At 50.0% G+C, this 70,588-nt stretch overlaps 2 protein-coding genes and 1 pseudogene across 2 annotated transcripts in view; 1 reads left to right on the top strand and 2 right to left on the bottom strand.

Moving 5' to 3' along the window:
- Window positions 1–26,030: 26,030 nt before the first annotated feature.
- Window positions 26,031–30,651, bottom strand: LOC110584496 (polyunsaturated fatty acid (12S)/(13S)-lipoxygenase, epidermal-type-like). Its single transcript, XM_021694548.1, is given in 12 exon segments — window positions 26,031–26,157; window positions 26,277–26,446; window positions 26,690–26,776; window positions 28,558–28,767; window positions 28,862–29,001; window positions 29,326–29,487; window positions 29,632–29,735; window positions 29,826–29,948; window positions 30,037–30,118; window positions 30,277–30,315; window positions 30,318–30,369; window positions 30,589–30,651. Coding segments are annotated over 12 exon segments (1,359 nt in total).
- A 2,967-nt stretch (window positions 30,652–33,618) lies between these two features.
- On the top strand, window positions 33,619–34,263 carry LOC110584497 (annotated as a pseudogene).
- A 25,468-nt stretch (window positions 34,264–59,731) lies between these two features.
- The window catches only part of PELP1 (proline, glutamate and leucine rich protein 1), a 21,418-nt gene continuing 10,561 nt past the window's right edge, over window positions 59,732–70,588 (bottom strand). The window contains exons 4-17 of the mRNA XM_021694644.2: window positions 67,571–67,720; window positions 67,325–67,396; window positions 64,537–64,596; window positions 64,092–64,242; window positions 63,747–63,876; window positions 63,507–63,594; window positions 62,988–63,076; window positions 62,791–62,907; window positions 62,526–62,673; window positions 62,255–62,414; window positions 61,779–61,834; window positions 61,452–61,658; window positions 59,977–61,356; window positions 59,732–59,877 (exon numbers count right to left, since the gene is read on the bottom strand). Coding sequence (XP_021550319.2) covers window positions 59,785–59,877; window positions 59,977–61,356; window positions 61,452–61,658; window positions 61,779–61,834; window positions 62,255–62,414; window positions 62,526–62,673; window positions 62,791–62,907; window positions 62,988–63,076; window positions 63,507–63,594; window positions 63,747–63,876; window positions 64,092–64,242; window positions 64,537–64,596; window positions 67,325–67,396; window positions 67,571–67,720 — 2,901 coding nt within the window. The 3' untranslated portion in view covers window positions 59,732–59,784. The remainder of the gene's footprint in view (window positions 59,878–59,976; window positions 61,357–61,451; window positions 61,659–61,778; window positions 61,835–62,254; window positions 62,415–62,525; window positions 62,674–62,790; window positions 62,908–62,987; window positions 63,077–63,506; window positions 63,595–63,746; window positions 63,877–64,091; window positions 64,243–64,536; window positions 64,597–67,324; window positions 67,397–67,570; window positions 67,721–70,588) is intronic.

The following is a 70,588-nucleotide window of genomic DNA, read 5'->3' as shown; positions in this document are numbered from 1 at the left end:
CCTTGAAGAATCCTGGAAAACAGTCCCGTAAGCCGATCCGTTCCTGCAGGCATCTCTGGGGAAATCTGGGGCAACCAAGTGGCTTGCTCTCCGATTTAATCTGAATGAGTTTTCACTTCTGCAGAACTGTTAATATAAACACAGCAAATGGTGTCAGCAAAGACATACTCCACCCTGTTGTGCAAGAATACAGTCCAAAGCAATGCGATTTTCAAGCACTACTTTGGCTAACAAATCTATTTCCTTTTGTGGCAAACCAATGTCAAGACCAGTTTCTTTGGGCCACGGTTTCCTGAGTGGTTTCTGCCACTCCTTGAACGCAAGAAAATTATTTTTGTTTTCTGCTATTTTTTTTTCTTTTCTGTTTGTTACCTTATGCATTTTTGCTAGATGGCACTGGGCATATATTCATGAAATGCAGCTGAAATTTGTCTGTGAGCTGAGGCAAGTGGATTTTTTTCTCTTCAAGAAAAAGAAAGTTTCCTGCTCTCAACAATGGAGACTGCCATATCCTTAGGGGCTAAGTGCAGGTGAAGCTCAGAGCTGAATTGTATTTTCTTTTTTTTTTTTTAAGATTTTTTATTTATTTGACAGAGAGAGAGAGACAGCCAGAGAGGGAACACAGGCAGGGGGAGTGGGAGAGGGAGAAGCAGGCTCCCCGCCGAGCAGGGAGCCCGATGTGGGGCTCGATCCCAGGACCCTGGGATCATGACCTGAGCCGAAGGCAGACGCTTAACGACTGAGCCACCCAGGTGCCCCTGAATTGTATTTTCTGAATGCATACATTTTTCCTTCTTATCTTTGGAAGAAAAAAGATCGTATAAATTCCTAAAGTTGCGCATCTCAATTCAATAATTTCTTCCATTGTTCATATAAGAGATGTTTTTTCCCTGTTTGAAAACCTACATTAATTGAGAGATGAATGATGGAGTATTGATTATAATTCTTGGATTCCAATGGACACGCTAGTCTTTTTTTAAAGATTTTATTTATTTATTTGAGAGAAAGAGTGAGAGAGAGAGAACGAGCAGGGGGAGTGGGAGTAGGAGAGGGAGAAGCAGGCTCCCTGTTGAGCAGGGAGCCCGACGCGGGGCTCGATCCCAGGACCCTGGGATCATGACCTGAGTCGAAGGCAGACGCTTAACCAACTGAGCCACCCAGGCGCCCCGACACTCTAGTCTTTCTGATAATGAAAAAATACGTTTGATGAAGCTGTATGCTTTTTATTTATTTTATTTTATTTTTATTTTTTTTATTTTTTATTTATCCATTTGAGAGAGAGAGAGCACAAGTAGGGGAAGAGGCAGAGGGAGCGGGAGAAGCAGACTCCCTGCTGAGCCAGGAGCCCAACGTAGGGTTCGATCCCAGGACCTGGAGATCATGACCTGAGCCCAAACATCTGAGCCACCCAGGCACCCTTGTTTTTATTTTTTTTTTAAAGATGTATTTATTTATTTGAGAGAGAGAATGCACATGAGCAGGGGGGAGAAGCAGAGGGAGTGGGAGAAATTCTCAAGTAGACTCCCTGCTGAGTGTGGAGCCTGACTCGGAGCTTCATCCCAGGACCCTGAGATCATGACCTGAGCCAAAATCAAGAGCCAGCCGCTCAACAGACTGAGCCACCCGGGTGGACCCTAAGCTCTATGTTCTTTAAAAAGTACTGGCCCCTATGGGCACCTGTGTGGCTCAGTCGGTTAAGTGTCTGCCTTCGACTCAGGTCATGATCCCAGGGTCCTGGGATGGAATCCTGCATTGGGCTCCCTGCTCAATGGGGACCCTGTTTCTCTCTCTCCCGTTCCCCCTGCTTGTGCTCTCTCTATCCGTAAAAAAAAAAAAAATCATTCACTACAGTCAAGTGGGATTCATTCCTGGGATGCAAGGGTGGTTCAATATTCACAAATCAATCAATGTGATACATCACATCAACAAGAGAAAAAAATAAAAACCATATGAACATTGCAATAGATGTAGAAAAAGCATTCAACAAAGCACATCATCCATTCATGATAAAAATGCTCAACAACTGGGTGCTGTATGTGAGTGATGAATCACTAGATTCTACTCCTGAATTACACTACTCCAATATTACACTCGATGTTAACTAACTAGAATTTAAATAAAAATTTGGAGGAAAAAACATCCAAATTAAGCAGACTGCAGAGCAGGAAGAATGTATCAGCAGAAACACCTGGAGAAAGTCTACAACTCCATCATTAATAAGCTGTACTGGAGTGCAGGTGTGCCAGGAGGAACGGCTGAGGGCTCCCTTCATGGTGAAGCTCCTCCATCTGGTGGTGCTTCCTCTGACCCCACCATTGAAGGGGTTCATTAGGCCAACCTGAGCATAGATTTAGCATTGTTCCACAAAACATCAAAGGACTCAAAGTTGTAGTAGATTCCGTGACATTTTTTAAAGCGGAGCTGCTATATTAAATAACTGGGCATTCTTGATACTTGAATATGGAATATGTGTACTGAGAAAGGAAATAACATTACAGTTTATAAGTACTGTATTGTAAGTGGAAAATGCAATATTTATAATATTTAAAATTGGCACCCAAACAAACAGATGAAAAACCCACAAAAAATGCTAAACAAAATAGGTTTAGAAGGAACATACCTCAATATAATGAAGGCCATATATGAAAATCCCACAGCTAATGTCATATTCAGTGGTGAAAAACTGAGAGCTTTTCCCCTAAAGTCAGGAACAAGACAAGGACGTCCACCCTCACCACTTTTCTCAACATAATACTGGAAGTCCTAGCCACAGCAATCAGACAAGAAAAAGAAATAAGGGGCATCCAAACTGGCAAGGAAGAAGTAAAACTTTCACTATTTGCAGATTACAGGATACTATATCTAGAAAACCCTAAAGACTCCATCAAAAAGCTGCTAGGACTAAGAAATAAATTCGGTAAGGTCCCAGGATACAAAAGGAATATATAGAAATTCATTGTATTACTATACACTAATAATGAAGTAGTAGAAACAGAAATTAAGAAACAATCCTACTTAAAATTGCACCAAAAAGGGGGCACCTGGGTGGCTCAGTTGGTTGAGCGACTGCCTTCGGCTCAGGTCATGATCCTGGAGTCCCAGGATCGAGCCCCGCATCGGGTTCCCTGCTCCGCGGGAGGCCTGCTTCTCCCTCTCCCACTCCCCCTGCTTGTGTTCCCTCTCTCGCTGTCTCTCTCTGTCAAATAAATAAATAAAATCTTTAAAAAAAAAAAATAATGTTCCTCTTCCATTGATTGGTCATCCTCAAAAATCCATTTCCATAAGCAGTCTCTAGATTATTCCTGATATCAATACGCAAATTCTGAAACCCTGTCACCATGTAAAGTTTCTCTTCCAGAACCTGAGATTACATCCTACACCCTGGATCGCTGGGATCCCATTCTGATTTCCAGCTTGTGATGGGATGGGGAGTGGGTCTGAGGGAAATTGCTTTTATTTTTTTCTTGCATAGAGCCTTCCTCTGGCAAGGCAGTAACAGTACCTTTAAGCGAGGCAGGAGCAGCTTCTTCAGCATCTCTAACGGGATGGATGCCAGGAGCATGACAATGTTTCTCGGATAGCCACTTGGGATTTCACCTAATGAGGATAATTGGAAGATAAAATTCCTAGGAACTTTCTTTTCCAGGCAACAGCCCAGCTTCTAACTAAGACATATGCAATGACATATAACAGTTTGGGTACAAATAAACATCCTGTTATGTAAGAGCCTTTGATAACAGATGACTGACCAAGAGAGGCAAAGCATTCGGAGCCTGGGTAGTGGTTTCTTAAATGCGCCCTCAGGCTCCAGGCTAATCCAAAACAGTAGGACAGAGACACTCCTGGTTCCCCACACTTGGGAAGACCTGCTTTGTAGGGTCTACTGAGTAAGTTTACTACCCAATGTCTTTGCTAACACTCCACTGGTGACTTCACTGCTAAGACAGTAGATCTCTGTATTTCCACCATTTGGTAAATGTTTGGCTGAATGTCTTTGTCTCAGCGTTTTTGTATCCAAGCAGAAAACACAGCCATGATTGGGTCTGCTCTAGGGAGGCAAAGTCCGGAGCATGTTAGAAGGGCTTGCGCATACTTGCAAATGCTCGCTGGTACTCCCATTCGAACGAGCCAAGTCCCAGTGGCTCCCAACCCGCGGCTTTCTTCAATTCACAAAATCGCACGGAGCTTTCCTTTTGCGTGCAGGCGGCCACAAGAGGACTTACAGAGATTCTGCATTTGCCTGCCTCGCTTAGACGTACTGTTACTGCCTTGACATGGCTGTAGAAAGCCTCTGAGCTGTAGTCAGTCTCCCTGAAGCAATAAATGAAGGATCTGAACTTGACGTTCTTCTTCAGTCTTCCATGGGCATCAGAAACAGTCCCTGTGCCCTACTATTCTGGAATTCCTAGTACTTTTCACGCTGCTCTGTAGAAGACGCAACTTTGTTCCGCACAGTCCTGGCCTTCTAAAGTGCTTGCTTCCAGCTGACTACAGTAAGAACTTCGTCATTTTCTCACCAGACCCCAAGAGTTTCTAGGATCTCAGTCGCTGGCATATTAATGAGAACTTCACTGTCATCTGCTTCATCACCACCAGGTACCTAAATCCAAATGTCCCATATTTCCCCGAGGGTCTGTGATTTGCAATGTGCTCTTCACTCTTAATTTCTACCCCAGCTAGCATTTTTTGTTTTCAAGCAAAGATACCAATTCCTGCCAACTCAAGCACATCTATGGTGTATTCTCAATGCAACAACCAGAATGGTGCTATTTAGACATTAGTCTGATCACATCGCTTCTCTGCCAAAGACGTCACTGGGACTCCTGACCACAAAGGTGTCCTTTCTAGATGAAAACATCTGGGGCGCCTGGGTGGCTCAGTCGTTAAGCGTCTACCTTCAGCTCAGGTCATGATCTCAGGGTCCTGGGATCGAGTCCCGCATCAGGCTCCCTGCTCCGCGGGAAGTCTGCTTCTCCCTCTCCCACTCCCCCTGCTTGTGTTCCCTCTCTCGCTGTGTCTCTCTCTGCCAAATAAATAAATAAAATCTTTAAAAAAAATAGAAAACCTCTGATTCTTTTGGCATCTCTATTCAGTCTGCCTCAGGAGAACAACCGATGCTGGATTTGGAAGTGAAAATGTCCAATTCCGTTCCGGTCACCGTACCCAGTTACCTACCACTGGTAGTAGATCATGTCACATGATCAGCATTTCTGTGTTTGTCGTGAGATCATTTAAGATCTACTCTCATAGAAACTTTCCAGTAAACAGGACGGTATTGTTATCTGTAATCACGATGTGCTTGTGCATTGAGACCCAGAACTTACTCATCTTCTACCTGGAAGTTTGTCCTTTTGGGTCAACCTCTCACCATCTCCCCAACCTCTAAACCCCTGGTAACCACCACTCTACTCTCTGTTTCTGAGTTCAGTTTTTTCTTTAAAGATTTTATTTATTTCTTTGAGATAGAGTGAGCAAGCAAGAGAGAGCACAGGGGGGTGGGCAGAGGGAGAGGGAGAAGCAGGATCTCCACTAAGCAGGGAGCCCAACGTGGGGCTCATCCCAGGATGCTGGGATTGTGACCTGAGCCAAAGTCAGAGGCTTAACCAACTGAGCCACCCAGGCGCCCCATTTTTGTTTTTGTTTTTTAATTTAAGACTGTTTAACTTAATGTAATGTCTTCTAGGATCATCCACATTGTCACAAATGGCAAGATTCCGTCCTTTCTCGTGGCTGAGTAATATTCCATTGTATGTGTGTGCATGCAAGCATGTGTGTGACATACACACTCTCTTCCCGTATTTCTGTGTTTCTATTTGGAACCTTTCCTTTCTGCCTGAAAATCTCCCTCTCGTGTTTATGAGCAGATACGATAGTGAGGAATTCTCTGTTTTTATTTGTCTGAAAATTACTTTGTATTTGTTTTGGAAGGATATTGTTCCTTGGTACAGACTTAGAGGTGGGAGTTATTATTTCCTTTTAGCAATTTAGAGATGCCCCTCTGTCGCTTCCTGGTTTCCGTCATTTCTGCTGAGAAACGGAAAACACGGCCCCACTATCGCCACTTTGGCTGTGTGTCTCTTTTTCTCCTCTGGCTGCTTTTATTTGTCTTTGTTTTCCAGCGGTTTCACTGTCATGTGCTTGGGTGAGTTCCCTTTGCACTTACCCTGCTGGGGCTTACAGAGGTTCTTGGATCTGTGGGTTGATGTCTTTAATCAGTTTTGGGAAAATCTTGTCCTTCTGTGTAATTCTCTTTTCTGCTAGAATTCCACATGCCGGACTGTCTGTGCTCAGCATACTTATGCCCTTGGTTTTCTGTTTTTAATTCTTTCTCTACTTCTATGTGGCTATTGTCTCTAGACCTGTCTCTGGTTTTTTAACCCAGTTTTCTGCTGGCTTTTTTTTTTTTTTTCCTGCTGTGAATCCACTGACTGAAATCTTATCTGAGATACTGCGATGCTCAGTGGTACAGTTTCAATTAGATTTACTTTTATCGATTACGGTCCTATGGTGAAATTTTTAAATCATTTTGCTTATTCCTAATTGTTTCCTCCATTCCTGCATTAATCTGTTATCTTACAGACCTTGTTTTGTTAACTTTAATCTGTATCATTTGTGATTCTTTTCCTTTGACTTTTTTTCTTTTCCACTTTTGTCTATAGTCCCGTCTCTTGGCTTGACTAGTACTTTTTGATTGAATGCTGGAAAAGGTGTATAAAAGTTGCAGAGACCCCAGCTGTTTTCCTCTAGAGAAGGCCTGCCTTTCCTTCTGCTAGCTAGATCGCTCCAAACTGTATTTTAAAATATTTGATAATCGTGCAGTTTGAACTTGGTCAAGCAGCTCTTATCACTGTTCCTTTAAGAGTAGCTGTAAGAATTCATAATGTTGCAGATGCAATTTCTGTTAAAAGTCTCTTCATTGGTGTTCATTGCCATTTTAGCTTCTGGGAGGCTCGGCTCCTGCCTCACATGACGCCTATCCAGAGATACCCTTTACATCGTGAGAGTTTCGACCTGTCTGAAAAACACTAGGCCCACCTACTTCACCTTGAGTGGAGTGCCTCTCACGGTCCTCAAGGAGGAGAGAGAATTTGAAAACCATTACAGCCTGGGGGGCAGGGAGCTCTGCCAGCATCTTCAAGCATTCTGTCAACACTGGATGTTGGATAGCCACCTGCTGGCTATGACTTAGATATTTAAATTCCTTAGTGGTTTATAGTTTATGTGTGTTTGTATTAGAAAGGCGATTCTTTGTTTAAAAAAGAACCCCAACTCTGAGCTCCCTACTGCACGCAGGGAGTGCTCTGAACTTCCAATAACCCTGTCTCCTCATGTGAATTGCCAGCGGAAAGCAGATTGAAGCTCCTAGCCCGCGTAGCCAGGGCCCCCAGGTGTGCTAATCCAGGTGTGCTACTTGGCTGTGTGTGCGATCTGGCTGCAAAATCTGTCCCCACATTGATCATCAGGCTTGATTGGGCTGATGTGGCTGTCTAGACAGTGTCCTCTTCCTCCCTCGCTGCTCCACGCTCAGGGAGGAGGACACCTGCCACCACAGAGGAGGACTGTTTCTCCGTCAAGGGTATCTAGTAGCTGTGCTCCCCTCCTAGAACCTCCAGACAAGCTCTCAAGGACCACTTGTAGGAGAAGGTAGGCTAGTCAAGCTTCCATGACTCCAGACACATCCAGATGAGGCTCTGCCTTTCTTAAAAACACAGGCAACCCCCACCCTACCCTCCCACCTTTTACCTTAAGGAAGAATATGATCTACAATTATGAGTGTCTCTCTTTTTTTAATTTATTTATTTTTTTAAAGATTTCATTTATTTATTTGACAGAGAGAGACACAGCGAGAGAGGGAACACAAGCAGGGGGAGTGGGAGAGGGAGAAGCAGGCTTCCCGCCGAGCAGGGAGCCCGATGCGGGGCTCGATCCCAGGACCCCGGGATCACGACCTGAGCCGAAGGCAAAGGCTTAACGACTGAGCCACCCAGGCACCCCATCTCTTTTTTTTTTTTTAAAGATTTTATTTATTTGACAGAGAGACACAGCGAGAGAGGGAATACAAGCAGGGGGAGTGGGAGAGGGAGAAGCAGGCCTCCCACGGAGCAGGGAGCCCGATGTGGGACTCGATCCCAGGACCCCGGGATCATGACCTGGGCCGAAGGCAGACGCTTAACGACTGAGCCACCCAGGCGCCCCTTATGAGTGTCTCTTTTAAGAATGTCGAAAAACTTCTCTCTCTCTCCCTGGCAAGGTTCCATATTAAAGGGAAAAAAATTAATTTCAAAGCAAATATATTTCTGAGTTCCTTTCTACAAGAAGCAGTTGGGTTTTTTTTTTTTCTTTTAGAAAGAGAAGACCTTTTTTTCCCTAATATCGAAATAATACCAAAAAGAAGTAATATTTTACTCTCCTCTTCATGGACATTAAGGAGCCTCTGTTAGTTGTTTCAGATTTGTGATGCTTAAAGATGTGTATCAGTTAATATAAAAACACCCAACAGTAAGCTTATTCAGCTGTTCTTAAAGGAGCTTTGTTTGCATTCAAATCTTAGAACAGCCCAGTTTGTCTTGAAGGTTTAAGATGAACAACTTAAGATTCATCCTCCTCCTTTGGTAGAAATAAAAGTGACTCTGAAGGTGTTGAAAGCATAAATACAGCACATAAGCTTGTTTGCTTAATTGATGACTCTGCCGGAGACGTCCGTCCACCTCTCCCAACCTGTCCCTCTCCCAGTCCTGGTCATCCTTGGGGCTCGCAGGCTGGGAGTAGAGCTCCCTGGACAGTGCTCAGCAGACCCTCAGAGCTTTCCTGGAGTGAGCAGGCTTCACCTCTCTTTAGCACTGGGGATTGCTCAGAGGCAACACCTGGCGGAGGGGGTAGCACACCTGGATTAGCACACCTGGAGGCCCTGGCTACGCGGGCTAGGAGCTTCAATCTGCTTTCTGCTGGCAATTCACATGAGGAGACAGGGTTATTGGAAGTTCACAGCACTCCCTGCGTGCAGTAGGGTGCTCAGAGATAAAGCTGGACCCTTCTGGAGCACTGGTGTTTCCCCGAGGGTGAGCACCAGCCAAGGCTTGTGGAGACAGCATTCCGATATTCCTTCTTCCACCCAGGATCTGACCTCTTGACCCACACTGGTTGGAGCCTATGTTGAAGGCCCAGGCAAAAATCCATTGGTCGTGGTGGTCCAGTTCCACTGGTGACCCGGGGAAGGATGCTGGCGCTCTGGACACCCAACTTGGGCTCCTCAGGCAGGACCTCCTGGTAATGGTGGCAGAGAGACAGCTGTCCAGGGACGAAGCTCGGAAGGAAGGCCAGAAGCAGAGGCTACGAGCCCGAGAAACTTGGTGCTGGGTCAGGATAGGAGAGAGAGAGAGGGGTAAGCCATTGGCGTCATTGTCCAGAGACACCCCCTCAAAGTGCACGATGCTGGTCTCTGTCCAGGCAGGTCCATTCTTTACTAGCGAGCTGAGCAGAGGCATCCGCGACCTGCGGGGAACAGTAAAGGCAAGAAAAGGGGCCAAGTCCCCTCAACCCAACATATCCCGCTCACCCTGGTCGTGGGCCACAGACACACAGCGCTGATGCTCGAATTTCTGCCATTGCCTGGACTTGAGTATCTTCTCAGTTAAGAAGCAATCCCCATCGGGGCCCCTGGGTGGCGCAGTCGGTTAAGCGACTGCCTTCGGCTCAGGTCATGATCCTGGAGTCCCCGGATCGAGTCCCGCATCGGGCTCCCTGCTCGGCGGGGAGTCTGCTCCTCCCTCTGACCCTCCCCCCTCTCATGCTCTCTCTCTATTTCATTCTGTCTCAAATAAACAAATAAAATCTTAAAAAGAAGAAGAAGAAGCAGCAATCCCCGTGAGACAGGTCATCGGGCCTCATCTCTGAGCTGTGAGCCACTTGAGTGGGGCACCTGACCACCCCTGAATTATTCATCCTGGATCAGCCCCTCCCCACCGTCCACTCTCCAGCAAACTTTCCGCTTCTTAGCCTTTGTACTTGCTGTCCCTCTGCCTCTGGGAACAACACCAGGCTGCGGTTCTTCTCCTTGTGCGACATTCCCTGGACTTAACAGGCGGGAGTGACCCCAAACCTCCTCCTCCTCATTCGGTGCCTTGGGCCGGCCTCTGTGTGCTTGAGGTCGTTCTCCTACTGACTCCTATCTTACTCACTTTTTTCTTTGGGCCCCCCTCCCCCATTCCTCACCCCAAACAGGCTTAGCAAAGGGCCAGGCCTATAGGAGGTACTCAGTAAGTATTTAGTGAGTGGGAGCAGGAAGGCAAGGACGTCTTTCTGAGTTGGGATGATCTCCAAGGGCCCCCTTACCCCTGCTCCCCAGGCCTCCAGGCATCTGCAGGTGGCAGGGTGCACACAGGGAAAGGGCCCCCTTGGTCCAGGCTCCCCAGGGAGCAAGGGGCCCCGGCAGAAGGTGGGAGAAGGGGGTGCGGTGCGAGCGTGCTCTCAGGTGGGCCGGGGCTGCTTCCCCAGCAGGGTTTATTCCTAGCCCGGCTGCGGGCCTGCCCGGGTCCGGCTGCACCCTTCCCCTCCCCGCAGAGCCGGCTGCCGTCCCACGTGCCCGCGCAGGGCGGGGTGGGGGCGGGGGGCAGCTCTCGGGGTGCAGGGAGCAGCCTGCTGGCCCGGGGCGTGGCATCAGCGGCTGCACCCGCGCAGCCTCTTCGGGGGGATTCCGGCCTTGGATCCTGGAGGCTGCCTTGCAGCTCCCTCCGCACCGCCCACCAGCCTTGGGACGGGCTCGGGGCGCCCCTGACACCGGGTGAGGCTTGCCTCAGCCTCCTCCGCTTAAACAGCAGAACTTTCTTCAGCTGAAGACCTGACCCTCTGTACCTAGTGATGGAGGGGGGGCGGGGAGAGATGGAAGGGGGCAGGCGTGGAAACGACCTCTTTTCGGGTATTTGCTCTCCCCAAGGTGGAGAGCGTCCTGTGGCCCGTTCTGAGCTTTGGGCGCCACCTGCCGGCCGCCAGGCAGTACTGGACCGAGAGGGCTGCGTGCGCCCCCAAAGCCCAGAGAAGGGGACCAGCCGCGGGGACCTCAGGCTGGCCTAGGAGCCGGGGGCACGTCTCTCTCACGGGAGCCTGGCGCTGCATGGGCCTTGGACACCATCGGGTCCACTTTTTTTTTCTTAGAAGTAAAATCAATTTATTAATAGATAAAATCACAACAAATGAAAACTTAAATAGTACACCGTCCCAAACCAACTTTCAACAAAATAGAAAAAAGTAAAATTAAAAAGTTGTAAACCTGCGGTACTTTTTTTCGCTCATCTTTGAAACACATCACTGTTCTATACATTTTAAAGAAAAGATTCAACATATCTAATGAGAAATTTGATTTTTAAAATTTTATAAAACAATTTTAGTAAAAACAAAAAGATTAATAATTATTTGATGTGATTTTTGCATTAGAAAGGTATTAGAAAGCAGATATAGCAACACTTTCTGATTTAAAAATTAATGACAGGTCTTTAAAAAAGATTGAAATGTTTCTTTCTGAGAAATGACTAATTCAAGAATAAAGAGTACTCAAAGTGAATGCATGCAATAAATATGGCATTGGTAAATCAATTTTGTTAAATAATTGCATCCAAAAATGGCACCATGAAAATTTTCTCATACTTTCAAAATGCTTATCATTTTCATGTCAAATAATCTAGTCCAACGTAAATAAAAAGGTGCAAAGCCTTGCGATTAATTTTATGATCATAAATCCCAAACAGCAAAGCCTGATAATATAATTTAATATAATATAATCTGTAACATACCTGATATTATAATTTCATCTCACATATGAGCATTCAAGGCAAATAATCTCAGAAAAAATAATAGCAACCTAATCCAGCAGTATACTTTTTTTTTTAGTAATTTTTTTTTTAAAGATTTTATTTATTTGACAGAGAGAGAGATAGCGAGAGCAGGAACACAAGCAGGGCAAGTGGGAGAGGGAGAAGCACGCTTCCCGCTGAGCAGGGAGCCCGATGTGGGACTCGATCCCGGGACCCCGGGATCATGACCTGAGCCGAAAGCAGACACTTAACGACTGAGCCACCCAGGCGCCCAATCCAGCAGTATACTTAACGGATAGTTTACTATCACTTTTGGCATTGTTAGTTTACTATCATCAAATAAGGCTTATTTTAGGGTAGGTACAAAGCCAATTGGTAAAATCAGCTTTGGCAATAATTCAACAGAAATAATGAACAGACTATAACTAATACAATCCATCCTGATAGAGGTTTAAAAATAACAGGATAATATGCTGATGGGCAGGCAATGTTTGTGTCAGTAATAAAATTAAGACATACATAATAACTAAATTAGTACAAATTTATTTCATGTAATTCATTTCTGTTTTCAGAAAAGTTGCTAAGTACGTTTTTCTGATCAGGATTTCACATAATTTGTCGCATAAGAGGTGACAGCCATGCCATATTATGCAATCTTTCTTGACCTGAGTCACCGCGGTTCTTGGATAATTTTTGTTGATTTCAATTTGGAGGAACTTTGCTTTTTTGATGCAGCCGTAACTGGAATGATCGATTCTTCAGGGAATACTTAGATTCATAGATAAGCCATGAATTTGACATATTTACATAATTTCACATACAGCAATGCGTGCTCGTCCGAGACCACACTGCTCATGCACAGACAGGGATACAAACCCGGGTTTGTAGGATTCGGATTGGCATCCATTCCAGTTTCCCGGCTCCAACGCATGCTGTCCACACCACCACTAGAATGATCATCCTCGACGGGTGTTTACATCATTATCCTGCTTCTCTCAGGAGTACTTTACGCGTAAAGTAACTGGAAGTGTGTACTTTTTGACCCCCTCCACCCATTTGGCCCACCTCCACCCCTGCCTCTGGAAACCACCAAATTGTTCTCTGTATCTACGAGCTTGGTTTCTCCTTCCCTTCCCTCCCTCCTCTTTATTCTTTTTAAGATTCCACACATAAGTGAGATCATACAGTATTTATCTCTTTCTGCCTGACTTATTTCACTTAGCATAATGCCCTCAAGATCCATTCATGTTTTTGCAAATGGCAAGATTTCCTACTTTTTAATGAATGAATAATAATCCATTGTATATATACACCACATTTTATTTATCTGTTCATCCATCAATGGACACTTAGGCTGTCCCCATATCTTGGCTATTGTAAATAACACTGCAGTGAACATGGGGATGCAGATATCTTTTTGGGTTCGTGTTCTCGTTTTCTTCAGATAAATACCCCAGAAGCGGAATTACTGGATCATATTGTATTGCTATTTTTAATTTTGAAGAAACGCCATAGTGTTTTCCACAGCGACTGTACTGATTTGCATTTCCACCAACAGTGCACAAAGATTCCCTTTTCTCCACATCCTTGCCAACACTTGTTATTTTTTGTCTTTTTGAAATAGCAAGTCTAACAGGTGTGAGATGATATCTCATTGTGGTTTTGATTTGCCATTTGGTCTGTTTTTATGTGAGAATTTTCTCTGTTCTGTTTCTATGGGAGTATTTAGGAAAATCCAAAATCTATGCCATCTCTGCGGTTACCATCTTCCCAGATTCCCTATGTATGACTTTTTATGGTAAAAAACTGAGGTATGGGAAGATTAATCTGTGCATTGAACTGGGCAGATGGCTCTGCAGGGAGCCAAGGCTGATTTCTGAGTAATGGGAGTGTCATCACACCAGCCCCTGTGAAAGACGAACTTGGCAGAGCTTTAGCGATTGAAGGTTGTGCATGCGGAAGACCAATTACGACAGCGCCCCAGCAGTCCAAATAGGAGATGATCCTGAGGGAGAGGTGAGCGGGAATGGCAAGGAGCAGATGGGTGTGAGAAACACAGTGGAGTGGGGCGCCTGGGTGGCTCAGTCGGTTAAGCGACTGCCTTCGGCTCAGGTCATGATCCTGGAGTCCCGGGATCGAGTCCCGCATCGGGCTCCCTGCTCGGCAGGGAGTCTGCTTCTCCCTCTGACCCTCCTCCCTCTCATGTGCTCTCTCTCCCTCATTCTCTCTGTCTCAAATAAATAAAATAAAATCTTTAAAAAAAAAAAAAAAAAGAAACACAGTGGAGGCTGAATCAAGAGGCTTGGTGATGGGGCGCAGTGAAGAAGGAGGGCTGGTTTCAGAGGCACTTGGAAATTCCCGGGATGAATGTCTGGAAAACGGCACTGTCGCCCAGCGTCAGTGAGGATGAGGGCAGTGATGGCGAGAGTGGGGGGTTGAGGGAGAAGTGTGACTAAGTTTTCGAAAACGAGTCTGGTGAGCTAGGGGTACCTAGGCGGAGATGTGTGCGGACGGATGCAGCTCAGGGAAAGATCCACGCCGAGCACACCGCGAATAAAACCGTGACAGAGGAGTAGCTAGCTGTGCGAGGTGGGGTATGCAGTCCGGGGACCTCCACCTACACCCACGTGCCCATATATGGAGGGACTTGCAGCCAGGTCCTCATGTCACTCATCTACACGTGTTACAGGGTAAATGGTACCGCCAGGGCTTGGACCTCCGAGTGGTTCTCGGGGGGCTCTTGGGTCTGGTACTTACTGCTATTCCCCTTCAATGCACTTTATAGCGTCTAGAATGTAAAGCTGAAATCAATTTCTCTAGCTGCTTTCAGTCTTTCACGAACAGGTTGAAATCTGCTGTGTGGACAGTCCTCCCTCTTCTGTGCCTTTCGTCCCTGCTCACCTAGACCTTTTGCTTCCTTGTTCTCTGCTGCTGGGAGCGTCAGAACACAGCATGTGGTCAGTTGGCCGTGTCTCTGCAGTCTGCCCCTCGCCGGGTCTGCCAAAGCACGGAGAGCTCCCACCCAGCGTTTCAGGGAAACATCCACAGCAGTCGCGACCCGTTCAGTTGCCACTAATCACATCACCCCTGTTAACAAAAGACAAGCCCCGTGTCAAGCTGGCTTGCGTAATACAGGGGATTCACCAGTTTATACAACAGAATCTAGGAGCATGGCAGCTTTAGGAGGAGTTTGATGCAGTGTTTTCTTTCTTTCTTTTTTTTTTTTTAAAGATTTTATTTATTTATTTGACAGAGAGAGACAGTGAGAGAAGGAACACAAGCAGGCAGAGGGGGAGAGGGAGAAGCAGGCTCCCCGCTGAGCAGAGAGCCCGATGCGGGGCTCGATCCCAAGACCCGGGGACCATGACCTGAGCTGAAGGCAGACGCTTAACGACTGAGCCACCCAGGCGCCCCTTGATGCAGTGTTTTCAAAGTTGCGGTTTCTCTGGATCTTTCCGTCCTGCCTCACACGGGGTCAGCCTTGTCCTGAGGCTGTTTCAATCACAGTGGCAAAGCCGTGGTACTGACTCCAGGCTTCACGTGTGAGCCCGATATGATCTAGAAAGGGGCGGGGGGATGCATTCCAAACGAGGCTCCTGAGAGTCACCCAGATGAGGCCACAGAAGCTACACCACCATTCTGTAATCAGTGGCTGTTTCCAAGCACAACCCCGTGAACATTTCACATCACTAGAGCTAAAGAGAACATTCTAGAAGCCTTCCCTGACAAAACAGCAGATAACAATAAAATAAAATAGCACGATCAAAAGCCAGAGACAATAAAACAGTGCTTATATTTACACCAAATTGTTAAATGTCACGAAAGACTGGAGGTATTTAAGATGCACAAGGAGTTAGATCAGTAAGGAAGCTACCGGAACAAAGGCAAAAACCAAGAAGAGAAAAACTTGGGATTTAGTGAGCAGAGGATCCGACGTGGGAGAACAATAAAGGCGAATTCCAGGATAAAAACCGTTTATCAGAGCTGAAGAGCAGCCAGTTCGGGTTGGTGCAGGACAGAGGGCTCTGGGAAGGGATAAAATGTCCCTGATGTATTATCTCACATACTTTATTTTTTTGTTGTTGTTTAAGATTTATTTATTTATTTGAGAGAGAGGATGAGAGAGAGCACATGAGAGAGGGGAGGGTCAGAGGGAGAAGCAGACTCCCTGCCGAGCAGGGAGCCCGATGCGGGACTCGATCCCGGGACTCCAGGATCATGACCTGAGCCGAAGGCAGTCGCTTAACCAACTGAGCCACCCAGGCGCCCTCTCACATACTTTATAATTAAAAAATAAAATGGATAGACATTTTACAGAGGGGATGGAGCACACGGGGGACAGTGAAGGACAGGTACGTACAAAATTAAGCAAATAAAAATCAAGGCAATTATTAGTTTCCAGGGAAGCAATGCTGGGCAAGAAAGGAAGTACAATCTTGTGCTTATTGGACTCTGCAGTGAACAATATTTACGTAATCAAAAAAAAATGTAAACTCTTGAATATCGATTTAACAAAAATTTAGGTATAATCGTACAGGAGACCCCGGGGGACGGTGGAAATTCGGCGAAGAGTCTAAGAAAGCTAATTGCTCATTACTGTTGCAGAAAGGCAAATAATCAGTAAATAGTTTCTTTTTTTTTTACAGTACCATTTACAGTAAATAGTTTCTCAAACAGATTGCTCCATAAACAGAAGTACGAGGGTATTATTTAGAAATGAATATAAGCATCAGAAGAAATATTTCAGCAACGTGAAATATGGCTGTTTCCAGGGAACGAGAAGGCAGGGCAGAGGATCATTTTCCCCCTGTGACGTTCTATCTATTTTATATAAAGACATATCTGAAGCGATAATGTTCACGGTTGATTATTCTGGGTAGCCAGTATGCGGGTGTTTGTTACATTATTCTCTGGGGTATATTCCACCATGCTGCCCCACGAGCAGGGGCCGGGTGGAAGGAGGGGGCCCCGGGCTCTCAGCTGCGTCACCCCACAACCTGTCCTCAGTGACAGGTAGTTGAGAGCAGGATGAAGAGTGTGAACATGTTTTTGGAAAAGTGCATCAAATGCGAATAGCCTTCCGACGGGAGCTAGAGGGAAAAGGAGCTCTGAATTCTTGGTCTTACCAGCCTGGAGTGGGGTTTCCATCTCACTGGGAGGGAGAAAGGAATGAGCAGATCTGGGTTTAAGTGCCACTTATTAAAAATAAACCGAGTTTTAATAGATTTTTTGAATAAATGTTTCTTCATTTTCTGTATGCCCATAGGACCATGTCCAGAGATTTGAAATGGTTCCTTTTTAATCTTTTTTTTTTTTTTGAGACAGAGAGAGAGAGAGAGCATGCTTGAGCATGGGGGGGGGGGGGCAGGGGCAGAGAGAGAGAGAGGGAGAGAGAATCTCAAGCAAGCTCTACACTCATCTCAGAGCCAACACAGGGATTGATCTCACAACCCTGAGATCTTGACCTGAGCCGAAATCCAGAGTCAGAGGCTTTACCGACTGAGCCACCCAGGTGCCCCTGGAGGAAGAGTTCTGACCGGATATGGGGGACTGGTTTTCCTCGGTTTCCTTCCAAGATGCCATAACCATGAGTGTAAGCAAAGGACCCACAGTGAGAGAGTTGGAACAGAGCTGAAGTGAGTGGGAAATCTGGACAGATTTTAGAAGCACGTGCGGGGAGCCATGACTGAGGAAGGGGACAGAGGGAGCCGCGGGCCAGGAAAGGGGAGAAGCAGTTTGCATTTGGGAAGGAGCTGCTCATTCTTTCAGATCCTTAGATGGAGTCCTGAATTCCAGATATAAGGCATGATGAAAGAGAATTGGGAAGAAATAGATTCAAATAGATATGAATTCAACAGAATGCTTGATTCTTCCTCCCTCTCCCCTCACAGAACACCCAGCTAGATGTTCACTTGTTAGGCAAAAACCCAAAGGGCTCTTTTCTACTGGAAGTAAACAAACTGGAAAGTGCCTGAGAAAGTGGAGGTGTTGCCCTGGTATAGAGCTCTCTGCATTGGGGCATTTCTGTAGGCGGTGGAGGCTGCCCTCCCACACCCACTGTCCTGTTTCTGTGAGAGCCCAGCTCTGCAGGGAAAACCCAGCTCTGCAGGGAAAAGGACTGTGGAGGGAGGATGTGAAGCACACAGAGCTCCCCGAACCGATGGTGGGAGCTGAAATTGGCACAGCCATGTTGGGAAAGTTTTTGGCAATATTTACAAAGAACGAGCGTATGCAAAGCCCAGGATCCAATAACTCACTCCCAGTTATCCATCCAACGGACGTGTTTATGTATGTTTGCTGAAAGACATGCACTATAAGGTTCATAGCACTACTATGCATAATAGTCCCCGACTGGAAACTGCAATCAGGAATGAAACGAGCACATTACTTATGGTATATTTGCACAAAAGAACTCCATGTGGCCTCGAGAACGAAAGCACAGCTCATTAGCAGCCATGCGGATGAATTTCACAAACATGGTATTGAACAAAAGAACATGCATGAAGCGACTTTATTATACAAAGTACAGGGACGGGCAAAACGAATCCACGGGGCCAGAGGTCAGACCGGTGGTTACCCTTTGGAGGAGGGTACTGACTGGAAGGGGTCATGAGAGAGACTTCTGGGTTGTTGTTTTTCCCTTTTATCTGGGTGCTGATTATCTGAGTGTGTTCAGTTGGAGAAAGCCATCAAGCTGTACACTAGTAACAAGGCACTTTTTAAAATAAAGATTTTATTTATTTATTTGAGAGCGAGATAGCGAGAGAGAACATGAGCATTAGCAGGGACGGCGGAGAGGGTGAGGCAGGCTCTTCGGTGAGCAGGGAGCCCGGGCGCGGGGCTTGGTCCCAGGACCCTGAGATGGGGTGTTCCCAATATGGGAAAGTCTCTGTTATTTTTCTGACCTCTAGCCCTCTGCCTTTAATGTTGGGGGTGGGGTGGAGGAGATGGGCTGTAAGCCCCTGGTGCATAACTGTCCAGATGCATTGTTGGTTCTCCCAGGTGAAGGCAGACAGGTATTGGGAATCACTGGAGACCTCGAGATGGAAGCATGAGTCAGTATCAGCGAAGTGACTGGTATCAGGGATACTGAAGTGAGGATGATTATGAGGGTTTGAAACTAGAGGGAATCTAGGCTTTATTGGTTTATTTATGGCCCACGGGTCTTGGGCTAATAGACATCTTTCCCATTAGGTTTTAAAAAAATTAATAGACTATTATTATTTTTTAATTTAAACTCAATTTAGTTAGTGTATTATTAGTTTCAGAGCTAGAGTTCAGTGATTCATCAGTTGCATATAACACCCAGTGCTCATCACATCACGTGCCCTCTTTAATGCCCATCACCCAGTTACCCCATCCTCCCACCTACCAACCCTCCAGCAACCCTCAGTGTGTTCCCTATGATTAAGAGTCTCTTATGGCTTGCCTCCCTCTCTGTTCTTATTTTATTTCATTTTATTTTTGTTTCCCTTCCACAATGTTCATCTGCTTTGTTTCTTAAATTCCACATATGAGTGAAATCATATGGTATTTGTCTTGGAGAAAGGGGAACCCTTTTACACTGTTGGTGGGAATGCAAACTGGTGCAGCCACTCTGGAAAACAGAATGAAGCTTCCTCAAAAAGTTATAAATGGAATTATCCTACAACTCAGCAATTGCACCACGACGTATTTATCCAAAGGATACAAAAATAGTCATTCAAATGGGCACACGCACCCCAATATTTATAGCAGCAATGTCCACAACAGCCAAACTATGGAAAGAGCCCAGATGTCCATCGACAGATGAATGGATAGGCTTTATTTTTTAGAACAGTATTAGATTTACAGAAAAATTGCGTAGATAGTACAGAGAGTTCCCACATAACCCTGCCGCCCATCTTGTGCATAGTTTTTCCTATTAATGTTCCACATTAATAATAACACATAATGCATCGTGCATTAATATTTTACATTTGTTACAATTATTGAACTGATATTGACATAGTAACGGAAGTCAAGTAACTATATGAACTAATATTGAAATTTACTAAAGTCCAGAGCTTACATTAAAGTTGACTGTGTTCTACAGTTGTAAGGGTATAATGACATGTATCCACCATGACAGTATCATACAGATTAGTTTCACTGATCTAAAATCTTCCGGTGCTCCACCTGCTCATCCTTCCCTCCTCCCCCACAACCTCTTTGGCAACCACTGATTTTTTTACTGTCTCGATAGTTCTGCCTCTTTGAGAGTGTCATATAGTTGGAATCATGCAGTATGCAGCCTTTTTAGACTGGCTTTTTTTTTTTTAACTTAGCAATATGCATTTACATGCATTTAGGGCTCGTCATGTCTTTTCATGGCTTGATAGCTCATTTGTTTTCATCGTTGAATAATATTCTATTGTCTGCATGCACCACAGTTTGTTTATCCATGCTCCTATTGATGGTTTTTGACAATTCTGAAGAAAACGGCTATAGAGATTCACGTGCAGATTTTTGTGTTGACATAATTGCTTAACCACCAGGAGCGCAAAATTGCTGAAATTTAGCTTTGTAAGAAACTGTGCAACTGTCTTCCAAAGTGGCTTCTCATCAGCAATGAATGAGTGTTCTCATCGCTCCACATTCTTGTCAGTATTTAGTATTGTCCGTTTTTTTGTTTTTTATTTTAGCCAGCCTAATCAGTACGTAGTGGTATCTCGCTCTTTTCATTTACAATCTCCTAACGACGTACGACATTGAGCATCTCTTCATATGCTCATTTGCCATCTTCTTTGATGAAGTGTCTGTCCAGATCTTTTGCCGATTATTAAATTTGTATGCTTAATGGCGGTAAAATGCACGTAACATAAAACTTACCATCTTTGCCATTTCTCTGTGTACAGTTCAGTCGCATTAAGTGCATTCACACTGTCGTGCAACCCATCCCCAGAACTCTGTTCATCTTGCAAAGCTGGAACTCTATATCTGTGAAACAAGTACCTATTCATCCAGTATTGGCCACCCCCACCCCAGACTCTTGTGACCAGCATTCTATTCCTGTCTCCATAAATCTGACTACTCCAGGTACTCTGTAGAAGTGGAATCATGCAGGTTTTGTCTGCGTTTGCCCATTTGTAAAACTCTGTTTCCTGATTGTTGAGTTCTTTGTATACTTCGGAAACAACTCTCTTACGGGATATGTGTTTTGCAACTATTTTCTCCTGGTCTGTGGCTTGTCTTCTCATGCTTTTTAACAGAATCGCCAGCAGACCATAAGCTCTTAGGAAAATGAAGGTGTTACGGGGTCTGCAAAGAGGAACGAGGAGCTCTCTTCAAGGAGTCCTTGAATACTAGGTCTGAGACCTTCAACTGCTTCAGGTTTTAAAGGATACTGGGAGCGTTGTTGAAATGTGTACTCTTTGTACTATCTACTCAATTTTTCTGTAAATCTAATACTGTTCTAAAAAATAAAGCCTATCCATTCATCTGTCGATGGACATCTGGGCTCTTTCCATAGTTTGGCTGTTGTGGACATTGCTGCTATAAATATTGGGGTGCGTGTGCCCATTTGAATGACTATTTTTGTATCCTTTGGATAAATACGTCGTGGTGCAATTGCTGAGTTGTAGGATAATTCCATTTATAACTTTTTGAGGAAGCTTCGTTCTGTTTTCCAGAGTGGCTGCACCAGTTTGCGTCAAGGGTCCAGGGAGGGGCACGTGGGGTCTATTTCCACTTTTAAGGGCTCTGCTTCCTAAATATGTCCTATGTCTATTGATCTTGTAGCCAGAAGGGACTCAGGAATGTGAGTGTGTTCTGAATGAGGGACTGTCAGAGGGCCTGGGTAGTGGGAGGGGATAAGATGTCCATTGACTGGGATTATTATTTCAACCAGTGTGTTTAAGGGTATCTGGGGAAGAGGGGCAGATTCCGCAGAGTGGAGTCCTTGACACTGACATCTACTGGATTCTCCTCCTCTTCTTCCTCCTCCTCTTCTTCTTCCTCCTCCTCCTCCTATTCTTCTCCTTCTTCACCACTTTTAACCCACTATCTTGTTTCTGGCGATATTGACCAGTGTCCCAGTGTATTCAAAGTTGCAGGGAGGTCAAGGGTGGCCCCTGGGATGATTTCCTTGGAGTTGTTTCAGCTGGAGAGCCATGAGCTTGCTTTGCTAGATCCCTCAGCTTTCTCAGCCTGCGCATCTTGATGGTGATGTGCTAAAGCGTGGGTCTCAGAGAGAGGGGAACTCTGCTTAGTTAACCTGATGGCTTTGAATAGCCTTTCTTTGGCACAGAGCCCATTGACAACACTGGTAACGAAAGTGGACGCCATGTAATCATAGAGTTAAGCTCAAATAATCCTTTCAGAGGTTTTGTAAGTGGAAGTGGTGTTTATAGTTAGAGACTGATTCTGTGTGGTCCGCACCCTTGAATCTTTGACAAGTCAATTTTAGATGGAAGTCCATGGGTATAGAATCTAAAGGCTTTTCTTTGATCTGTTCAGCTCTGTGATGGGTCGCAGTATATTTTGGTTTAACTGTACGTCTTTATTAATTTTGGTCTTCTCAAACTACAGGGAGACATCTCTGGGTCCCATGAGAAACTGCACTATTGATAAAGATCTGAAAGCCTGGAGAATAGGACCCTAAAACTAACCTAAATAGTGCAGAAAATCCCTGCCTTCAATACAGTTTCCCTTTCAGATCTTCACAAAGCCACAGCATGATTTGCAACTGATGACTTCCCCTTGGTCCATCTGTGCCCAGTATGGGTCCCCTTCAGCTCAGTCACATGCTCGGCTCCGCTTTAAATCTTGGGGTTTCCTTGTGCATAATGATGATCTCTACTATTTGTTGAATGCTTATTAAACCTTACATATTGTGTTTAGAGCAGTGTTCACAGTAACTCTTTTAATGTCCAAGCAGCTCTATGATGTAGGTGCTATTGTTTTTATTTTGTAGATGAGTGTGCAAGGACTCTGAGATGCTCAGTAATGTGTTACGGATCATACAGCAAGTTAGAGGCGGGGCTAGAAGTGGACTCAAGTGTGTCTGGCTCAAAAGTTTGTGCCCTTAACCACTACTCCAGACTTCCTCTATCATCTCACACTCTGAGATTCTTCCCTTGAGATGGTCTCAAATCTTTAGGTCTCACTCACAGCAGATGATCTTGTTTGAATATGACCTAACCTTGTTTTGACTTGGAGGGTTTTTCCCATTGCCTAAAGGTTTTGCAGTAGTGAGGATGGGGTGGAATTTCCCAAAGTCACCTTGACAAGTTTGTTATTAATTTTTTGATTCACATTTCCTAATTTGAGATAATGGATGCAAATAACTGGTAGTTTCTCCCCCTAAAGGGGATATTTGCTGAAGGCATAGTACCATGGCCATCTCTTGGCAGCCATACTCATGTTCCTATGTTGTAGAGAAAAAAAATTCTATATTCTCTCTCTCCCTCTCTCTCTCTGTATAGATGTTTACAGATCTATATCTATAGAGGGGTAGATCTATATCCATCTATATATCTTTAACTATATCTATATGTCTTTAACCATCTTCCCCATGGTTCCTGTCTCTGAGAAAGAAATCCACATAGAAATTTAGTGTACTTCTGGCATATGAGCCATCGTCAGAAACTTAACAACCACGTGTTTAAGTGTCTTGGCAGCGAGCCGGAAACCTCCCTGTGTCTCTGCTGACCTCTTTGCTATATTGCCTTGCCTTGGGGGCACAAATGGGGAGTGCAGAGAGCATGGTAGTCCAGCCCTTAAATGTTACCATCCTCCTGCTCACCTGCTGGGTTCCCGTGATAATGGTGGAAATCACTTCACAGTGAAATAGTCTAATATCTTTGATCGTAACTAAGGGCTCAAATGGAGACAGGATTTGGTGGAGTGGCGAAGTCTGGGGAGAGAGCTCCCTAAAATCTCTTGTTCCACCCAGATATCTTCTTCAGTTGCCAGATTCTCCACTTTCACAGTTATTAATAACAAGTTTGCTGTTAGAAAGCAGGTGCTGAGATGATTCGGACGCCACTATTCATCAAGACTCACAATCAATTTCTTGATTTGGCACCAGTCGCCTCGTATCACTGACTAATCAAAAAGTGTGCCATCACAGAGTTACATAAGTATTCTGCTTTTCCATCTGCTTTCAGAGGGGAAAGCTTGAACTGAGATTTTTCTCTTCTGCTGCGTCACAGGGTCACAAGACCGCCATTCTTAGATTTGGCTACTGCATCTCCCAAAACCTTGCCCTGAGTGGTCATACGATGAGCCCCAGAAGACAGTGGCGATTGCTTAACCAAGTGCTCCTAGGATGGGGGACCCTCACTAGCCCTCCACTCCATCTCGATTTTTCCACCCCACCCAGAGCTTACTGAAGGCGTCAGTTCAAAAATGATTCTGTTATCAACCACCCCATTCTGATCACTACAGAAACAGGACAGGTAGAACAAGTCACCAGTGTTCTGTGGAGTTCAGTGTTTCGAAGGGAAAGTTCCTACTTTCTTACCAACATGAGAGAAGGGTAGGGTTGTTTTCTCTCAAAAGCCAAGGTTGGGGGGGGTGTGTGCAAGAGAAGCTCTCCTAAACACTGAGGATGTCTGCTACAAAGGGAATGTTCTGGATAAATTCCTTTTGTGTCTCTAAATCCATTTTGTACTCTTATGCACTGTTGTGTCTTCCATGGGAGTATGACCTTATGGGATGTATATCTAAATTTTAAAATTTTAATTCAAATTATTTTTTAATTTAAATTTTGTTAGTTAACATATAGTGCAATATTGGTTTCTGGGGTAGAATTCAGTGATTCATCACTTACATACAACACCCAGTGTTCATCACAAGTGCCCTCCTTAACACCCATCACCCATCTAGCCTATTCCCCACCCTCCTCCATCAACCCTCAGTTTGTTCTCTGTACTTAGGAGTCACTTATGGCTTGTTTCCCTCTCTCTTTTCTTCTTTTCACCCTTCCCAAATGTTCATCTGTTTTGTTTCTTAAATTCCACATGTGAGTGAGATCATATGGTATTTATCTTTCTCTGACTGACTTATTTCACTTAGCATAATATACTCCAGCTCCATGCACATTGTTGCAGGTGGCAAGATTTTATTTATTTATTTGAGAGAAAGCAAGAGAAGGAGAGAGAGCACCAAGGGAGAGCGAGAGGGAGAAGCAGACTCCCCACTGAGCAGAGAGCCTGACATGGGGCTCAATCCCAGAACCATGAGATCATGACCTGAGCCAAAGGCAGACGCTTAACCGACTGAGCCGAGTGGCCCAGATTTCATTCTTTTTGATGGCTGAGTAATATTCCTCTGTGTGTGTGTGTGTGTGTGTGTGTGTGTATACACACCATATCTTCTTTATCCATTCATCAGCTGATGGACATTTGGGCTCTCTCTATAGTTTGGCTATTGTAGATAATGCTGCTATAAACATTGGGGTGCATGTATCCCTTTGAATCTGTATTTTTGTATCCTTTGGGTAAATACCTAGTAGTGCTGTTGCTGGATCTTAAGGTAGTTGTATTTTTAACTTTTTGAGGACACTCCATACTGTTTTCCAGAGTGGCTGCCCCAGTTTGCATTCCCACCAACAGTGCACAAAGGTTCCTTCCTATCCACATCCTCGTCAACACCTTGTTTCTTGTGTTGTTAATTTTAGCCATTCTGACAGGTGTGAGGTGGTATCTCACTGTGGTTTTGATTTTTATTTCCCTGATGATGAGTGATGTTGAGCATCTTTTCATGTGTCTGTTGGCCATCTGGATGTCTTCTTTGGAAAAGTGTCTATTCATGTCTTCTGCCTCTGGATTATTTGGTTTTTGGGTGTTGAGTTTAGTAAGTTCTTTATAGATTTTGGATTCTAGGCCTTTATCAGATGTGTGGTTTGCAAATATCTTCTCCCATTCCATAGGCTGCCTTTTAGTTTTGTTGATTGTTTCCTTTGCTGTGCAGAAGTTTTTTAGGGGCACCTGGGTGGCTCAGTCGTTAAGCGTCTGCCTTCGGCTCAGGTCATAATCCCAGGGTCCTGATTGGTGGGCACGGAAGGCTGTGCAAGAGGGTGAGGAGGGAAGGGGCTGGAGAATCAGGCTCGATCCTTCGGATTTCTGAAGGATGCTCTGGAGTGATGCCTGGAAGCTCAGGGAACCCCAGGTAGGGTGGCTTAGGACAACCCTGTGAGATGGTACAGATTGTTGGCAGGTGGGTATGAGTTGACACAGGCCGATGGGGAGGGATCTGAGCTTACCCCCGGTCCTGGGCACCCTGCAGCCCGCTCTCAGTGATCTCTCTGCATCAAGCCTGCAGCTCCGGATCATCCCTCATAGCTTCATCACTCTTGTAGAAAAGACCGACCATCCCCTCCACGTACCTGCTTCCCAGGCAAGAAAGCCCTTGGTCTCAGGTGGCCGTCACAGGACCAGCTGGACCTATAGCCCCCTCGTTCTCTCCAGCAAGCCCACTGCGCCCCCCTTTCTGTGTCATTCTCACCTGCTGATGACTCCCCACAGCCTGAGGGCATCTTGGCCATAGAGAGAAGACCTCACATCCAAGAGCCCACGGTCAGCCAGGTCGTCAGGAGGGCAGAGGGAACGGTAGGTCAAGCAAGTGGTGGCTCTCTGGAGAATGTCCACATGGCCTCCACTACCGGTGCTCACCACCTGAGGACGACCCCACAGCACATACACCAGGGTTAGCCATGTCAGGAGTTCAGGGTCAGATTCCAGGTCAATGGTCCTGCTCAGGCCCCTCTAAGGAGAAGGCTCCTCAGGTGTGAGGCAGATCAGGGAGAGGCCTTCATGGAGGATGCTGGGCTTGTGGGGGGTTGGGAGGGTAAGTCAAACAACCCTCAGGATTCTCCCACTGTTGAACCCTCTGCCCTCTTTACCCATCCCTTTCCATACCAGATCAAAAATTCCCCATTTGGAGACAAGATTACTCCGGGCCAGGATGTTGATCTCCATGGTGTAGTGGAAGTGAGGGATCAGGAGCTGATTGGGGAGAAAGAAACAGGACCGTTACAGGGACCCCAGGATTTTAGGGGAGCGGAAATTAAAGGACCAGGGACAGAGAAGAAGGGAGGGGATGGGTCTCCATGAAAATGAGAGGCCTCCCGTTGGATTGGATTGGATCAGGTTAAGATCTGGGAAAAGAAAGATGGGAAAATATCTGTCCAAGGCCTCCCAAGGTCAAGGGTTTTACAAGTTCACTTATTTGCACAGTCTCGCATTATTTGTAAGAATCCCAGGAATCTCTTGTCTCACACCACAAAACCTAGCAAGTTTCCCGCATGTGGAACTATCTCATGTGTCTCTTACTCCCATCGAGAAAGTATCTCTGCTCCCTGAGAAGGCAAAGTCTCCCGTCCTCTTTTCCCTTCTCGGGATGTCACTCCTGCAATCTCTCCCTCTCCCTCCCCTCCCTTCCTCCCCCTCCACCCCACCTCTTCCTCCCCCCAACCTCTCTCCCTCTCCCACCCCCCTCCACTCCTTCCCCTCTCTCCTCCCCCCTTCCCTCTCTCTGTCTCCCTCTGTTTCACACACACACACACACACACACACACACACACACTTCATCCTGGGTACCCTTACAGAGGAAACCCTGGCCTCGCCCCCCACACACCCCTTCCCATCAGTGTCCTCATTTCTTGCTTCCCTTCCACAGCAAGTCTTCTTAAAGGAGGGACCCTGCACTGTCTCTCCCGCTCACCTACCACCACCCCCACTCCCCTAAGATAGCACTCACCAGTGGGTAACCAGAGGCTTCCATACTGACATCCAAATATGGCTTCTCTGTTTGTGACTTCTCAGCAGAATTTGACGCAGATGATCATGCCTCCCTCTTCAACACTTCCTCCTCTTGGCCACCTTGACATCATGCCTTTTGTTTCCCTCCTGCCTCAATGGCTGTCCCTTCTCTTGCTCCTTGTCTTACTTCACTCCGCCCTCCCAGTTTATAAAGGCCGGGCACCCTCCACTTACGTCCTGGGCCGAATTCTCTGCTGTAGCTACAAACCCCAGACAGCTTCATCTAGTACAATGGCTTTCGGTAGCTCTGTTTTCTGATAACCCCAAAGTCTGTATCTCCAACCCTGACCTGTTCAGGGACCCCAGGCTCCTATATCATACTGCCCTCTGACATCTTCAGGTGCGTGTCTGTAAGTGTTGGAAACCACTCGTGCTCAGAAAGAACTCTTGATTCTTCTCCCCACCGAGTAACACGGCTTCCTCTCACCCTTTCTCCTACCCAGTACTTCAATCCCTCACACCCTCCTCCTCAGCCATTATCCAGAGCCGTCTACAGACCTCTCTGACGGGAACGTCCCCATCCCTTACTACCCACCTGGCAACCTCCGGAGGCCACATTTTTTTTTTAAGATTTTATTTATTTATTTGACAGAGAGAGACACAGCGAGAGAGGGAACACAAGCAGGGGGAGTGGGAGAGGGAGAAGCAGGCTTCCCACGGAGCAGGGAGCCCGATGCGGGGCTCGACCCCAGGACCCTGGGACCATGACCTGAGCTGAAGGCAGATGCTTAATGACTGAGCCAGCCAGGTGCCCCTGGAGGCCACATTTCAACAACGCTCCCAGCCCTGGGTGTGTGTCCATGCGTGCACGTGTGTGCGTGTGTGAGTGCGTGTACGCGCACGTGCATTTAAACCGAGATGGCTACTAACCTAACATGCCACAAGGTTAGACTCGGAGGAGGTGCTTACCCCAGCTGCGAAGGGGTGTGATACAAAGGACCATCAAATACAGAAGAGATGCTGACCTTGCAGATGGGATGCAGGCTGGGCAGGGTCCTCATTGTGGCCACAGAAATAACCTCAGCCATCAGGTGTCCCCTCAGGAGATGTGACTGTAACTGGTGCAGCTGGAAATCAGAGCTACAGACCCAGGTCTTGGCCAGCAGCCAGGCCAGAGGGGGATCGGAGGGCAGGAACGGCATGGGTGGGGGGTGTCCATGATGAGGAGGCTGCAGCTAGAGCAGGGGAGAGAGTGGGGGCTCAGGCCCCGTGTGCCTGAGTCTCTCAAGGGGATCCATGTCTGTGTGAAAGGTACCTAGCGCCTCTCACCTGGATGACCATGGGTAAGAGTCCGTCAGGCTGGAGCCTCAGCATGACCAGAGGGGCGGCCACGTATTGTTGTTTCAAGATGGTAACATTAGGCCTGACCCCCTCTAGGAGGGAGAAAAGAAAGGAATAACAGGAGGAGATGGTTAGTTCAGTGGTTCTCAACCAGAGGTGATTTTTTCCCCCTCCCCCAGAGGATGTTTGGCAATTTGGCAATGTCTGGAGGCATTTTTGGTTGTCACAACGAGGGGAGGGGGGATTCTAGCATCTAGTACTACTAAAGCATCCTACAGTGCACAGGACAGCCCCACAACAGTTATCTGGCCCCAAATCTCAGTGTCAAAGTTGAGAAACCTTAAATGTAGAGGGAGGAGGGTGTCGATTAAAGTATTGATGGAGGAAATGGGGTGGGGTAGGAGACAGAGGCAACATGGCTGGGGCTGTGGGTGCACACATGGAGCTCAGCACCTGGAGTTCTTTCTCCAGCTGGGTCTTCAAGTCCTCCATCCCTGGTGGCAGCACCAGCCGGGCTGGGGGGCTGGCGGACCGCCTCAGGAGCATGGGGTTTGCACCGCTGAGGAACTGGTACCCAAAGAGGGTGTGATCCTTCCGGGAATTTCGAACCTGCTCTAAAGACATTAGTTGGGGAGCGTGCTGTGAGCTCTGAGCCCCTGATTTTACTAACAGATCACTCCCCCTACGCTCTGCCCCTCTTCTTTCAAAGCCCTGGTTTGGAAATATGTGCATAGGTTTGGGAGGTGGCAGTAACCGGCCAGCCAGAGCAGTCTCTGCACGCGGGAATATTCTTTGGAAATCCTCCAGTCTTTTAACTGGATTTGTGAGGTCCAGTGTCCCCTTGAGGACCACGCCCTCCAGCCTGTGGAAAGAATGGCAATGCTGGGAGATCAAGTAAGGACCCGACGTCTCACGTTGGGGTGCAAGTGCCCACCGTCCACCTGGCACATACGCTCTTGCGAGCGAGGAAGAGAAGTCGAGATCCTTATCCTCGTGGAATCTCTCATTCCTGGGAGGGTCCAACGGCCTTCTCCCTGCTACAGGCAGGATTAACCCATCTTTCCAGGAGCCCCACCTGGAGGAAGAAGATGGAATCGGTGACAAGGGGGTCGGTGGGTTTCTTGGGATCTGGTAGAGGGGCTCAGAGGCTTGCTCGGCCTCACGGGCACACCGTCTTCCTGTCCTGGAGTTCCTGTTCCCGATGCATCTTAAACGGGTTCTGGTCGTTGCTCACGGTCCTGGCTGGGCAAGGGGACGCGAGCACCAGGTCTCCCCGGCCTCCGTCCGCGCGGGCCCCACCCTTGCCACTTGTCCCCTCTCCTGCACCCCATCGTCCCCCTCTTACGTCACAGCATCCCCGACCCCCTCTTCCGTGCCGCCCCCCATTGCCCCGCTGCCCTCCCCAGTGCCCTCGGGCAGGCAGACGACCTGGTTGCCTGCTCCCAGCTGTAGCAGGGGAGAAAGGCCTCGCCTTTATAAAAATAAAACCTGTCTTCCTTGGAGGGGATGCTCAGTGTCGGTTCAATACAGGTGATTTGGAAGCTTCGTTGTAAAATCCGCTTGCTCTCTGATGCCACCTTGTCCACTTCAGCACCCTCTCTTAATGCTCAAGAATCGGGGACCGCGAGCGATCGAGCGATCTCAACACTCGCCGCACATCACATCCACGGAGTTGTGTTGCTGCCATCCCTCGGGGACTGTCTTCTGCAGGTCACACTGCTGCCAATAAACCCTTGATTCTTCTTCCCCTCAAACTGGAAGCCCTCTCGTCTTCGCATTGACTCCAACCCCTGACCGACTTCCCCTCCACTCTGTAACCTACCATTCATTGTCCTCCAGAGCCTCAACCTCTAGTTAGAGAAGAACTTTCGGACAGCCTGGCGCCATGTCCTGTCCACCGACCCTGCCTCCAGATCCCTATGTTTCACATTTCACTTGTCCGCCGATCTGAGCACAATTTATTATCACTTAAAACCCACCCGCAGTATGCCGCTCTTACTGTGGTTTCTCTCTCTGTCTTTGAACTTTGTGCTCTCACACATCTTCTGAAGGAGAGCATGGAGAAATTCCACGGACGTCACTCGTCAGAGGTTATCTCTGCCCTCCACTACTGGTTGCTTGTGTGGATATGAAGGTCTATACGAGTAGTGTTTGGTTCTTGGAGCAGTGTGTTTGGCTTCATGCTTATCCTTCCTATCGAAAGAACTCCCAGAGCAGGTTCTTTCAGGGCAATACTCCGCCATTTTTAGGCTGGATGCCCCATTGTTTGGCCTGGAGAAAACTGCAGTCCCATGGCTTCTGCCTGTTCATGTGAAGCCACAGGAATCACTGACACCCTCCTCTGTACCCGTCAAGGACTGCAGAGAAGTAGGAGGAGTTGACAATGGACCCACCTTCCCCCAGGGCAAAATGTATTAAGATTCTTTCAGGCCTTCTTGGAAGTCCTTACTAGATTCAAAAATCTCCGGTAAGATTCCTTCATTCAAAAGCCTCCAATAGCAAACACGAGTTTCTATTTTAAAGTATGCCTCCAAATTCAGAAGACAGATCATTCCCTGTTCTTCTGAAATGGCAATGCTCCGTACTCCTGGGGCATCAGAACTCTTCTGCTAACTTTTATTTCACTGTCCTACATACCAGTGATGGCAAGGGGAGATTCACATTCTGCTGGCTTCCCTGCAGTAGCCAAGGACCCAATAGAAGGCAGGTGACACATTTAAAATAGGATAAATTAGAGGAGACGATGATGAAGGAGGGACAGGGGGTGAGAGGCCCACGAAGGAATGCTACAAGATCCTGAGTCCATCAGCCCTGTAGCTGCCACCACCCATGGGCCTGAGGAAAAGGTTACTAAACCTAGAAAAGAGAAAGCTTTCTAAGGAAGCCTTCCTGGAAAGGAACAGTGTCCTTTCGTCAAGTCACACAGCCTAAAATGAACTTTTAGGGAGGGACCCAGGGGAATAAACATGCTGACTTCATTCTCCCTCCCTATGACCTCCTGCTGAGGCTCTCCACTGGACAAACCCAGCTAGAAACCAGGGGGTATGAAAGCCCATTAATTAACCTATAAAAAGCTTCTTTTTTAAAGATTTTATTTATTTATTTGACGGAGAGAGACACAGCGAGAGGGGAAACGCAAGCAGGGGGAGTGGGAGAGGGAGAGGGAGAAGCAGACTCCCCGCCGAGCAGGGAGCCGATGTGGGGCTCGATCCCAGGACCCCGGGATCATGACCTGGGCCGAAGGCATTGCAGCATAAATCAGGAGATCATTCCAAATCAGGACTTGAAGAGCTTCCTTGTTCTTAAAGGTGCTGCTATTTTGATGTAGAAAAGATAGTCTGCCCGGTTTTGTAAAAGTTGGACATCTAGGTTGTTTGCAATCTTGTGTAAGTGTAAAAAAAAGCGTTTTTGCGAGGTGCCTGGGTGGCTCAGTCGATTGGGCATCTGCCTTTGGCTCAGGTCATGATCTGGGGGTCCTGGGTTCGAGTCCCACATCCAGCTCCCTGCTCAGCCGGAAGTCTGCCTCTCCGTCTCCCCCTCCTCCCACTCATGTGCTCTCTCTCTCTCTCAAATAAATAAAAATCTTTTTTTAAAAGTGTTTGCTAAAAGAGATTATCAGCCATATACATCATTTCTCAAATGTAGGTATATAGGTAGTACAAAATCCTAGAAATGGAATGTCTGGGTCAAAAGCATGTGTACATTTGGCGTATGTAAAATTGCCTCCCCGTGTAGAAGTTGTAACAATTTATGCTTGCATCAGCGAGTCCACTGATGTGTGAGAATGCTCACTTTCCCTCCCTCTCGCCAACAGTGTGTTGATGAACACTTTTACCCTAGCCAATCTGACAGGTGAGAAATGGTACACTCGTGTAACTTTAATTTCTGTTTCTCTCGCTCTCAGTAAGGTTGAGCATCTTTTCATATTGTAGAAGCCACTTATATGTCCTTTTCTGTGAACTAGCTGCTCCATTTTTCTATTGGAGTTTGGTCTTTTTCTTATTGATTTGTAGGAACTATTTACATGTTAAGGAAATTAGCCCTTTTCCAGCTCTGTCATGACTAAAAGGGTCCCAACAGCAACAGTGGTCTTTTTCTACCTACATCAACTCCTTGAAGCCCAGATTGTGGTCCACAATATTATTCTCCACTAAAACCTAGCCTCCTTAGGGGGTACTTGGAGCAGGTAAAATTCAGGATACGCCTGGAACAGGCTATTGTTGCTAAAAATAAAAATAGAAAAGTAAGGGCACTCTCAAGAAAGTCACAGGCTATCCTGACAGGGCACAATGTCCAATTAGAGGGGCTCCCACTGGCTATGTTGCGACATTTTGAGGAGCAAAAACCTAAATAAATGGGGCTAATGGAAATAATAAGTGTATCAGTTAGAATGCTTTCTGTTGCAAGTAAGCAAAAAGCTATTCAAAATGACCGAGGGGGGGTCCTGGGTTCGAGTCCCAGGGAAAAATCCTTATCTCAGAAAATAACAAGTCCATAAGTTAAGTTGGCTCTAGGGTTGTTTAGTTCAGTTGCCCTACAGCACCACCAAGGATGCAGGGTATTGTTTTTTCCATCCTTCATGACTTAGCTCCTCGATGAGTCACCTCCTTGGCAAAATGGTGCTGCTTCTGCAACAATCCCATACAGACACAACAACACGCAGTGGGAAAAGAAGGACCATTTCTTCCTGCACCTTCCTCGCCCAAACAAGAGTGGGTGAGGCCAGGGCCACCTCTGCCAGCAACATGTTCAAGGTAATTCAGAGGTCTGTGGGGGCCAGCCAGCCTGAGTCTGCTCACCTTCAAAGTCACCTCCCAAAACTTCCGCAGAGGTTAAGGAACTTTGGCTCTCCTCCGTCCCCAAGGGTCTTTCTGAATATGGGGAGGAGACAAGGACCCAACTTGAAGAAAGCATCTCACATCTCTGACATTACTGTGAGCCATCCACAAGTTGGTGTCAGGAAATGTACTCACAACCTAAACCCAAGAGCTTGGTTCAATGGGGGGGGGGGGGGGTAGACAGCTATGAATGTCTCCAAAATGCACCTCCTGGATTTTTTCCAGGACTTGGTGTTACTGGTTTTGCTGGCATTGTTGGACTTGTTTTGGCCAGAGGTTCAGAAATAAAGAAGCTGGTGTATCCACCTGGGTTTGTGGGATGAGCTGTCTCTCTTCATTATCCACAACAAGCCATTCATCGTCTTCGTCCAGGTCAGTGGGGAGAAATTGTATGACTGGGGTTTACAAGGATTCATAGTCCTAGAAGATTTATAGAAGGAGAACTTTCAGATGCCAGAGAATGTGAAGAATTCACCTGGAAATAAGGAGATTGCTCCATGTTCTGCCCATTTTAATCAGTTACAGGTAAACATTGGAAACTCCATGCAGTAAACCAGTATTTCCACAGAAAAATGGCAGAGTCTAGAGGCTGCTTTCAGGCAAACGGGCTTGCATGATGGACACAAAGAGGGGCCACAGTGACCCCCTGGCTGGATGCAGACCCATCGGGGGACCCACCTCAAAATAGCCACAGGCCCTAACTGACCGATAGGCTACTTACAGCCAGGTACAGTTACCAAAAAGGGGAGAATTCCATACATCCCCGTACCTGCTCACCTTCCCCCTTTAAAAACAGCCCCCACCCGCCGCCTCCTCGAAGACCGTCTCTCCTCTGCTGTCCTGCCCGCGCTCCCTTGCGGGGTAGTCAATGAACTTCTGTCACCTGTGTTCTGCCTCAGGTGAATTCATTCCCTGCCTGCACTACAGGCTTCCACCTGATCCTCGCCCCACCTATGGGGGCCCCCATCCAATCGAGAGACCTCCCCCATTTAGACGTTTAGAGAAGTCAGTACTGAATGTTGTAAATTGTCTTTCTTCTTCAGGAAAAACTATACTAGGCTTCTTTGTTATCTCCGGGGATACTATGCTGCATGTGGACTGATGGGAAATCCTTTTACCTAGAGAGACAGTCCAGCCCGAGAACTCCCCGTTCTCGTGTTATTAGTCATGCACATAATTGAAATGCCAAGTTAAAAATAAAAACAAAAACAGGGGAAGCTTTCACAGAAACCATCAGCAGCCTCTCCTTTTCTATTTTGGCCGAAACTGGGCACCAAACCCAATCCTACAAGCTGGCAGGGGAGATGGGACCCTGTCATCTCCCCAGCCTTATCAGGATTTCCCCGAGCCACATAAGGATGGGCGGACGCACAAACACACATGGGCCCCACCAGTAAGTAAACAGGGGTAATGGATTAGGAAGTAGGCACCCAAGGGTGTCGGCTGCAATTAGTCTGGGAAAGACCTAAATTCATAATAACATTAAAAAGAGAAAAGTCACTGTAAGTTGTTACCAAAAGGTATAATACAGAAGAGAGGGGCTCCATTTGGATTTTTGAACGTTTCTATAGGTTTGGGGATGTTCCTATCTGTGAAAGTGTGTGCTTCTTCTAAGAATACTTCCTTTTATAATGAACAGATATATGTTCATGCCCACTGGTAGATAGAAGAGGATAAAAACAGGCAACCGTATGTGAGCCAAACAGTCCTGGGGAAAATAGAAGCCGTCCCCAGATCAGCACACGTGGCTACCCATGACAACCAGGAAGAAAGGAGGTCCAACCAGTCATCCAGGACTGGTGCTCATGCTCCATGGTCAGGGAGAAAAGGAGTCCTGAGATGCTGACTTAGCTAATGTCCTCAAGAAGAGCATTAATGTGCAAACACAACCCTGCCCTCTCCTAGGAGATGAATCCACTAGATGCCCCCTCAACCACAGTAAGACATTAAGAGTGCATGCGTATTTTTTTAAATAATGCTAACAAAGCAAACCAGTATATCAGAATGACAGAACAAGGATTCCATAACTCTGGCCAGGCGAAACTAAAGGAATACATCATTTCAGGGAGGAAAAGACAGATTGAAAGTAACACCAAGAAAACATCAAAAGAAGTATTTTAGCAACTTTAAGAACGTATCTTATTCCTAGAAAAAAACGAGAACAAGCAGGAGCCAATGAAGTAATGAATTAAATCCATGATGTTGGTGCTTTAAAATAGATTTAAATATAATGACAGTAAGTCTTTATCATCACCTATGTGTTCATTTTGTGTACCACTTAAGGTGTATTCAAAAGAATCATTATGTTAAATATGTTAAATGATGTCAGTTTACATTGTTTAAGGAAATTTAAGTTTGCAACCACTGTTCAAATTTAACACTTATATTTCAAAGTTCTGTTTATAGATTATGTTTAATGTTTGGCATTAAATAAAATACACATGTGGGGGGAGGTTTCCTCCACGGGCAAAAAAATCCTCAAACTTTGAAAACCTTATCAACAATGAGCATAAACTTTGTCAAACAATAAGGCTTAAAAAAAATAAGTGTACATGGGGCATCTGGGCAGCTCAGTCAGTTAAGTGTCTGCCTTCAGCCTGGGTCATGATCTTGGGGGTCCTGGGATCGAGCCCCACACTGGGCTCCCTGCTCAGTGGGGAGTCTTCTCCCTCTCCTTTTGCCCCTCTCCCCATCATGTTCTTTCTCTCTCTCTCTCAAATAAATAAAATCTTTAAAAAAAAATAAGTGTACACCAAAGCATTAGCAACGATTATCTCTAGGGAGTGGGAGAAGGAAAAGAAGGAACTTACATTTTTTACATCCTTTAGAATTTTTTTAAGTTTTTAGAAAAGCATCAGTTATTTTTGTAATCTCAAAAATTTAATCTTGAACAAAATTCAAGGCTATAAAATGCTATCATAAAAGCACTAACTATAATCAAGTGTTGCCATAAAGGGAAGCCCTGAAACTGAAGTTTAATTTTCTTTTATAAATACAATTCAGAAAAATCAAAATGTAGTGGATGAAGCTCATCATCTGTGGAAATGGCACAAACCTAATAATTTTCTTACAAATTAAAAATAGGGTTGAGGGGCTCAAGGCCGGCTCAGTCGGCAGAGCACGCGACTCTTGATCTCGGGGTCATGAGTTCAAGCCCCACCTTGGGTGTGGAACTTTAAAAAAAAATAGTTAAAGAAGAAATAGGTGGTTGAAGAGTTGCAAAGACACTTGAAGGTCATTCACGGTAACTTGCGGGTAGATTCAGTGAGGTTACATTATGATGCAGTTATGACCTTGAGAGGTGAAACCCAGGCCATCTCCCCGCCTTGTTGAGTAGCATCTCTATGGAGGTTATCCTTTGCCGTCCACCATTGTAGGGTGAGAGCAGAGGGCAGATGACTTTCTCTTTAGCTCACGGATCTTCGGAAGGAGAAGAATTTCACTGGAGAAGCTATGCTTAAGGAAATATTCCTGAGAAATCCTACTCATCTCTGGACCTGATTTAGAGGATGAAATTCTGGACTTCACACTGATGCTTAGATTAGACTTTGGCGTGCCTGGAGGGGAGGCGAGTGTGGGAGGGATATGCGTCACTGGGGACCAGAGGGCATACAGTGGTAGCCAGTCTTCAGAATAGCCCCCAGTGATCCATACCTCATGGTATGCACACCCTCCCCAAGTGTATCAGGGTTGGTCTGCACAACCAACAGAATATGGCAGAAGTGATGGTTTATGCCTCCTGAAGCTAGGTCCTAAAAGACATCTCTCACTCCTTCCCCCTCTCTCTGTCTCTTCGACTGCTTTTCTGGGAGAAGTCAGCTGCCATGTCATAAGGACAATCCAGAAACTCCATGGTGAGGTCCTCATGACAAGGTTCTGAGTACCCCCTACCCCGAACCAGTGAGGAACTGAGGCGCCCAGCCAATAGCTGCGAGACGGAGCCATCTTGGAAGCAGTGCCTTCAGCCCCGGTCAAGCCTCAGATGACCACAGCCCCAGCCAGCATCTTGATTATAACCTCAGGATAGACCTGAGCTGGAACCACCAGAGACTCTCAGAAACTGTGTGAGGTAATAAATGTTCGTTGCCCCCAAGCTACTGAGTTTTGAGGTAATAGTATTGTGGCAATAAATAACTAAGATGGTCCACATACTTACTTTCTGAATCTTCAAAATCATAAGCTTCTGTAGGTCAAAAAACATTCATGATGAACTTACCGCTTACCAAATTAGTCCTCACTCAGATATTCCTCCCTTATTAGCACCAGATGCCAACCTTGCCCATCCAACTGGCTCCCAGGGAAACTCCCCAAGTGCTGAAGAAGCGATTTCACCAAGACCACGGAAGCGTTGTTAGAAAACTGATCTATCAACAAAGCAATTGACAAACAATGTTGATGTTGCAAGAAGGGGTAATAATTCCTGGGATAATTCAGACAGGGGTTGAGCAGGGTTTTTAGGGACCCCGTCAGTAGGTGGCACATCAGTTGCAATCAAAGGGACAGGCATGGACACCCAGAAAAGCTCTTCCACGCAGGTGATGTCCATTTGTCCTTTCTGTGTGCTCCCCTCTGTCCCCGTGTGACAAGAGATGGTGTCCTCAAATCAAGGGCAGAGGGGACCTTGGATGCTGACCCTGCTCCTCTCTGCAGCCCCTCCCAATCCTCATGCGTTAGTTTTCCCCCAAGGCCATCATCTATGCATGGAAGCCCTTCCCAATCCCTTTGTGTCAGAAATCCAAAACCGAGACTCAAATACAGTAAGGCCCTCCTGAAATTGTGGAAGGAAATGCCAGGACCATAAAAACACATATGTTAATGTTGTATTTGACAAGTTATTATTCCATCCAAGCAGAGCCCAGCGATATAATTTAATGGGTTATATATATTGTTCCCAACAGTCATGGAGAAAGGTAGAGGGATTTGAGAAGGCAGAGAGCTTGCTGAATGCTCTGTGCTGCATCATGAGTCTCTTCTGATAAACCTCTGGGCCTTCCATTAATGCTCTGAAATGCTTGATGTGATGTGACTTCGAGTGAAGGAACTGAATTTTGCATCCAAGTTTACTGAAGGGCCACCCAGAGACTCCATATTGGGTGCTGGGATGAGAGGCAAGAAGTATATCAAGGCCACTAGTCTGAAGACTCCCCCAGAATTTTGGGGGAAACTTTTGGATTTCTCTAGGCCACAAAAATTGGGGGGGACGGAATAAGAAAATATCCCTTAGGATGTTAAGGACAGGGATGTCCCTAATTGACCATGATGCTACATTTTGAGGTTCCATCCAGGATCGTTTGAACGAAGGCGGTGTAGCCAGCTACATGTTGGTCCTGAGTCAGGAGGGCACTCCCCCTACTATTGCCAAATCTTAGATTACTGATGCCAGGTCATTGATCCTAATCCCACACAAGTCTCTGAGGTCCTGGGAAATCCACTCCAAAGACAAGGGGGAGTTGTGTAACTGCCCTGACATCAGCCTTAGCCTTCAGGGAATGGATGAACAATCTCAAATTGACTGTTCCAAGAGTAAGCTGTGTGCATGTCATTATGTGAACTCAGAGCCTCTGAGCCTAAGAAGTTCTCTGGCAAAATAACAACATCCAGTATTTCCCAGCCTCTGTAGGCACCCCATTCCTTAAGAGAGTAGAGGTTTTCAGGAAGCATTTACGCCATGCTTAAAATTGATCTGCTTCCACTCTGTTCCTTCTGCTGAAACAGGATTCCATTGTCTAGTTGAAGGACGCTGGGTTGTTTATATTTTTTGGTCATTATAAATAAAGGCGCCCTAAATATCGTTGCTGTGTGAAACTAAGTATTCACTTCTCTTGGATAAATACCTAGGAGTGGGGTCGCTGGATCATAGGGTAAGTGTATGTTTGACTTTATAAGAAACCGCCAGACAGTTTTCCATGGTGGTTGTACCATTTTGCATTCCCATCAGCGTGGAAAGAAAAAAACGTCACCCAAATGAGAATAAACAGAGGCTATTTATTCAGAGCTTGCCGTATTGCAAGGGAGTGGGCCACCATCATTTGCGGTTGGCGGAGACTCAAAGGCCGGCAGGGTGGTTGGAAACTTTACAGTCGAAGAAAGGGAAGGCTTCAGCTCTCTTCTGATGGGAGGTGGCTGGCATGGGAAAGTTGTAAGCAGACTAACCAGAAACGGGACATCCTATGTGATTGGTGAGGGGGGTAGGAATTTGTCTTTCTCCAGTTGGTGCTAAATTGGAAGCAGGGGCAAAACTCAGAGAAGCTGGTAGTTATGGGCCAAATCGTGACTATTTGGGGCCAGTTGCTCAGAGGTTGTGGTTTGGTTTTCTGGACTGGTGGCTACAGGGGTTGTAGACCAGAGTTCTATTTTTCTATGTCATTCTGGCCATTGTCCTTTGGTAGCCAGTCTCTCACCAGCGGTGTGTGAGAGTTCCAGTCGCTCTGCATCCTCGCCTGCACGCGGTGTTATCAGCCTGGGGGAGATGGCGGTGGGTGGTGCCCAGTCTTGTCTAACAGGTGAACAGTTGTGTGCTATTTTGCCTTTACTTTGCATGTACATTCTGCTAATTACTCACTATACTGAGCATCCTTTCATGTCCTTATCTGACATCTGTCTATCTTTCTTGGTGAAGTTCCTGTTAAATTGTTGCCCGTGTTTTGTTGAGCTGTTTATTTTCTTATTGTTGAGTCTGAAGATATCTATCTATCTATATCTAGAATATATATATATCTATATCTAGAGTAGATATATATCTACTCTACTCTAGATATGTATCTACTCTACTCTAGACATATCTACTCTAGATATATATATATTCTAGATGTCAGTCTTTCATAAGATGCTCAGTTTGCAAATACTTTCTCCCAACGAGAACTGTCTCAGGAAGCAAGGGTGCCTTTTCATCTCTTAACAGGGTCCTTAGCAGAGCGTATGTGTTTGATTATTTGTTAAGTATTTATAATTTTAATTATGGGGATGTACACTCTTATCAGTCTTTTCCTTTTGTGCATTGTGTTTGCCTTTCTCACAAAAGCCAAAAGACTCTCTCCTATGCTTTCTTCTAGAAGTTTTATTATTTCATATATTTTATATTTAGGTCTGTGATTCACTCTGAGTTAACTTTTGTGGGAGGTGTGAGGAATGGTTCAAAGTTGATTTTTTTAAAGATTTATTTATTTATTTTAGAGAAAGAGAATGCTGGGTGGGGGAGGGGCAACGGAGAGACTCTCAAGCAAACTCTGCGCTGAGCATGGAGCCCTAAGTGGGGCTCAATCCCACGACCCTGAGATCATCACCTGAGCTGAAACCAAGAGTCGGATGCTCAACTGAGCCACGTGTTCCAAAGTTGATTTTTTTTTTTAAGATTTTATTTTGGGGGCGCCTGGGTGGCTCAGTTAGTTAAGTGGCTGCCTTCAGCTCAGGTCATGATCCTGGGGTCCTGGGATCAAGCCCCACATTGGGCTCCCTGCTCAGCGGAGAGCCTGCTTCTCCCTCTCTCTCTACCTGCCTCTCTGCCTACTTGTACTCGCTCTCTATCTCTCTGTCAAATCAACAAATAAAATCTTTAAAAAAAAAAAAAAGAGGGGTGCCTGGGTGGCTCAGTCGTTAAGCATCTGCCTTCGGCTCAGGTCATGATCCCAACATCCTGGGATTGAGCCCCGCATCAGACTCCCTGCTCCACGGGAAGCCTGCTTCTCCCTCTCCCACTCCCCCTGCTTGTGTTCCCTCTCTCCCTGTGTCTCTCTCTGTCAAATGAATAAATAAAATCTTTAAAAATAAATAAATAAATAAATAAAAATAAATTTTAAAAAAAGATTTTTTTTTTTTTAAAGTAATCCCTATATCCAATGTGGGGCTTGAACTCACAACCCCGAGATCAAGAGTCTCACACTCCACCTACCCTGGCCGGGCGCCCTAAAGTTGATGTTTAAATGTGATGTCTCTGATGTCAGTTCTGATATTGCTAACCTGTCACTTGTCTGTTTTCTAGGTCATGACTAAAGGTTTATGGATTTTATTGATATTTTTCAAGAACCAGCTCTCAGTTTCTCTGATTTTTCTTCTTTATTCTGTCTTTTAATATAAGAGCTGATTTCTGCTCTTATCAGTAAAACCGATTACTATATAAAAATCACTACAGCTTTATAGTATAACGTGAAATCTCGAATGTGATGCCTCCAATTTTGCTTTGCTTTTTCAAGATTGCTTTGGCTATTCAGGGTCTTTTATGGTTCCATACAGATTTTAGAATTGTTTGTTCTAGTTCTGTGAAAAATGCTGGTGGCATATTGATAGGGATTGCATTAAATCTGCAGAGTGCTTTGGGTAGTGTGGACATTTTAACAATTTCTTCTTCCAATCTATGAACATGGAATGTCTTTCCATTTGTTTGTGTTGTCTTCAATTCTTTCATACATGTTTTATAGTTTTCACGGTACAGGTCTTTCACCTCTTTGGTTAAGTTTATTCCTAGATACTTTATGATTTTCAGTGCAATTGTAGATGGGATTGTTTTCTCAATTTTTCTTTCTGCTGCTTCATTATTAGCGTATGGAAATGCAACGGATTTCTGTATGTTGATTTTGTATCCTGCCACCTTACTGAACTCATTTATCAGGAAACCTAGTTTTTCTAATATTAATATTGTCACTCTATTTTTTCTACTAGTATTTTCATCGTATATCTTCTTCAACTCCTTTATTTTTAACCTATTTATGTCATTATATTTAAAGTGGATTTATTATAAACAGATTATACTTGGGTCTTTTAAAAATCCATTCCAATCATCTCTGTCTTTAATTGGTATTTTAACCCATTTACATTTGATATAATTATTAATATGGTTGAATTCAAGTTTATAATTTTATTGCTTTCTGTTTGTTCTCTCAGTCTTATGTTGTTCCCCCTTTTCTGTCTTCTTTTGGGGACGTTGGGGTATTTTTTAGTATTGCATTTTAACTTACCCATTGGCTTTTGGGCCATCTTATTTTGTATTATTTAGGAGGTGCTATAGGAATTATGATAGACATCTCTAATCTTTCACATTCTACTTAGAGCTAATATTTTTGCCACTTGAAGTAAAAATAGCCTTCCGACCATGTAAGTCCCTTCATCCCCTTTTATGTTATACTTGTCATATAGACAACATCTACATACATGCAGCACCCCACCCAGACAATGTACTAATTTTTGCTTTAACAGCCAATACATATTTTAAATAACTGGAGACAAAGAAAATAGTTAAATATACTACCTAGATATGTACCATTGCTGTTGCTCTTCCTTCAATCCTGAATTTACAAGTTTCCCTCTGGTGTCATCTTTCTTCAGCCTAAAAGAACTTCCTTTTTCCTTCCTTGTAGAACAGGTCTTATGACAACAAATTCTCATTTTCTTTCAGCTAAAAATGTATTCATTCTGGGGCACCTGGCTGACTCAGTCATGGAGTGTGCAACTTTTTTTTTTTTTTTTGGTAGTGTTCCATGATTCATTGTTTGCGTATAACACCCAGTGCCCCATGCAGAACGTGCCCTCTTTGATACCCATCACCAGGCTAACCCATCCCCCCACCCCCCTCCCCTCTGGAACCCTCAGTTTGTTTTTCAGAGTCCATCGTCTCTCATGATTCATTGGAGGGTGCAACTCTTGACCTCAGGGTCATGAGTGTGAGCCCCACATTGGGTGTGAAGATTACTTAAAAATAAAATCTTTCAGGGGTGCCTGGGTGGCTCAGTCAGTGGAGTGTCTGACTACTCTTGATTTTGGCTCAGGTCATGATCTCAGGGTTGTGAGATTGAGCCCCACGTTGGGCTCCAGGCTCCCCACTCAGACTTGCTGGAGATTCTCTCCCTCTTCCTCTGCCCCTTCCCCCACTCTCGGTCCCACTCTCTCCGTCTCTGAAATAAATCTTTTTTTTAAATAAAATAAAATCTTTAAAAAAATAAAAATAAGTAAAAATGTCTTCATTTTGCCATTATTCCTGAGGGATTTTTCACTGGAAATAGAATTCTGGGTTGATAGGTCTTTTCTTTAAATACTTGAAGGATTCATTCAACAGTCTTGTGGCTTCTTTGCTTCTAATGAGAAACCCAAAATCATTCGAACTCTTGCTCTGAGTCCTTGTTCTCCAGCAACTTTAAAGAGGGGCTTTTTTCCCCCCCTCAATCTTTGATTTTCAATAATTTGTTGTCTGGACATGGCTTTATTGAGTTCATCTTGTTTGGGGTTTGCTGAGCTTTTTGAATTTGTCCATTTTTGTCATTCACTAAATTTGGAGAGTTTTCATCTGTTATTCAAATATATTTTCTGCACCAAATTTCTTCTCTCATCTCTTTCTGGGACTTTGGATTGTTCGCTAGACATTGTGAGACTCTACGTCCTGTGAAAATCCTCCGGAGGATGTTGATATTTATTGGTTTTTTTTTTTTTAAAGATTTTATTTATTTATTTGACAGAGAGAGACAGCGAGAGAGGGAACACAAGCAGGCGGAGTGGGAGAGGGAGAAACAGGCCTCCCACCGAGCCGGGAGCCCGATGTGGGACTCGATCCCAGGACCCCGGGATCACGACCTGAGCCGAAGGCAGTCGCTTAACCAACTGAGCCACCCAGGCGCCCTGGTTTGTTTTGATTTAGCAGACAATTGACCTGCTTAGGTTCAGACATCAAGCTCTGCCTCACAGTCTGTGAGCTGTGACTTCAGTGTTAATGGAATTTCCAAAGCCTTTGCTGGGCTGTCCTACTCCAGGTCTGTCCTATACACACACAGCTCTGTGATGAACCCAGGATCTGGGTAAACCCATACACACAACTAGGGCTTCCTCTGCTCCGACGCTCTTCTCCCCGAGATGTTCCCTGCCCTCTTCAACCTCCAGGTATCTATTTTTACGTCCTCTTGCTTGAAAGAAGGGGTTTCTCCTCAAGTGTTGATCATCTGTGCTGCCAGACCTCTGCATGACGGGACTGCCCCAGGGGCCAAGTGGAGAGAAAACAAAGCAGAAAAAGTCATGGAGCCTTGTGGCCCACAGTCCTCCACCATAGCGTCTCCCTTTTCCAGTTCCTCTGGCCAAAAACGTGGGTTTTCTCAGTTTTAGGGGCCCACGGCACGACTCTGTGACTCCAGCCTCACTGGGCCAAAACCAAGAGAGGAAAAGAGAAAATTTTTTTAAAAGGGAGAGTTACTGCCACACCCCCGAGCTTGAGGGAGCTTCTTTTCTTAGTTCTACGGCCAAAAAAACAGTTTCTCTCCATATCTTGACCGTTCCTCCGTGCTGTACAATCCCATACCGAGGCCACTCTCAGGTCAGAGTCAATATAAACGAGCAAGGAAGCAGGGAAAGTCCCCTGGTGACACATCATTCCTCCGGTTTGGGCTCCTGTCCCAATCTGCATGCCTTTGTTGACTTCACAGGCTCCTCAGGTAGTCAGGTGCATTTGGATTTTGTTCAGTGTTTAGGGCTTGCCAGAGGCTGTTGTTAAATTGTAATAACATATAGGGTGCCTGGGTGGCTCAGTTGGTTGAGCGACTGCCTTCGGCTCAGGTCATGATCCTGGAGTCCCGCGATCCAGTCCCGCATCGGGCTCCCTGCTCAGCGGGGAGTCTGCTTCTCCCTCTGACCCTCCCCCCTCCTATGTGCTCTCTCTCTCTCTCAAATAAATAAATAAAATCTTTAAAAAAAAATTGTAATAACATATACATGCAGTGGATGAGTGTTGAAAACATGGTGCCAAGTGAAAGAAACCAGACATAAAAGAACACGTATCATATGATTCCGTGTATGTGAAATGCTCAGAAGAGGCAAATCCATAGAGACAGGAAGCAGATGCATGGTTTCCCGGGTTTGAGGGGAAAGGAAGAAGTGTGGGGGTGGGGAACGGGACGGGGGGTGTGGCTGAGAAGAAACTGCATGTATGGGTTTTCTTTTTGGGTGGCAGAATGTTTGGAAATTAGGGGTGATGGTTCATAACTGTGGATAAACTAAACACCACTGAATTATATACACTTCAAAGGGGTGACTTTTATGGTATATATTTGGACACCTGAGGGCTTTTTATTACTTCTTTTCTTTTTTTTTGTTTTAAAGATTTTATTTATTTATTTGAGAGAGAGGGAGAATGAGAGACAGAGAGCATGAGAGGGAGGAGGGTCAGAGGGAGAAGCAGACTCCCTGCCGAGCAGGGAGCCCGATGCGGGACTCGATCCCGGGACTCCAGGATCATGACCCGAGCTGAAGGCAGTCGCTTAACCAACTGAGCCACCCAGGCACCCTTTTTATTACTTATTTTCAACCAGCATTGTAGTCTACATGAAGGTAAATTTTAAGAATTCCCAGCTGTACAGTTAACACCTGACCCAACTATACATGTTCATTTCAAGGCAAATTCAGCAGCAGTTCGGAATTCAAGCTGGCTTCTGATACGGTTTGTCCGGAACAGATTTCGGTACCAAGAGTGGGGTGCTGTTGAAACAAAACCCCAAGGCATGGAGTTGGCTTTAGGACCAGGTGTTGGGCAGGAGCCTACAGCCTTCAAGGCGGCGGTTGGTGGGAGCTTGATGGAAAGTCAGAAAGGTATTACTGGAAAATCCAGGAAGGGCTTATGAAAGTAGGGGAAGCCTTGTCATGCATGAAGTATCATTGCATAATAGTGGGGACTCCATCCTCCCACAGTACCCTGGAGAGTGGGAACCATATCTAGTAAACTCTGTGACGCAAGGAGGCCCTCAGACAGAGTACTCTCGCCCCCTGTGATAAAATGCAGGAGGGGAGAGGTTAAATTAAAGATGAAATGTTATGTATGATTGACCCAGGGCTTGCTGGGCTCAAAACTAGATCTCTTAGTCTCATCCACTCCAGATGAGCAACACCACCAAAATTAAGAAGATGTCTTCTGGGCAGAGACCCACTGCAGGGCATTTTCAGGAAAACACATTCTAAGGAGTAAGCCAAAGGTGTAACTGTCTGATAATGGTTAGGACCTCAGAAAGATTCAAGGTGGGGCCTCAGACAAAGGCCTTTAAGGATCTTAAGGGTAGGTCCAGCAAAATTTCTCTGTTAAAATAATAGGGCTTTTAAGAATGTTAACAGTAAGGAGCCCACGCTAGAAAAAGGGTTATCACGGAGGTCTGCATATGGACGGTGTCTACTAGACTGGATTATAACTGATGCATACGACACCCACGAAGTTTTTTGTTTCTTTTTTAATTATATGAGCTTGAACTGAAAAGAACAGAAACAAGACCAACAGAAAAGAGAACACTGGACCCGCAACTTTCTATAGGTGAGAATCAGGCTAAGAAAAGGACTCACCTACAAATACGGGCTACTATTTATGGGAAAGGAAACATGACCCACAAGAGGAAAGCCAAGAGCCACGGTGGGAGCCCTAATCCAGTAGCCACACCTGAGAGACCACCCACACCTGGATGAGACCCCAATTTTAAGCTGTTGCCAACATGGGATGAGAGTACTTTGCACATGGGAGGGGTGTGGGGTGCACTCAGGGGGTGGACTGTGACGGGCTGCGTTTTTCCGAATATTTCCACAGCGCTATGTAACATCCCGCGTGCTCTTCTCTGATACCGATATTCTTCTCGCGGAATGGTGGGGTCTAGCTCCCCTTCTTGTGTACCTGAGCTGACCTCTGTGCGTGCCTCAGCCACAAGAATAGGATGGAAGTGATACCCTGTCACTTCCAAGACTAAGCCGCAGCAGGGGAGGCCCAGAGCCCACAGAGACATGCTGTGCTCAGTCTCCTCCTCATCCACCTCTAGGGGCCAGAATTTGTGTAGCAATCTTTTAGTGATAGAAAATCTTTTTTCAAGAGAGAACAAAACAGGGTAAAGGGATAAAGATTCTCTTCCTTCGGCAGCCGAGGGAGGCAGTTCAAGGAAACGTAACCTAAAGTACAAGGGCCGGGAGGTTTCAGCCGACTTCCAGGATACACATATCGACCAAAAAATAACATAGCAGATGAATGAATAAATACTTAATGACAGCTCAGTTACTGACATCTTTCTGTCTCTTTGTAGCCAGAGAATGCATTTATTGTTTGAAATTCAGGATATTTTTCACTCCGAATCTTTCAAAATCAAAAGAAAGTTAACTATTCGGCTACATGATGCTAAGCTCAGAGCTAACGCTGTTACCTAATGATGTGGTCTCTTGACAAAAAGAGAGATGAGGACATGATAAAGTGACCTGACCCTGTGTTTTCTTGGCAGACAAACTGTAAAAATCATCATGTATTTCAAGGAAAACCAAATTCAGGTGCGAGCCAAAGATGCACGGATTTTTTTTTTTTTTAATCAGTGGGTGAACTCCGACTTCACAAGCTGAAAACTTTTAGGGCTGTGTGAATATCGGCAGGCCAACCTCGAGACAAAACGAAATCCTTCATCCAGAACCCGAAAATGCAGGAAGGAGCGAGCGGAGCGGAACCCTCTCTCAGCCAGCATCTCACGGTTTTCCAAGGAAAATACGCCTGAGGCTCGGCGGGAGGCACGGCGACCGCCCTGCGGTGGGGCCCCCGCTGCGTGGGGCTCAGGGAGGCGGCGCGGTTAAGGATGAAGTAAGAAGCTGAGACCCCACCCCCAAACCCACTACGACATAAGGAATGTGTGGCTGTGGAATTCTGGAAACACCTGGGATTCAATCTCAGGTAACCAGAGCCCCAAGACTCTAAAAGACTAAATTAAGCAAAACCCTTTTCAATGTTCTAATTGAAGACAGATTATGTTCACAGGAAAAGGAGCTGGAAGAATAGGTCAGGTCACACATTCACCAGGATCTCTGACAAACGTCACCACCTGAAGGGTCTGCAAGGACGGAGATGGGGTCTTTGTGCCAGGAGCATTTCTTTCTTTTCTTTTTTTTTAAGATTTTATTTATTTATTTGACAGAGAGAGACACAGCGAGAGAGGGAACACAAGCAGGGGGAGTGGGAGAGGGAGAAGCAGACTTCCCGCCGAGCAGGGAGCCCGATGCGGGGCTCGATCCCAGGACGCTGGGATCATGACCTGAGCCGAAGGCAGACGCTTAACGACTGAGCCACCCAGGCGCCCTGCCAGGAGCAATTTTTTTTTTTTAAGATTTTATTTATTTATTTGAGAGAGAGAATGAGAGAGAGCACATGAGGGGGGGAGGGTCAGAGGGAGAAGCAGACTCCCTGCCGAGCAGGGAGCCCGATGCGGGACTCGATCCAGGGACTCCAGGATCATGACCTGAGCCGAAGGCAGTCGCTTAACCAAGTGAGCCACCCAGGCGCCCGCCAGGAGCATTTCTAACACATCCACAAATCTTAGGATTCAGGAATTGGAAGGAGAAAGCACGCTAGCTTGACTGCTGGGATATCCCTACCACCGATTTAGAATGTGCCTTGAGTTTCACGTAGGGAAGATGCACCCCGTCCCATAAGAGCCTAGACTTCTCCTGAAGAATGAGTTCACCCGGGGAGCAGCCTGTCCTGGAGGGTGGTTTCCAGGGTCCTGCTGTGGCGCTCCCTCCTTCCACCCTGCCCCCATCCTTGGAGAGATCGCACGTCCACCCACTGATAGGAAAGCTTTATCTTGGTGCTTCTGCTGACCTTGTTTCCCGAGTCCCAGACCGTTCCCACTTTAGTGCTCATAGATGCAGGCTGAGTTGAAGTACACCCCACTGCGATCCTTCTAGTCTGTGGTCCCTGAGCAGAGGAGGAAGGGAGTCCTAGCAGAACCGGAGCCCCTCCCTCCCCAAGGCGAAGAGCAGAGGGTGGGGCAAGAAGTAGGGTTGTGGAGAGGTCACCACAGCCTCCTTCAACACACAGCACGTTGAATATAAAATAAACATTTCCCCACAAATGATACATCCATCCACTCCACACTTGGCCTGGGAAAGCCAACCTTTATAATTACGATGAGGGCACTTCTCAGTCCAAAGAGATATTACAAATGCTTCTGATAAAGAATGGATGATCCAACCCCTTTACACCCCTTCGTCCTTAAGCCCCACTGCGATAGTGAAGGAGTATTTTAAAATATAAACCCACAAGAATAAAGACAGCAGGAGAGGCAACAACCAAAGATGAAAGATGTCAACCAATTTTGCCGCCTGGGAGCAGTCAAGAGCTGCCTGCCATAACAGACTAGAAAAAGGTGAAAAACCAGATGGATGGAGGGAGCAGAGCTGGGGTTCTAGAACCCTGAGAAGCAAGCCAACTGCTGACACAGAATATCCTGAAAAGGCTCCGAAATCGAAGGCGCCCGGAACCTCTGAAGGCACGGATAGAGAGTAGGACTGGACACTGGAAAATTCGCTCAAAGTCGTTAAGGGCAGGGGATCTCTTCCCCCCCATCTGCACACCAGGTGTGACTGGGAGCCCGGGTGCCATTCTATGCTGAAAACAACCCACCGGATGGGGGGACGCCCAGCCCCCCACCCAAGCTTCCAGAACACCAGCACACGGGCTGTGAGACAGAGGGGGGCTCCTGCTCGAGGAAACAGCGTGGCCAGGTCACACAACCTGCAAATACGAGCACAAGTCAAGCAGGTCCACACCTGGTCCCCTTCCGCGAAGCCCCCCAGCACAGAGTCCCACGGCTGCGCACGAGTCTCCAATCAGCGTCTCCAGGGCCTTGCTTCTCAGAGGAAAGGGGGGCGAGCACCACCAGGTGTTGGAGGGAAGTTTCTAGGGTGAGATACAGAGACCAAGCGGGAGGGGAACTTGGAGAAAAGTGAGACAGGAGGGAGCTGAAAAAAAAAAAATTATCGGGGCGCCTGGGCGGCTCAGTGGGTTAAGCATCTGACTCTTGGTTTCGGCTCAGGTCATGATCTCAGGGTTGTGGGATCGAGGCCCCCATCGGGCTCCGTGCTCAGCGGGGAGTCTGCTTGACTCTCTCTCCCTCTGCCTCTGCTCCTCCCCCCACCTGCTCTCTTTCTCTCTCTCTTAAAAAGAATTATTAAAATCAAAAGAGAGATAAGATATCGCAGCCACAAAACAAGAACAGGAACTAATCTTTTTAAAAAGGGCCACTCAGGGAACAGAGATGAGCCCTTGGAAATAAAAATATGATAGCAGAAATGAAAATTTCAAAAGAAGGGTTGGAGAAAGTCATGAAATTTCCCAGAGACAAAGAATAGTAAGATTTCCTGAGTGGAAGAGAAGACAGGAAAAGGTGAGGATAACTTACAAATAAGGGAACTTCCTAGAACTGAGAGTGTTAGTTGCAGATCGACACAACCCACCAAAAGCCAACGGAACGAACACAAACACCTAGGCCCAGGCACACCACTGGGAGATTTCAGAATGCTGGGGACAAAGAACAAATCCTAAAACCTTCCAAAGAAAATGTTTTTAAAGCAGGTCACAAAGTGGCTCAAAATAACATCAAAACTTCTGAATGGCAACACTGGAAACTAAGAGAAATGGGAAAATGTCTACAAGATCGTGAGGGGAAAATAATCTCTCACCCCGTACGCGACCAAATATTCGATCAAGTGAGATTATTTCTAGACAGACAAGAAGTAAAAACATTTCACATCCTATGCAGTCTTTCTTAAGAAAGTGTTAAGAGGATGTTCTCCATTGAAATAAGGAAATAAAGCAAGAAAGACGAAGGCATGGGACCCAGGAAACAGAGAAGAGGTGCAGAGAACTCCCAGTGACGATGGTGAAGGAAGGTTCCAGGATAACAGTTGAATAGCGGGTCCAGGAGCACCTGGGTGGCTCAGTCGGTGAAGCAACTGCCTTCAGCTCAGGTCATGATCCCGGGGTCCTGGGATCGAGCCCCGCGTCGGGCTCCCTGCTCAGCGGGGAGCCTGCTTCTCCCTCTGCCTGCCGCTCCCCCTGCTCGTGCTCTCTCTCTCTCTGATGAATCAATAAAATCTTTTAAAAAAAGAAATTTAACAGCTGAAAGAATACTAATATTTTGCCCATGTTCAAATGTCCCCGCTTGTCTCAGTAGTCAGTCTGTTTCAGCTGCTTGTGAATTTCAGCCTCCCCCCCCCCCCCCGCCCCCCGCCCCAAGTCACAGGTGCCCTCCTCCCACCCCCGAGCCCACCTGTGTCAGTTCCTGGGTCCCTAAGGCAGGGGCCACCGCACTGTCTCCTGGGTCGAAGCCGGAACACCCGATTCTGGGGTTAGTCCTCCTCCCTTTCTTCCTCTCCAGTCGGAAGCAGGAACAATCCCAGCTGACAGGAGATTCACAGCCTTTAACTAACAAGGTGCCTGTTCCTGAGAAGGCCGTAAAGCCCAGGTGGTGGCAGGACTGGCAGGCTCTCAGGCTCCCAGCAAGCATCCCGCCCCTCGCCTGGCCACGTGGTAATCAAGGGTGGGGACGCTCGGCCACCGGGATGCAGACACACACACACTCGCTCTCCAGCTCCCTGCTTCTGTTGTTGGCCCTCCAGCCTCCATGGAACCCCGAGGCCCGCACCCCAAGAGACCTCTGAAATCAGGGGTGACATGTGTGCCCCTGCAACAACATGGCCGGCGCTCGAGTGAGCGCAACACGAAGGAGGGGTTGGGGAAGCCAGAACCTGTCTGGACAGCAGGTGCAGGAAGAGAAAGTCTGGGGCTGTTTACAGCCTTGCTGCTCTTAGCAGGCGTCACCAATGGGAATCGGAGAAACAGGAAGAAACAGAGCGGGGGCGGTGTTGGGGGGGAATCCACCCTATTCCTGATCTTGTGTTGTGACGTCTCTATAATAACTTTAAAAGACACCTACATATTAAATTTTAATTTATATTTAGTCAAAGTAGGCCACCATTCATTCATTCATTCATTCATTCACTCATTCATGGAGGCATACTTCCCGTTTCCTTCTGGATTCGTTGTTCTCTGGACCCGCTATTTACCTGTCATTCTAGAACCCTCCAGAGCCGCTATTTAACATTCTGGAAACTTGCGGACCCGCTACTTATTATTTTGAAGATTTTATTTATCTATTTGAGAGTGAGAGAGAAATCGAGCACAAGCAGGGGGAGAGGGAGAAGCAGACTCCGCGCGGAGCAGGGAGCCGGACGCGGGGCTCGGTCCCAGGACCCCGGGATCACGACCTGAGCCGAAGGCAGACGCTCAACGACTGAGCCACCCAGGCGCCCCACTGTTACATTTCTGAGCTGACAATTTTGTCAGACTGTGGAGGAAAATGTCTGCAGTCTGAGGAGATACTGTGTAAATATTTGGGGCTGTGCAAGTATTTAAGGGTGAAGAAGCAAGCGGATACAATTTACTCTCGCGGGAGAAGAAGATACAGAGCAAGTGCGTGAGGCCGACTACCGCTATTTGGCTAATCTAGGGGAAAGGTTTCTCACGGCTGTCTGTTGTACTGATACTCTTTTCTTATTTTTCAAAATTTCTTTAAGTTACAAAGTTCTACAAATTCTTTGTAACTGAAGTACTTGGTTTGCTACAAACAATCCAGGTGTGAATGTCAGAAAGTCCTGCTTCTGGGCTCCCTGAGGGTCACGGGGGGGGGGGGGGGTTTGCAGTTCCTCCACCTTTTTCTGCCCTGCACGCCTGCCCCCGACCCAGATGTGCGAGCAGCAGTGCCCCCTGGCACCTTGTCTCCCCACCATCCCACCCCCCTCCTGGGGCTCCCACTGTGCCGTTCTCTTTCCCAGGAGACGGAGATCTGTGGGGAGGGGGGGCTGTAGCCGCAGCTCCAGCATCTCATCACCCCCCCCGCCCCCCGGGGCACCTGTCGGAGCCCAAGTGACCTCCTGGCTGGTTGACAGGGACTGGAATGGTCCAAGTGTAAATGCACTCAGATTCCTGGTGTTTGGGACCCCAAACTGTGGCTTCAGCACTGTGCCAGCACACGGGAGCTAGAGGCCAAGATCCCTGGCAGGGATCGGGGAGGCGAGGAAGTGCAGGGCAGAGTGCGGGTCGTGTCCTGGGAAAGACGCGTACATCCTGGGCGCGGGGAGGCCAACCACAGGCAGCTTCCTCTTGAACTCGGACCACACACAGCTGCAGTTACTTCCCGTCCGCAGGCGCGCTCTGGGCTGCGCATCCTGTTGGGGACCGCAGAGAAGCGCCTCACACAGAAGCCCCGGGCGGAGGGTGCTGCAGACGGGCCACTCTGCATGGAAATCCACTGGGCAGGCTGTCGGGAGGTCACTTGTCCCTCCCTAGGGCCCAGGCAGAGAATCAGAGAGTGAAGGGGAGAGGGAACCAGGCACTCGGGCTGCAGACCAAGGGGACCCCGGGAGACAAAGGCCCAGGCAGGGGACAAGGGCCAGTGAGGTTCCAGGGGCAACAGAACAACATCTGTTGTTCCACTGGGCCTCTGAGGAGGGGGAGGGCCGCAGCAGACCCCGGGCGGGGCGAATGGGGGAGCCCCTTCAGATGGCTAAGGAAGGACAGCTTGGTGACGTCCGTGGCCAGTCCCCTCCCTCGATGCACATGGACGGGCTGGGGCAGGGCGCCCTGCGTTGGCGGAGCTGATCACGTACGTTGTAGGTAAGGTCTGCTTATCTCCCACTCGGGGCTCCTCGGGGCACTGGGGCCTGTGTTTGGGACCCCCCCAGGGCCCCGCAGGGACTCCGCCTCAGCTACCCACTCCCTTGTTCCAGTCACTCGCTCCTCCGTGCAACAGTACGAGACCTCGGGGCAAACCCCGGTCCTGCTGAGCAATACATACCCACTGGTGGGGAGGTACAAAGAGGGGTGGGCTGGGGAGCAGGGTAGGGCTTGATCAAGACAGACGGGGCAGGACGCGAGCTGTTAGCAGGAGGTCCAGGACCTCTGAAAACATCAGCTCACTGTCCCTGTGAGTGACGGCCAGGGCCCAGACCCGGAGTTCTCTCTGGGGAACTGTCTCCCTGGAGGTGGTGATAGGAACTGAACATGAGGCTGAGGGGCCACCCTTCCCCAGCACACAGGACCCACTGAGAACATGAGCAGGGCAGAGGCCACTGGGTGGCTGCGGGGCAGGGGACCCCAGGGGCAGGTGGGTGGCCACAGGCCCTGGGTGGAGAGGCGATGGTGCAAACCCGGGGTCCCCTCACTACACCACCTGCTCCTCTCCCCTCCCCATGCAGAATCTGGCTCCTCCCCTCTTCTCCTGGGGAGCAGGGCCCCCATCAGCCTTCTGAGACTGCTCTCCCTGAGCCCACTGATGGGGGACAAATCCCACAGACATTTCTCAACAGCATGGTTTTCCCCTCCCGTTTGAAGCTCTTCTCTCATTTTCTGGGACATCAGCCCTTCGGTGGCCTCTTCTCTCCCCATTAAGGGTTCCTCTTGCCCCTAAAATGTGGGTATGATCAGGGTTCCGGACTCTGCCCACTTCTCTCCCTCCAATCACATCCATCCCTGGCTGCCCAGCCCTCCCTAATCTCTCTGCCGCCCTGGACCCCACACCCCGCCCCCCGCTGCTTGTTCTCCTGGAGGTACTGCTCCCTCGGTGCCGGACTCAGTGCCAACACCTTGAATAATGTATTACTTCCCCAACGCCTGCAACCCTGCTTATGGGCCATAGGCCTTTAATAAACCCAAAACTACTCCCCTCTTGGAGACAGGCCCTGCCATTTGGGGGATTATCTACAGTTCCCAGCTCCGGCTGGCCCAAAGCCCATCTCTAGAGAACAGTAAGCAGGAAGGACACTGGCGGGAGGCTACGGCCTGGGGCAGGCACGTGCCTATTCCTGGGGACAAGCAGACTCAGAGACTGCTCCCAGATGAGGCCCAGCCAGCCTTTAGCAAGGGCCCCCGAAAATGAGGTGTTCATGACTACCTGGCAGCCCAGGCCCGGACCGCCAGCCAGAGGGCGCTCAGATGCCAGGGAAGCCTGAGCTCCCATTCCCGCTGACGACTACTGCCCAGAGTCACCTTCACCATCTTCCACCGAGACCACTGCACATTCCCTGAACAGTCTCCCGGGCTCCAGCTCTCCTCCTGCCAAAGCCCACGGAAAACAGAGCTAGTCACTTCTCTCCACGAGGTTCAACATTAAAGCCACGCCGGCCACCTGGAGAACAGAGCCCAAACTCCTGACACAGCTTCCCAGGGCTCCCCGAACCCGAGCCAGCGCCCCCATGCCTCCTCCGTCCGTCCGCACCTGCCCCCGCTCCAGTCACCTGCAGGAGCCAGGCTCTCCCGCCTCGCACCGCCCACCCATCTCTGAAGCCCCCTGTCTGCTAACCACAGCCTCTCCCTCCGCCACAGAGGAGCCCAAAGACAACGAGCTCCTGATCCCAGACAACCAGCTCCTGATCCCAAAGACAACCTGCTCCTGATCCTTATGAACCGCTCCCAGGCAAGCACACGACAGCCTTCCTGCTCGGTGTCCGGTGAAAACGTAATACACAGCTCGAGACCCAAGCCCCCAGTTGCTTACAGCTGCGCACACCGGGGAAGGTCTGGGGCAAACACGGGGACACACCCCAGAAAGGACTCGCGATTCTGTTTCTAGCAGTTGGTCCCACACACCAATACTCATGTGCACACGTCATCTGTACGCACGTACACGCTTGTTTGTTTTGTGGCAGCAAAAGCCAGGGAACTGCCCTGGAGATTCGGCAGCCAGGATGGTTAAGTAAAGGACGGTAGACGCCACTCCAGGCAGAACAAGGAGACTCTGTATGAACCGGCATAGAACCACCTTCAAATTCGTTGACAAGATCCTCAAACGTTAACTGGATTTCAACCACTTCTACACCGTCCACCCCCAGAGACTGGCATCCCTGTTCCCAGCCTGACCCTCCTTTGCATCCACTTTCCAAGAGTGGTCAGGTGCTGGTCAAACAGAACTCCTACTGAAAGGGGAACCCTCCTGCACTGCTGGTGGGGATGCAAGCTGGTGCAGCCACTCTGGAAAACAGTGTGGAGGTTCCTCAAAAAGTTAGAAATAGAGCTACCCTACGACCCAGCAATTGCACTACTGGGTATTTATCCGACGGACACATAGTGATCCGAAGGGGCACGTGCACCCCAATGTTTATAGCAGCAATGTCCACAATAGCCAAACTATGGAAAAGAGCCCAAATGTCCATCGACAGATGAATGGAGAAAGAAGATGTGATGTACATATACAATGGAATTATTAGCTAGCTATTAAAAAGAATGAAATTTTGCCATTTGCAACTACATGGATGGAACTAGAAGGTATTTTGCTAAGTGAATTAAGTCAATCAGAGAAAGATAATTATCATATAATCTCACTCATATGTGGAATTTAAGAAACAAAACAGAGGATCATAGGAGAAGGGAGGGAAAAATAAAATCAGACAAAAGCAGAGAGGGAGACAAACCATAAGAGGCTCTTAACTCTAGGAAACAAACACGGTTGCTGGAGGGGAGGTGGGTGGGGGGAGGGGGTAACTGGGTGACGGGCAGGAAGGAGGGCATGTGATGTAATGAGCACTAGGTGTTATATGCAACTGATAAATCACTGACCTCTATCCCTGAAACCAATAATACACTGTATGCTAACTACATTGAATTTAAGTTAAAAATCTGAAAAAAGCAGAACACAACAAAAGATCTCTAGTACGTGGTCTGCCCAAAGCCTCCCCGCCCTCCCCACTCGCCACCCCCTCCTGCTCCCAGCCTTCCAGCTGTCTGACCCCATCCCCTTTCTCCGCCCCACCAGCCCCCCTGCCTTCCTTCCACACCCCAAGAACGGTCCCGATTCAGGACGTCTTTCCTGCTGTGCCAGAGGCGAGGACACAGCCCCCCCCACCCCAGCCCCGCACTGCCCTCCCGTCATCTCCTTCTGGCCCTTTATTCACCATCCTTCTCTGGGAGACCCCCTGGACTGTCCTACCTAAAACACACGAGCAACGTGTGAACACGTGCACAGACACGACGAGATCCCCCCCAACCATCCTAAAACGCACGCACACACACACGGACACGGACAGACGCCCCGTGACCATCCTAAACTCATGCACACACGCGCACGCACACACGAATGCGCACCCAAGCACGCATGCACACGCGCGCCCAGGTGCAGTAACACGGTGGGCACGTGGGCGCTCTCTGTGGAAACCCTTTCACTTTCAGGATCTGAAAATTTTCATCAGATGTTGAAAACACGCCCCCACACCCCTATTCCCCCGTCCCCGCCGCGCACTTGGCACCCACTCGCACGCTGTGCCCGTCTGCTGCCTGCCCCCCACGCAGCGCCTGGACCCTCAGCCCCACGGGGGGGGGGTGGACTTCTGCCCTCCATCCGGCTGATGAAACTGCCCTATCGCTATACTGACGTCAAACCCTTGTCTCGACATCGTGCCCTAACCGTGCACACGACCGCGAGGGGAAACTGGGCCGCCCCCGCCCCCCTCTGTGCTCTCTCCAGAATCTCCCGTGATCTGGAAGTACTTCCAAAATACGTACTGAGGAGAAAGCAGCGCCTGCTACGTAACTGGTACGTACTGTTAATGAGCAGATCCCGCGACTCGGTGAAACGGCTTCATCCCCAGCGACAACGAAGCACCCTCTGGGAATACTGAAGGGAAGGCTGTATGGGTCTGCGTGTGCGCACCCGCCCCAGAGCGCACACCTGCCCCTGTGCTCACACCCGGCCCCAGGCTCGCAGCCGTCCCTGCACGCACATCCCCGTCCCCACACGCACACATCCGCCCCCCCGCGCTGCTCCAGGCTGCATTCTGGGGGACTATGGCGGACAAGCAGGGACGAGAAGGTCTTGCAACCAAACTCAGGTCCCTGCTGAGTGCTGAACCACCTGAATGTATTATCTACGCAAAACACAACTTAATCACAAAATTTCTGTCCCATCCTCCTCCTCGGGGTCATTGTCAACTTGATCCACGTACACTTTCCAGAATTCAGGTGCTTCCCGTTTTTGAAAAATCACTCTTGCAGGATTCCTACACCTCCGTCCCTCCAGCGGTCCTTAAGCCACAAGTGGCCCTTTGCCCCTGAAACACCTCTTGAACTTGAATCAAAATAAAAACTAAAGACATTTCAAGAAGTAGGGAAATCTGAGTATCACAGTCTACATGCACTATTACTGAATTACTTTTCTCAGGTCTGATGGTAGTATCGTGATTACGTAGAAAAACGTCCTTAATCTCAGGAAATAACATTAAAGAATTCAGAGGAAAAGGGCCAGGTCTGCAACTGACTTTTACACGATCCCACGAAGAAAAGAAACACGTACAGATGTGAACGGGCTGATGATGGGCAGAGATGCACGCACGCGTACAAACGTGCATCTGTACACGACACAGCCCCGTGGACATGAACACGAACACAGGAGAACGTTTGCAACTGGTGAGTCTACGTGAAGGTCACCCTCCTCTTCCAGCCTTTTTGCAGGGGTGGGGTTTCTCAAGATACCAAGTTCGGGGGAAATTTGTTTAAACCCGAGTAAGTTGCCAAAAATTGGCTCCAATGTCACTGAAGGGGCCCATCAGGATACCCGTTCCCCCTTCTGTGGTTCCAAGGCATTCGGCTCATGTTCACACCGCAGCGGACGGGTGTCCTGCCCGCTCCCACGCACACAAGGGGCCCAACAAGGCCGAGGGTCAATGTGTTTATGGGGACGACACTGGCTGGGACGTGGCCACGGCTCCACGCGGAGGAGAGCGCGGGCGGGCTTCTCAAACTCCCACGGGGGGAGGATACGGGCACTGGAAGGCCCAGGCCCGGAGCAGGGCTCACACGTCAAGGAGTCAAGGCCCAGACTCCTCCGTACCTTTCACATTTCTCCACATCCCATCACGACCAGCCTGCGCTTTCGGGCCAAGGGAGATGGGTAATGTGTGTGTGTGTCCGTCCGTGTTTACCCACCTTCACTCACTGGGGCACGCGGTGCTCTGACCTCCCACACTTTCCCACAGCTGGATCCGGACAAGCAGCGCTGCCTCCTCACTCCTGGTCCTAACCACACGGGGAGCCCAGCACACGGCGCACCGCGAGCACGGAGGGCGAACAGTGGGAAAATCTGGCCCAGCCCGGCTGTCGGAGAGCACGGGACACCACGCAGACACGTGGGGAGCGCTCCGGGTGCCTTGAAAAGCCCCGGCAGGCGGCGGGGCTTCTGGCCCGGGACGTGGTGGTGCAAAAGGCTGGAGCGGCAGGTGATATCCCAGGACATAACTTTATTGGAAAGCAGGGGGCTGGGGGAGTGCAAGAGAGGACTAGGAATCAGGCTCTGGGGCCGGCGGTGGCTTCTCATCATCAGGGGGACAATCGATGAAGTCAGCCAGCATGGCAGCCGTGTCATCCTGCTCCTTCAGAGACAAAAACAGAAAATTGGGAACAGTCACACACACACACACGGGTCGGGCTGGGGACAGACACGGCGGGCTGGGCGCCCCCCGCCCACCCACCTTCTCCTGGAGGGCTGCCGTCTCGGCCTCCGCCTCGGCCTCCCCGTCTTCTGCGGCAGGTGTCTCTGGGAGGGGCGGCACCCTGTCACCCCCACTCTCAGTCCCCTCCTCCAGCAGGGTCGGGGGAGCCAAGGGCTCCTCCTCCACAAGCTCCTGGGGGGGTGGCCCGGCTGGGGGGCTCCCTGTGGCCCGCGGCCCCTCCCCCTGGGAGGGCAGCACCTCGGGGGCCAGCGTGGGGGCGGCCTGGGCCCCCGGCTCCTCCTCGGCCCCCGGCTCCTCCACCTCCAGCAGCAGCCCGGGCTCCCCTTCGGGCTCGGGCTGCACCGTCGGGGACTGGGCAGGGGGCAGAGCCGGGGCCGGGCTCGGGGGCGCAGGCCCCCCTTCTTCTGCCGGCCCTCCTGCCGGGCCGAACTCGGCCTCCTCCAGCTCTTCCAACTCCTCCTCGTCCTCCTCATCCTCCTCATCCTCCTCCTCCTCCAGCTCCCCTTCCTCTTCCTCAAACTCCTCCTCAAACTCTTCCTCCTCTTCTTCCTCCTCAAAATACTCCTCTTCATCCTCCTCTTCTTCTTCAAAATCTTCCTCCTCCTCCTCCTCCTCCTCTTCCTCCTCTTCTTCCTCCTCCTCTTCCTCCTCCTCCTCATCACTGCTGTTGATGTTAATAACCGTCAGGTCTTCCTCCAGGGTGGGCGGGCCTCCGCCCCCAGGAGTCCCTTCAGGGACCAGCTGGGGGGGCGGCAGCGCCACGGGGCCCGGCACAGGGGGGGGCGGCGGGGGTGGGAGAGGCCCCGGGGCCGCGGGAAGCTCTTCGGGCTCCTCCTTGGCTGGCACAGGAGGGGAGGCCGTGGGTGGCCCGGCTGGAGCCACAGGTGGCGGTGTGGTGCCCGAGGGAGGCGGGGGCGGCAGGGGCGGTAGACCCTCGGGCACGATCACCACGCTGTCATCTGAGTCGCTCTCCAAGGAGATCTCCACGTCGGACGCCTCCTCCTTATCGTAGTGGACGAAGGCCGGTCTGGGCACTCTGCCCCCAAAAGTTTCATCCGGGGGCAGAGCGGGCGGAGGGGTGCCACTAGGGGCGAGGACGGGGTCCTCATTTGAGCCTGCCCGGTGGTTCTCAGGGCCGGGAAGGAGCCGGGGGGGTACGGACACCAGGCCTGGCACAGAGAGGCCTAAGTGGTTGGCTGTGGCTGGAGGTCCGGGCCGCGCCGGGGGCAGGGGGCCCGCCGGGGGATGGAAGGGGGGGGCCCTGAATGGAGACGGGGCCTCAGGAGGGGGAACGGGGGCAGGCGTGGGGCAGGGGGGGCCGGCGGGCTGCAGGGGAGGAACCCGGGGGTGGGTCAGGGCAGCGCAGACCACCAGTGCTTCCGAGCAGAAGGACGACACCTGGGGAAGAGGCGAAGCGCGGCCGTGAGCCTCAGGCGCTGGGAGGGCGGGCCCAGGCTCCCCCGAGAGGCGGGCGGGCCCCAGGGGGCAGCTACCTCGAGGCTGTCCTCCCGCTGGCCGAGGGAGAAGGCGTGCAGGGCGCAGGCGAGCGGGGGCGGGCAGCGGGGGGAGGGCGCCAGCAGCAGGGCCAGCAGCAGGCGGTACAGCTCCCGGCGGCAGCGGGAGCTGGTGTACGGGGAGCTGCCCAGGGTCTCGCCCCGCTGCAGCCCCATGACCAGGGGCACGACCAGGTCGTGCAGTCTCTGCAAAGAACACGGGGCGCACTTGGAGGCGGCGCGAGGACCCCCGCCGCTCCTGCAGGGCCGAACGCCCCCGGTCTGGGGGCGGCCCCCGCGCAAGCAGTGCCCCCCAGCTCCACTGACCCTGTGAGTCTCCTCCTTGATGAGGGGCCCGCACATGAGGACGGTCCGGCTGAGGCCTGCGGGGGGAGGCGGCGTCTCAGGGGCGGGCGGGCGGCGGCAGGGAGCACGCAGCCCACGCGGAGCGGACACTCCGCCGCCGCCGCCGCCGCCGCCGGGCTCCTCCACCCCGGCCGCGTGCGACGAGCGAGGAGACGCGCTGCACACGTGCGCCCACGGGTCCGGGGACGGCAGCGCACGAGCCCCAAGGGGACGGCCCCGAGCGCTGCGTGGGGAGAGCAGAAACCCCACGGCGCAGCCCCGCCGGAGCCGCAAGGGAACGCGGCAGGCGGAGCTGAACGGGAGCCTGCAGGGCCAGCGGGAGGGCCGGGAGCCCGATCTGGGGCAGGTCCCCTGTCCGTGACCCCCCCTGTCCGTGACCCCCCCCCGCCCCGCCCCGCCCCCCCCCGCCCGGGGCTGCAGGGCGCGGCCCCTCCCACCTCTCAGCGCGGCCGCGCACACGTCACTGTTGGCGTTGCTGTCCCCCTTCCGGTGGCTGGGCGGGGCCATGGCCTCCCCCAGATCCAGCTTCAGCTTCTTGGGAGCGCTCGGCTTCCCGCTCTGCAGCCCCCCGTCCGGGCTCCCCCGCGGGCTGCGCAGCTGGGGGAGGGGGAGACCTGGGTCACCGGCGGGCCGGCAGAGGCGGGCGGCAGCGGGAGGCGGCGTCTGGTGCCGCAGGCTCGCTCCGGCCGGGGCGGGCGCCCCGCTCACCTTCAGAGCGTCCGCCGGCGGGGCGATGTCACTGAGCAGGTGGGAGAGCAGGGCCTCTCCCGAGGCGCCCCCCTGCAGCACTCCCGCCGAGGCCCCACACACCTGCACCCACAGCTCCAGCACGGCGTACACCTTGGTCCGCACGGTGCTGGGGGGGGGGGGGGGGGGGCGCAGAGAGCAGCCCGTGGGGGGGCGCCGCAGGCCGGGTCCTCCTCGGAGCCCCCAACCCACCCTCCGCGGTCTGTGCCCTCCCCTTCACAGTCACCTGTAAGGCCTCTCCTGGCCTGGAGAGAGGGTATCCCTACCCATGTTCCAGGCATTGAGGACCTGGGGAAGCAGGCGGCTAACCAGGCCCCCGAAGCGCAAGAGGCGGCCTCCACACCTGGGGGTGAAGACAGAACAGTGACCTCCGTTCCCAGCCCGTCCTCGTCCCTTCACTACACCCTGTCCCCTCCCGCTCACGCGAGGATGAGTGCAGAGAGCAGGTCCAAGGCGTCCAGGTGGATGGAGGGGAGAAGCAGCAGCCGCAGGGGACCGTCTCCGAGCAAGCTCTGCCGGAAAATACAGGAGGAGTAAGGGGGCGGCAGCAGGGAAAGGGAAACACGGAGACCCGTGCACACGCAGGAAGGAGCTGCCCCCATGCCCAGCTGGCCCAACAAGACAGACCCCGTCCTCTAAAACAGACCAGTGAGAAAGGATGACGGGGAGCACGGCTGAACCTCTCAACGGTGACCCAGCGGAGCCCCGGGTTCACCCTCCCCGGGGGAAGCATCTGCTGGACGGTCCCGAAAACCGTGAGCAAACGCGCTCCGACAGCCATGTGTGTGGGGACAAGCACAGGGAGCGGCGGCATCCGGACGGGGGACGGGGCTGGCTGGACAGCCTCGGGGAGGACACTGCTGTGGAGCGTCCCCCCCACGCTGCTCTCTCTCCGCCCGGGGCCCGAGGATGGGCTGCGGACAGAGCCCCAGCTCCACTCACGATGTTCTTCGCGCTGATGCTGAGCGTCCGGCAGATGACGTCCAGGATTTCCTGCACAGGGACGGACACGGGAGCCCCAAACTCAGAGCTAAAGAGGGGGAGAGCAGAGAGATCCTCAGCGCAGGCTCCTCAACGTGACCCAGCCCCCCACCCCCTTCCCGATGAGGATGACACCCCAAGCTCAGCCCCCACCCTGGCCACAGGCCCCCCCACCGTGCCCTCCGGCACTCGCTCGCGCACCTGAGCATGAGCCCCAGACAGCGGGCCAGTCCACAGAAGCGCTGTCGGAGCCGGAGGAGGGCGTGTGCGTCCCCGTCCTCCGAGGGCGTGAGCAGCACCTCCACCCCGGGGCCCTCATACTGCACGGGGGCTGCACAGAAACACAAGGACTTCGCGCTCCCAGGCCCTTGGTCCGCCCCCTTCCTCCTCCCTTGTGGAAGGGGACGCAGGCTGCTGGGACATCCGCTGCCCGGCCTCCGCAGCCGCCCGCCCCTGCCCATCTCTGCGCCCTCGTAAGGGCCCCCAGCAGGCTGCGCAGGGAGGCCAGCACCCGCCCCCCGCCGCCCGCCCCCCCGCTGCCCCTACCCGTCTCTGCGCCCTCGTACAGGGCCCCCAGCAGGCTGTGCAGGGAGGCCAGCAGACTACGCAACTCCTGCTGCCAGCTCTCCGTGTGCTTCAGGCCCTGGGAGAAGCCGGCCCCCAGCGACGGCAGCCGGGAGTAACACTCGCAGGCCAGCTGCGGGAGGAAGGTCGGGAGGCAGGTCGGAAGCAGTCAGACGGGACTCCAGCCCAGCCCCAGAGCCCCCCAACCCCCACGCGCCAAGAAAGAGCTCAGAGGGGAGCAGAAAGGACATCGAGGCAGCGAGCCACAGACGGGAGCTGGAGGCAGAAGCCGCGCCGTGTGGATCGTGTGCAGGGAACGGGAGGGAAGAGGGAACGCAGTCCAACGGCGGGAACAGAGAGAAAAGCCGAAAGAACAGAAGCTCCAGCTCAGATCCCCAGGCTCACCACCTCCCTCTCTTCCCTTTACCTGCTGGAGCTGAGGGCTCAGGGCATCCACCCGGGACAGGAAAAACGAGGCCAGCTTGCCCTGGGTCAGAGGAAACAGGAAGAGGCTGGTAAGTCGGCTCTGAGGGCCGGAGACGCACACCCCCGTCCACTGCCAGGAGAACACAAGTGCAGGCTTTCTCCCTCCTGCGGACACGGGAGGCTCAGCACCGGGCCGGGCAGCAGACCCACTGAACGTCAGCCCCTGTCCGCAGCTCGCTTCCCCGTTCAGCCCCAAAGACGTGGGGGGGAGAGGGGGGAGAGGGTCTGCAAAATGACAGCCCCTCCCTCCCTCCCTCCCTGCAGCTGCGACGAGATGAAGGTCTGAGCCAGGAAGGGAGGCCCCAGGCAGGGGTTCGAGGGCAGGGCCAGGTCAGAGCAGCCTGTCCACAGGCAAACCCCACCGGCCGCGGGAAAGCCACAGCTACCTGGGGCTGGAGTCAGAGGAGCCTGCGACCGTGGCTGGGAAGAAACATTTTTACCATTGCACTAACCTGAAAGCTAACTACAAACGTGGACAGAGAACCCCAGAGGCACCAGCAGCATCTCTGCCTGCCGCCAGGAGAAACCGCGCATTTTCGCTTCACGTTATGATCAACAGGCGTCTTGAAACATCGGTCACGCGCGTCACTTGACTTGAAAGGTCTATGATCTTGTCGTCTGACATGTTAACAACGAAACCCACGCTGCTCTATCACAATCGTTTAAAATACACGTTTCAATCAGAATCCGCTTCCCTTGCGATTCCGTGTGCTTTAGGAATTTAAAAGCATCTCCGGGAAGGAGTCCGCGGCACGAACGAGGGCAAGAACGCCGAAGTGGACACAGAGAAGGTGTGGAATGGGACCCCGGCTCCGGGGGGAAGTGAGAAGGCGTCAGGAAGACCCGAGAAGGGAGCCGGGGGCACAAGAGGGGTGGGAGCTGGGAGGCAGGCCCGGCAGGGCTGAGAGGAAGGGCATCCACACGGTCGGACCAGAGGGGAGACCACCGCCAGGAGCACACAGAGGCCGTGGACCCCAGGCTGGGGAGGACAGACCCCGTGGGGGCAGGAGCGCCTCGTGCACAAGAGTGAACTTGCGGAGGGGCCGTCGGCTGAGGCATCAGGCACAGGGAGTGACTTCTGGGACGGAGGCCAAGCTTCCCAGCCTCCCCCCACCTGCCCTGGGGCGGGAACCGCGTGGTTTCCCACATCACACTTCAGGACTCAGTGACCACCACACAAGTGCTGTTCTCGCGATCCCGGGGCAGAAGGCCTAGAACCACTCCCCGTGGGACCTGGAGGGCACTTTCCCGCAATGCGGGAGGGTCCGAACACTTCAAACCAAGAACAGCGACCGCCCCCACGTCTCCTGATTCCCCTGCTTCCCCTGCTTCCCCACGGACGACGTTTCCTAGACAGCAGCCGGAGGCCCGACCAGAGCGGCCCTGCCCTCTCGGCCCACTCCTGCTCACGGTGCCCCCCACCAGACTGCGGCGCAGAGCGGGCTGAGGCCCACGGAAGGCTGCGCCTGTGAGCACAATAAAGCTCAGCTCGCTGACACGGCCCTGACGACGCACAGGACACACCGAAGCAAGGGCTCACGCGGGACATTCCACTTGAAGAGCGGGCACGCGCGCGCACACAGCCCCAGGGCATGTCCCACGTGTCCCAGTGCATGGAACCACTCGTCACCTTGGCGAGGAGAGGCAGAGCCCCTGCGGGGCTGACTGCACAGCCTCGGAACGCCAGAGGGGCGGCATCCCGGACCGGGAGACCACCGCTGCCCTGGGAGCTTCCAGGGACGAGCCAGAGGACAGACAGACACTCCAATGGCACGTATCCGTTCCTCAGTCCCGGCTGCAAGGTCCTCCAAGTACAAACCGCCCCGGGAGCCTTGTAGATTCCTGCCCAACATGCTGGCCGCCAACGAAACCAAAACCCTCAGCAGAGGGCCATTCTCCAGAGGACACTCTATTCTCAGCAAAATAAAGGCACACACGCCCTCTAACGACATATGAAGTCCTGTTAGCTCTGGAAAGGGCCCTCAAACTTTTGGCCCAAACTTCAGAAACTTACGGATGAATTCTCCACACTCACAGGGACCATGAAGAGACACCACTGCAGGAAACATTGGACATCCCAGAGTCCCCGACTATTTGAATCCTGGCCGGGCAGTGACAGTTTCTCCCTGCGTCTCACAGGTGGGGGGCAGGGGGTGCAGGCAGACACAGATACACCCACTCGGAGCTGGACCAACGGAGCCCTGCAGTAACACCTCCCTCCTCTGACCAGAGCAGGCTTGGGCACAAAGACCCAGCCTGCATCATCCGAGCGGTTCATTTACAGAGCGTTTTAGAAGAAAGGCAGAGTTGACGGAACTCAGTAAAACTTTCGTTAGAAAAACAAAACAAAAAAACCCTCGTACGGGTCATGACGGAGAGAGTTTAGTCCGGAATACGCGTTAATACAGGGAAGAGGTAAGTCCGAAAGGCTTCCTGGAGGAAACAGCAAGAGCTGTAGGCACCAAGTGAAAGAGGATCGGAGGAAAATGGGCAGGGCAGAAAGGGGAAGGAGTCCCGGCTTCGGCAGCAGACCCGGGTTCCGATCTTTACCGATCTCAGGCAAGTTGGTTTATCTGTGAGCAGGAAGGGCTACGAGGTGGCGCAGTCCCATCTGCAGAGTCAGGTGACCGTGCGCTCAGCGGACAGGGGCTCAGAATCCTCCACTGCGGGGTCTGAGCTAAGACAGCGAGGGTTACGCGGGTGGAAGAGGACTGTGGGTGCATACTTACTTTAAGAGACCCACAGGCCCGAGGAAAGTAGGTCATGCAGGCCTTCATTCCCTCCAGCGCTGAGAGCTCACACTGTGGGCAAAAGAGAAAGTCAGGCCGAGTTGTGGAGCCCAAAGCCCCCAGCCCCCCGGCGCAGGCCACCACCCCTCACACACCGTCCTTGGCTCTCCCTCCCTCCCCTCCCCACTCCCCCCTGCCCCCTGCACTGTAACCCGCTGGAGGGTGGGGGGCCGGGAGGGGTCTCACCTCCGGCCTGAGGCCCAGCAGGGAGGTGAGGAGGCCGGGGAGGTGGTTCATGGAGATGTCCCGGAAGAGCGTGGGCAGCTGGGCCGCGTAGCGGAGCAGGTCCCTCAGGACGGCCACAGCCAGCTCCATCGTGGGGGGCGGGTCCTGGGACTAACGGAAACGACACCCATGCGCCTGAGCTCGCCCTCGCGGTTGCCAAGAGGCAGGGCGGCACGGGAGGCAGGACACACAGGGCTGCTGAGAAACACCAGTTACGTCACCATTGCCCCAAACCCACTAGGGACACGGGGAACCCCAACGTGGCGTGTTTGTCTACAGAAAGGATGCGGGTCTGCACTTTAGTATCACGGGCATCTGGGGCCTTGAAATGTGTTCCGAGAGGAAAGAAACAAAGCCAGGCCTTACAGATCTGACTAATGGGAAGATGTCGAGTTTCTGGCTCCCCCGACTGCGCTTCCCTGCTGGGAATGGAGGAGAGCACTTCTCGCCCTGAGGACAGCCTCAGCCACAACAAAACCGCCCCGTGTCGCCAAGCGGGCTTCGGCCTGGCTCACACCTGTCCTGGACTCGTGGAGAAAGAAACAGTCTGGATTTAGGACTTCCCTGGAAAATTAACACGTACTACGGGAAACAGAGTCGGCACCTGTCTCCCACTAGACCCGAGGCCGCAGGTACAAGATGAGTAGGAACACTTAGCAAGAAAGTAAGAACGGGGGCGGGGAGGGGGCAACTGGGTGCCGGGCGTGGAGGAGGGCAGGTGATGTGATCAGCACTGGGTGTTACGTGCAGCTGATGAACTGCTGAACGCTCCATCTGGAACTCACGATGTACTATATGTTGACTAACTGAATTTAAATTAAAAAATAAAAAATAAATTAAAAAAAATAAGGGGCGCCTGGGTGGCTCCGCCGTTGAGCGTCTGCCTTCAGCTCAGGTCATGATCCCGGGGTCCTGGGATCGAGCCCCGCATCGAGCTCCCTGCTCGGCAGGAAGCCTGCTTCTCCCTCTCCCTCTGCCTCTCCCCCTGCTTGTGCTCTCTCTGTATCTCTCTCAAATGAATAAAAAAAAATCTTAAAAAAAAAAAGAGGGCAATTGTAGATAAATTCTTGGGAGGGGCGCCTGGGTGGCTCCGTCGTTAAGCGGCTGCCTTCGGCTCAGGTCGTGATCCCGGGGTCCTGGGATCGAGCCCCGCGTCGGGCTCCCTGCTCCGCGGGAAGCCTGCTTCTCCCTCTCCCACTCCCCCTGCTTGTGTTCCCTCTCCAGTTGTGTCTCTCTCTGTCAAATAAATACATAAAATCTTTAAAAAATAAATAAATAAAAAATAAGAATGGAGGGCCTCCAACACTGCCCAGTATCTCCCCTGCATTTCGGTCCCGTTAACCAGCCCCTCCACCCACACCTTCTCCCACTGCTGCGACCTTCACAGAAGCCCAGGGACGGGCAGGAGTCCCCGGCCAAGCCTGACACCGCCCCCTCTGTTTTCACCACCCTCCCTCCATCCTGTCACCCAGCACCTGTCCCGCACGTCCAGCTAGCCCCTCAGAGTCCTCCGCACGCAAGCGCCCCCTCCGTAAACACCCTTCCCGAGCCCCGCCCCCTGTGAGGCCCAACATCTGGATTGTCTGGCTTCCCCACTTCCGTTCGTTCTCCCGAGCTCCGCCGTCTCCTAACCCTTGAGCTGCTAAATCGGAGACAGGATTCCATCCTCACCTCGCTCCACCTCCAGCGGCAGAAACAGACGGGTCCTGCCTCTTCCCTCCGCTCCCTCCGCGCACCCACCCCACAGGCCTGCTACCCCGTCTGCAGCGCATCCTCTCTCAGCTCCCCCTCCCCTACCTGGCCGTGTAAGGGGGCGCCCGGCACATCCGGTCCACTGAAGTACCCGCGCTGCCACCCCTCCCCTCTGGGCCTGGCCGTCCGGGTGCTCTGAAATCCTCTGAAATCCGGGAGTCATCCTGGACACGCCTGTCCCACCATCGGGACCTGCCCACTTTGCCTCTAACCCTCTCCTGAACTCAATCAACTTCTCATCATTTCTGCCTCCAATCTGGCTTTCTAGTCCTTTCTCCACACAGCAGCCAAGGTAGTACTTCCAAAAGAAAATCTGATCACGTCACCACCACCACCACCTCCTCCTCCTCACCCCTACTCAAAACGTTCCATGAGGGACGCCTGGGTGGCTCAGTCGGTTAAGCATCTGCCTTCAGCTCAGGTCATGATCCCGGGGTCCTGGGATCGAGCCCCGCATCAGCCTCCTTGCTCAGCAGGGAGCCTGCTTCTCCCTCTCCCTCTGCCTGCCCCTCCACCTTCTTGTGCTTTCTCTCTCTCTAATAAATCTTTAAAAAAAAGACACACCTCCCACAAATTCCAAGTGTTCTAAGAATAAAAACCAAGCTCCCTAACATGCCCAGGCCACCACACGTGGTTTGGTCCCCACTCCAATCACATTTCTCTCCCCCCTACTCCAGTCACATTTCATCGACCCCACTCAGCCACACCAGCTTGCTTATAATTCTCCAAATGGGCCAAACTCCTCCTCTCTCAGGGCTTTTGCACACTTACAACACGTTCTTAGCCCAATCGGCTCGGAAAGGCCCTCCCTGGACCAGCGGCCCAGAGCGGTCCAGTCTGACTCAGGTTCTCTGGTATGTCTTCTCAGGGAACTGCGCTCTTTACCCCCACAGCACCTGCTGCGGTGCCACTTCAACCCGCTGCGCCTCCTTCTTCTGTTTGTAAGGAGGCTCCACGCCCGACCTGAGCTGGAAAATCCCCACCTGAGGTTGAGAGTTACCGACAGAGCCGGCCAGGCGCCCCACTGTACGCTTATTCTAGTGAAGTCTCTTCTGCTAGAAACGGGATCGGCAAACGGTACAGTCTGTGGGTGCCTGTTTTTGTATGGCCCACAAACTAGAAATGAGTTTTACATTTTTAAAGGGCTAGAAAAGAAAAAAAGAAACAAAATGCAACAGAAACCATATGCGGTTTGCAAAGCCGAAAACATTTCCTATCTGTATCCCG

The sequence above is a fragment of the Neomonachus schauinslandi genome, chromosome 15, assembly GCF_002201575.2.
Source record: "Neomonachus schauinslandi chromosome 15, ASM220157v2, whole genome shotgun sequence".
NCBI classification, from domain to species: domain Eukaryota; kingdom Metazoa; phylum Chordata; class Mammalia; order Carnivora; family Phocidae; genus Neomonachus; species Neomonachus schauinslandi.
This window is presented reverse-complemented; position numbering and strand designations above follow the sequence as displayed.